At 43.3% G+C, this 72,089-nt stretch overlaps 1 protein-coding gene across 2 annotated transcripts; it reads right to left on the reverse strand.

Annotated features, from left to right (window-relative positions):
- Window positions 1-3,984: 3,984 nt before the first annotated feature.
- Window positions 3,985-31,883, reverse strand: LOC115120407 (serine/threonine-protein kinase VRK1-like). Of its 2 annotated transcripts, none has more exons than XM_029649339.2 (13): window positions 31,776-31,883; window positions 30,763-30,922; window positions 30,528-30,583; window positions 30,132-30,201; window positions 29,378-29,465; window positions 27,760-27,868; window positions 24,390-24,482; window positions 23,008-23,140; window positions 12,956-13,076; window positions 12,824-12,882; window positions 6,167-6,348; window positions 4,542-4,638; window positions 3,985-4,453 (listed from the first exon to the last, which is right to left on the reverse strand). In XM_029649339.2, the coding sequence occupies exons 2-13, from the start codon at window positions 30,920-30,922 to the stop codon at window positions 4,284-4,286; spliced, it is 1,338 nt and encodes a 445-aa protein (XP_029505199.2). In that variant the 5' UTR covers window positions 31,776-31,883; the 3' UTR covers window positions 3,985-4,283. The 2 variants fall into 2 exon arrangements, with proteins under 2 accessions (XP_029505199.2, XP_029505198.2); XM_029649338.2 differs by having other exon boundaries at window positions 4,542-4,641.
- Window positions 31,884-72,089: the final 40,206 nt, after the last annotated feature.

Genomic DNA, 72,089 nt, shown 5'->3' on the forward strand with positions numbered 1-72,089 from the left:
CTGTAGCCCGTCTGTTGCTCCGCACAATTCGTGTCAGCCTCCTTTGTGCCCATTAATCAATTAACCATTTTCAACCACTGGCCTGCAGTTGGCTGGATGTTCTTTGAGTGGTGGACCATTCTTGATACACACAGGAAACTGTTGAGGGTGAAAACCTCAGCAGCGTTGCAGTTCTCGACAATCAAACTGGTGCACATGGAACCTACTACCATACCCTGTTCAAAGGCACTTCAATCTTTTGTCTTGCTTATTCACCCTCTGACTGGCAAACACAATCCATGTCTCAATTGTTTCAAGGCTTAAAAAATTATTCTTTAACTGGTCTCTTCCCCTTCATCTACACTGATTGAAGTGGATTTCACAAGTGACATCAATAAGGGATTTTAGCTTACACCTGGATTCACCTGGTCAGTCTGTCATGGAAAGAGCAGGTGTTCCTAAGGTTTGGTCCAAAGTGTGACCACATCAAACCAAAAAAGAAGAGGGTATTCTTGATCAGTAATAGTACTCGTCTTTTGAAACATTGGGCAGAAAAGTAGCCTTTGGAAAACGCCGAATACAACGGTAAAATAGTTAACTTTATCAGTAATACAGAGGCACTAATGACTAATCCATGTCTGACCATCTCTTTTCACCAAATGTGAACAGAATGACCATTAATCTCTAATCTCCCCACATTAGTCTCTTGACCCAGAGTACTGTTCGCCCTAGTTTCCAGTTACAAAAGTTAGACACAGTCGGCCCCTTTTGGGACGGTTTCCGCAAATCATGTCACTTAATTTGCAGTCCTGCACATCAGCCATAATTAGTTCACTATGAAGCTGTGGCCACCTGGCCTGGGGTCCGACCCACCGGGGGAGGAGAGGGGGAGAAAGAGGAGTGGATAAGCAAAATGGGGAGACTACGGGAGGGAATGGTTGAAGCTAGGAGGGGAGAGGAGAGTGAGGGGGAGGGATGGGAGGAGAGAAAGGGGATGGGAAGAAGAGAGAGGAGAGATGGGAGGAGAGAGAGGGGATGGGAAGAGGAGAGATGGGAGGAGAGAGGAGGGATGGGAGGAGAGAGGAGGGATGGGAGGAGAGATGGGAGGAGAGAGGAGGGATGGGAGGAGAGAGGGATGGGAGGAGAGAAAGGGGATGGGAAGAAGAGAGAGGAGAGATGGGATGGGAGGAGAGGAGATGGGAGGAGAGGAGGGATGGGAGGAGAGATGAGAGGAGGGATGGGAGGAGGGATGAGAGGAGGGATGGGAGGAGAGATGAGAGGAGGGATGGGAGGAGAGATGGGAGGAGAGAGGAGAGATGGGAGGAGAGAGGAGAGATGGGGCACGAGACATCAGCCCCTTGTACATGACCATGTCAGACACACGGCCAAACTGGAGACCGATGCTTCACAATCACATCAGCCGTAACAGCTGGATGACATAACAGATTCTTCCCCATTACAGGGCACGGTGAGGAGGAAGACGAACAGTTTTCATTTATTCTTGTGTTGAATATGGAAACTATGCAGGGCAAACTATTTAGGAAACCAAGTGTACTGTATGTGTGGGATGACAGTGGCATAGATTAACTTTTCCCCTAGTGCAGAGGTTCCCAAACTTGTTATAGTCCTGTACCCCTTCAAACATTTAACCTCCAGCTGCGTACCCCCTCCAGCGCACTTTCAAATTGTATTTTTGGCCATCATTGTAGGCCTGCCACACACACACACTATCAGATACATTTATTAAACATAACAATAAGTGAGTTTGTCACAACCCGGCTCGTGGGAAGTGAAAAAGAGCGCTAATAGGACGAGGGCACAAATAGTAATATAATAATAATAAACAACAATTTTGCTCTTTATTTAGCCATCTTATGCATAAAACCTTATTTGTTCGTCAAAATGGTGAATAACTCCCCACAGGTTAATGAGAAGGGTGTGCTTGAAAGGATGCACATACAGTGGGGCAAAAAAGTATTTAGTCAGACAAAATTAGAGAAAAGAAATCCAGAATATCACATTGTAGGATTTTCAATTAATTTATTTGCAAATTATGGTGGAAAATAAGTATTTGGTCACCTACAAACAAGCAAGATTTCTGGCTCTCACAGATCTGTAACTTCTTCTTTAAGAGGCTCCTCTGTCCTCCACTCGTTACCTGTATTAATGGCACCTGTTTGAACTTGTTATCAGTATAAAAGACACCTGTCCACAACCTCAAACAGTCACACTCCAAACTCCACTATGGCCAAGACCAAAGAGCTGTCAAAGGACACCAGAAACAAAATTGTAGACCTGCACCAGGCTGGGAGGACTGAATCTGCAATAGGTAAGCAGCTTAGTTTGAAGAAATCAACTGTGGGAGCAATTATTAGGAAATGGAAGACATACAAGACAATAATCTCCCTCAATCTGAGGCTCCACGCAAGATCTCACCCCGTGGGGTCAAAATGATCACAAGAACGGTGAGCAAAAATCCCAGAACCACACGGGGGGACCTAGCGAATGACCTGCAGAGAGGGACCAAAGTAGCAAAGCCTACCATCAGTAACACACTACGCCGCCAGGGACTCAAATCCTGCAGTGCCAGACGTGTCCCCCTGCTTAAGCCGGTACATGTCCAGGCCCATCTGAAGTTTGCTAGAGAGAATTTGGATGATCCAGAAGAAGATTGGGAGAATGTCATATTATGATGAAACCAAAATATAACTTTTTGGTAAAAACTCAACTCGTTGTGTTTGGAGGACAAAGAATGCTGAGTTGCATCCAAAGAACACCATACCTACTGTGAAGCATGGGGGTGGAAACATCATGCTTTGGGGCTGTTTTTCTGCAAAGGGACCAGGACGACTGATCCATGTAAAGCAAAGAATGAATGGGGCCATGTATCATGAGATTTTGAGTGAAAACCTCCTTCCATCAGCAAGGGCATTGAAGATGAAACGTGGCTGGGTCTTTCAGCATGACAATGATCCCAAACACACAGCCCGGGCAACGAAGGAGTGGCTTCGTAAGAAGCATTTCAAGGTCCTGGAGTGGCCTAGCCAGTCTCCAGATCTCAACCCCATAGAAAATCTTTGTAGGGAGTTGAAAGTCCGTGTTGCCCAGCAACAGCCCCAAAACATCACTGCTCTAGAGGAGATCTGCATGGAGGAATGGGCCAAAATACCAGCAACAGTGTGTGAAAACCTTGTGAACTTACAGAAAACGTTTGACCTCTGTCATTGCCAACAAAGGGTATATAACAAAGTATTGAGATAAACTTTTGTTATTGACCAAATACTTATTTTCCACCATAATTAGAAAATAAATTCATAAAAAATCCTACAATGTGATTTTCTGGATTTATTTTCTCATTTTGTCTGTCATAGTTGAAGTGTACCTATGATTAAAATTACAGGCCTCTTTTATCTTTTTAAGTGGGAGAACTTGCACAATTGGTGGCTGACTAAATACTTTTTTGCCCCACTGTAATTCACTGGCTTGTATGCGAAGCAGTAATTGTTTCAAAACAACTCCTGCCATGTCACTGATGTGTCATTGTCTGTATGGTTTTTTGGGCTTCTTTCCCCCAGACATACCCAACGCAGCAGGAAGAATTAAGTCCTTCACAATAGTATGGGGCTTGCCGGTCCTAGCCACTCGGTAGCTCACCATATAGGACACTTCTAGACCCTTCTTATTAATGGTATCTTTTGCTTTTATATTTCTTATTACTCAAAAGTCATCTTTATTCTCACTCAAAAAACTCCCCTAACTAATTTTTCAAAGTGTCTAAATGTTTCTAAATGTTTGCGCAAGAGTGAAGGTTCCCCGCGAGACAGTAATGGTTAACGTGATTGGATGTTATAATTATTTGACTAGGCTACCTGTGTTTGACATTGTGTTGTTACTTCGCTGAACACTAGATGGTTTCACTTTTGGCAGTGAAATGAGGCTACTCAGACGAGAGAGAGAAAAAACTCACCCAAATGTATAGCCCTGTTGGAAAAAATAAATGTACTGTTTGAAAATGTGAAGACTGGCTTTATTTTTAAGTACATAAGCATGATACACAGGTTTTCAATGACTTAGTGTACAAAAAGTATACCACTGAATCTCACATCAACATTATTATTTTATTATCGGACTTACAGAAGGCCTTGCGTGTTAACAAAATGAAACATAAAAAAATATGCACAGTGCAGAACAGACATACTCTACAACCTGTTAAAACGGAGTATCTCTTAAAAGCGGACAGTGAGAGGAAGGTGAGCGGAGAGGAAGGCTGGCTGGAACTTTGAATAAGACGGCAGAAGTAGAAGTCATTCTGAATCTACTGGTTCTGCCATTTTCTTGGGTCTACCTCTGCCTCTCTTCAGGCCAGGTGTGGTCTGAGTACCCATCTCCACCAGTGCCTTCTTAGGTCTGGCAGCAGCATTTTTAGGCGTGGCAGCTTTCTTTTTAGGGCTGGCAGTTTTACTTTCCTTCACCCCTGTCGGGAGAAGATCAAAACGTATTCTGTGTGGTTTAACCTGAGAAGAGGACAGGAGCGTAGGAGAGGAGGAAAAGAAGATTCTTACCCTTCTTCTTTGGGGATTTTCTTTTCTTGGCGGGAGAGCCATCGACCTCATCATCAGACTCCTCTTTATAATCTACCACCTTCTTTCTTTTGGAAGTCTTCTGTGAGGAGAAAAAAAAGAAGAAGAGAGAAATGTGGTCAAATCTCACAGTCCGCCTGCAGCAACCTTGGAGGGGGCAGAAATCAAACATGAAATTAGGAACTCTGCTTTGGCACACGACGACCGAACGCTTATATCTGCCCGGAGCCTTGTGAACGTCTGTGTGACATCTGAGCAAATGCAATTATGACTCTCACAGAGGAAGAAAACCTTCGACAGGAATAATCCACTCAAAGTACACAATGAATTCTGCTTCCTTGACCTATAAAATAACAACAATGGACAGGGCTAATTTTGTTTCTGGGGTAATTGTTTAAGACATCTGGAACTGTCTTCAGTGTCAAAGTTGAGATTTGAGGTGAGCCCTTTGGTACAATTTTCATCAACTATGACTTAACTTTTTCTCCCTGTTCTACACATTCAAGACTAAAACTAGCAAATAATTGTGTCCATGAAATCACACCAGCCCAGAACACGTTGATGAGAAAGATGCACTTACCGACAGCGATCAACTCTTCCATCTCTTCTTCCTTCTGCCATCCCTCCTTTTCCTCATTCTCTCTTAAACTGTATAATGAACGCGCGCGCCCCTCCCTCCTTTCTTCCCTCTCTCGTCTTGCCTTTCATTTTGCCAATTGCTACCTTATGATTATCAGCAGACCCTGCTGAGCTGAACAGATTGGCTAGATAATTACATACAATAACGGCAGTGGGCAGGTAACCCTCAACTGGCACAAGCCAGCTCTCCGGTGGCACCGTCCTTATGCAAACGTATTGTGGGTAGCGTGAGGAGGGGGAAGGAAGGGGAGACCCCTCCCTCTGCCGTGAGAGTGGCCCACTGATTGCCAGGCAGCACCAACTCCAAGGTTACCGTGTCATCAAATTTGTGACACATTACTGAGGGATAAACACAGGTACTTAGACCTGTCGGAGAGGAGAGTGAGGAGGACAGTAAAGAGGATAAGGAGGAGGAGAGAGGGAAGAGGGGAGAAAAGGGAGGACAACGAGAAGAGAAACTGGAAGGGGAGAGGAGGAAGGAGATAGGTAAGATGGAGAAGAGAGGACAGGAGGGGAGGAAATTGAGAGAGGAAAGGAAAAAGGCTTTTGCTGTTGTTGTTGGAGAAAACCCTGTGTGTTAGCCAGCGTGCCATAGACAACGCTTTGACCAGTGTGTGTGACTGTGTTTTGGGGGTAAAAACATCAATAAGCCACGGTCAAGGCATATCTTTTAAAAGCATCACACCTTAATTGTATTTGAAAATCAATGCTCTTGGCAGCCATTCACACAACCCAGCCCAATTAGTCTCGGATCGTGCTTGGGCATTTTTACATTTCAAATGAAATGGCTTTCAACAGGTAAACACATTAGGGGTGGTTGAAATGGGCTCCGTTTGAAAGGCCGGGCTTCAAAAAGGTCTGGAGCGTGCCAGGTTTTAAACGCCAAGGCTACTATGATCTCACAGCAACACATTTGTATATGTGTGTGTATGTCTGTCTTTGCGTGCAACGTGTGTCTGTGCACTGACCTTGGCAGAGGACGATGGCCCAGCTCCGTTGCTGCTGACCACGGAGGAGAACTCCAGCTTGTCGTCATCTTTGGTGCCGATTGACTTAAGCCCCGCCTCCAGAATGGACCGTAGCTTCTGATAGGCCGGTTTGTCTGTGTAGCTTAGAGTCTTCACCTCCTCCATGAACTTCTGAAGTTCATCTAAAATATGACAAAGAAATCAAATAAAAGAGTGGATTTATCTTTTAAAATGAGTCCCAGCAAGTTGTATATGAGCTGCAGTGCTTACCCAAAAAAGGGAACACTTTACCTGACACTCTCCTCAGTGGTCAAAACACTTAAATAGAAGTTTAAAAAAAAGTTAAGTAAAAAAAAAAATCATTTAAAAAAAAAAGTGGTTTAAAATGTAAGCGTAATTTTTAATTTAGCCCTATTCACAATTAAAAAGGTAGCTAGCTAGCTGAAGAGTGGTTGAGCTTCTCCTGTTCAATATAGTAGATGATGGTATGAGGCAATGAGCATCCCTATGCATTTCAACCTGTTCCCCCATCTGCTCCAACAACATTGTGATAAAAACACAAACATCCAATACAAAAAAAAGATAAACTAAATCAATTCAACTTGAAGATTCCCAACCCTCACTGACCATAAACTACAACACGGATTAAAATGTTTGTTATCTAGCTGATATCCACCCCTCAATCATTATTCACAGACACAAGAAACAACAGACACACCAGTCGCTATATTGCAGGTGAGCTGAAGGTAGTCATCAATGACCTTGGACCACAGAAGGTATTTGCACTGGTGACAGACAATGCTGCGAACATGAAGACTGCTTGGTCTAAAGTGGAGGAGCCCTACCATCACACCCATTGGCTGGGCTGCTCATGCATTGAATCTGCTCCTCAAGAACATGGACAAACAATGGATACACTCTACAAGTGAGCCAAGGAAATTGTTAGGCATGTGAAGGGTCATCAAGTTATAGCAGCAATCTACCTCACTAAGCAAAGTGAGAAGAATAAGAGCACCACATTGAAGCTGCCCAGCATCATCTGTTGGGGTGGTGTTGTCATCATGTTTGACAGTCTCCTGGAGGGGAAGGTGTCTCTCCAAGAAATGGCCATATCACAGCCTGCCAATATGGACAAGCCCCATCAAGAGGATCCTACTGGATGATGTATTTTGGGAGAGTGGTAAGCAGCCTGAAACCTATAGCAGTAGTAGCAATTGCAAGGATTGAGGGAGACAATGCCATCCTGTCTGATGTTCAGACTGATGTAAGAGAAGAAATCCATACTGCCCTGCCCACGGTTGCTCCAAGCAGAGGAAACTGCAGTTCTGAAATAAATCAAAAAGCATGAAGACTTCTGCCTGAAGCCCATACACGCCACAGTGTACATGTTGGACCCCAAGTATGCAGGCAAAAGCATCCTGTCTGGTGCAGAGATCAACAACGCCTATGGTGTCATCACTACCGTGTCTCACCACCTTAGCGAGGGCAAGGTTATTGGCAGTCTGGCGAAGTACACTTCCATGCAAGGGCTTTGGGATGGAGATGCAATATGGCAGTCGTGCCAACAAATCTCATCAGCCACCTGGTGGAAGGGACTTGGTGGATCTGAGGCTCTTTCTCTTGTTGCCTCTATCATCCTCCAAATCCCACAATCATCAGCTGCCTCAGAGCGCAACTGGTCCTTGTTTGGGAAGACACACACCAAAGCAAGCAACAGGCTGACCAACACAAGGGTTGAAAAATTGGTGGCCATCCAGGCATATTTGAAGCTTTTGGAGCCTGACAACGAGCCATCCTGAACAAGGTTGGAAAGTGACAGTGAAGATGAGACCTCAGAGACTGATATTCAAGAGGTGGACATTGAGGAGGTCCAGGGAGAAGACATGGAAGCCTGAGGAAGACAACCAAAGATTTAGTTTCTAGACTATCATTTTACGTTGAAAACATTTTTGGGAGATGCGATGGATCATTGAGGATCATTCAATATTCCCTTTTGTTGTTCAGTGAAATCATCATGTGAAGAGTCAACTCATTTAATTAAAAAGTTGTTTTTTATTATATTAGAAGGATTGAATCATTTGCAATTCTGTCTACTTATGATGAGGTAAAAGGTTTATGTTTTGTCTCCATATGATATGGTAAATATATCCAATGCAAAAAACATTACATTTAAATGGTATTAATATATTTCCGTTAATTCCCATATATTCCCATTAATTCCGACGGGAAAGTTTCCACCTCTGAATATTCCCTAAAATGTGCAACCCTAGTCACAACAAACATAATTAGTGATGATGGACACAACAGAACCACGGCGGCTCGACTCCCATCACCTCCATCTCTGGGCTGGTGAGATGTGTTGTGGCACAGCCGCACACAACACAACAGCCCGCTGAGAAATCTCTCCTTCTGTCACATGGCGGCCAGAGCGGGTGCTGCCACAGAAGGATCAGTGAAGAGGAGGAGACAGAGGAGAAGGAGCGTAGGTCGAGATGGGGAGGATAGGAGAGGAAGGCCCTGGGTTCAGGCCTTGAATTAAATGGCTTGTTAAACGTTGTTAAAAGTCTATTTTTTTCCTCCTTCAGATTGAACGCCTCCTAGTCCATATTGTAAAGTTAATGTTATGTTGAGTGAAGTCAAATCTGCAGGCCTAAATACCATATGAATCGCCCACAAATCTTTCAACGACAAAAAACTAAGAGTTCATATACCAGTCAAACGTTTGGACACACCTACTCATTCAAGGATTTTTATTTTAACTATTTTATACATTGTAGAATAATAGTGAAGACATCAAAAATATGAAATAACATATATGGAATAATGTAATAACCAAACAAAGTGTTAAACAAATCCAAATATATTTTACATTTTAGATTCCTCTAAGTAGCCACCCTTTGCAATGATGGCAGCTTTAAACACTCTTGGCATTCTCTCAACCAGGCTTCACCTGGAATGTTTTTACAACAATCTTGAAGGAGTTCCCACATATGATCAGCACTTGTTGGCTGCTTTTCCTTCACTCTGCAGTCTAACTCATCCCACATCATCTCAATTGGGATGAGGTCGGGTGATTGTGGAGGCCAGGTCATGCAGCACTCCATCACTCTCCTTGGTTAAATAGCCCTGACACAGCCTGGAGGTGTGTTTTGCGTCATTATAAAAAAAAAAGTTCAACAGGACAGTCCCTCTAAGCGCTGTTAGATTCTAATTATCAGAGTAAGAACTCGACGGACACTATGAAAGCTCAAACAAAGTTTATTCTTCCCAAAAGATCGAACAGCTGAACCGACAAAAACATGTTTACAATAGCGGTGGTATATGTACCCAAATTTGGGGTGGAATCTCCTTCTCTCCAAACACTACATCTCTGTTGCAAGGCAGGAAATTAAGTGACGCGGGCAATAAAAAGTGACCTGACCTGGACCCCGTTCATCGCTAATCCACAGCTCTCTCCCCTTAGTGCTGCCACATGTGATCGTTTTCCCTGCACACAGCACATTCCAAGCTTAAATAGCACCCACCATATACCTTCCTCCTACAGATGACCATTAACTTCTGGTGTAGACCCTCTAAACCTAAGCACTCAATATTTCAATAGGATACCTGATAATTAACCCTATCCCAAACTTAGGAGTTAGAACCCAGAATCCATCAGCGCAAACCAGAAGGATGGCTTATCGCTGCAGAACGCTGTGGTAGCCATGCTGGTTAAGTGTGCCTTGAATTCTAAATAAATCACAGACAGTGTCACCAGCAAAGCAACCCCACACCATCACACCTCATCCTCCAAGCTTCACGGTGGGAACCACACATGCGGAAATCATCCTTTCACTTACTCTACAGTCGTTGCCAAGTTGAGAATGACGCAAATATTAATTTTCACAAAGTTGCTGATTCAGTGTCTTTATATATTTTTGTCAGATGTTATTGTGGAATACTGAAGTAGAATTACAAGAATTTCACAAGTGTCAAAGGTTTTTACTGACAATTACATTAAGTTGATGCAAAGAGTCAATAATTGCAGTGTTGACCCTTCTTTTTCAAGACCTCTGCAATCCGACCTGGCATGCTGTAAATTAACTTCGGGGTCACATCCTGACTGATGGCAGCCCATTCTTGCATAATCAATGCTTGGAGTTTGTCAGAATTTGTGGGTTTATGTTTGTCCACCCACCTCTTGAGGATTGAACACAAGTTCTCAATGGGATTAAGGTCTGGGGAGTTTCCTGGCTATGGACCCAAAATATTGATGTTTTGTTCCCAGAGCCACTTAGTTATCACTTTTGCCTTATGGCAAGGTGCTCCATCATGCTGGAAAAGGCATTGTTCGTCACCAAACTGTTCCTAGATGGTTGAGAGAAGTTGCTCTCGGAGCATGTGTTGGTACCATTCTTTATTCATGGCTGAGTTCTTAGGCAAAATTGTGAGTGAGCCCACTCCCTTGGCTGAGAAGCAACCCCACACATGAATGGTCTCAGCATGCTTTACTGTTGGCATGACACAGGACTGATTGTAGCGCTCACCTTGTCTTCTCTGGGCAAGCTTTTATCCGGATGCCCCAAACAATCGGAAAGGGGATTCATCAGAGAAAATTACTTTACCCCAGTCCATCAGCAGTCCAATCCCTGTACCTTTTGCAGAATATCAGTCTGTCCCTGATGTTTTTCCTGGAGAGAAGTGGCTTCTTTGCTGCCCTTTTTGACACCAGGCCATCCTCCAAAAGTCTTTGCCTCACTGTGCGTGCAAATGCACTCACACCTGCCTGCTGCCATTCCTGAGCAAGCTCTGTACTGGTGGTGCCCCGATCCCGCAGCTGAATCAACTTTAGGAGACGGTCCTGGCGCTTGCTGGACTTTCTTTGGCGCCCTGAAGCCTTCGTCACAACAATTAACAGCGCTCCTTGAAGTTCTTAATGATCCGATAAGTGGTTGATTTAGGTGCAATCTTACTGGCAGCAATATCCTTGCCTGTGAAGCCCTTTTTGTGCAAAGCAATTATGACGGCAAATGTGTTTCCTTGCAGGCAACCATGATTGACAGAGGAAGAGCAATGATTCCAAGCACCACCCTCCTTTTGAAGCTTCCAGTCTGTTATTCGAACTCAATCAGCATGACAGAGTGATCTCCAGCCTTGTCCTCGTCAACAATCACACCTGTGTTAACGAGAGAATCACTGACATGATGGCAGCTGGTCCTTTTGCGGCAGGGCTGAAATGCAGTGGAAATGTTTTTTGGGGGATTCAGTTCATTTACACGGCAAAGAGGGACTTAACAATTAATTGCAACTCATCTGATCACTCTTCATAACATTCTGGAAGATATGCAAATTGCCATCATACAAACTGAGGCAGCAGACTTTGTGAAAATTAACATTTGTGTCATTCTCAAAACTTTTGGCCACAACTGTACATCTCACAAAGACATGGTGGTCCGACCAAAGCTTCAGACCAAAGGAGAGATTTCCACCGGTCTAATGTGCATTGATTGTGTTTCTTGGACAAAGTAAGTCTCTTCTTCTTATTGGTATCCTTTAGTAGTGGTTTCTTTGCAGCAATTCGACCATGAAGGCCTGATTCACGCAATCTGAATAGTTGATGTTGAGATGTGTCGGTTACTTGAACTCCATGAAACATTTATTTGGGTTGCAATCTGAGGTGCAGTTTACTCTAATGAAATCATCCTATGCAGCAGAGGTAACTCTGGGCATTCCTTTCCTGTGGCGGTCCTCACGAGAGCCAGTTTCATCAGAGCGGTTTTTGTGACGGCAACTTTCAAGGTTTTTGACATTTTCCGGATTGACTGACCTTCATGTCTTAAAGTAATGATGGACTGTCGTTTCTCTTTGCTCATTTGAGCTGTTCTTGCCATAATATGGACTTGGTCTTTTACCAAATAGGGCTATATTCTGTGTACCATCCCTACCATGTCACAACACAACTGATTGGCTCAAACGCATTAAGAAGAAACTCCACAAATTAACAAGGCAATTCATTGAAATGCACACCAGGTGACTACATCATGAAGCTGGTTTAGAGAATGCAAAGAGTGTGCAAAGCTGTCATCAAGGCAAAAGGTGGCTACTTTGAAGAATCTCAAAAATACTACTATTTCATTTATTTGGTTACTACATGATTTCATGTGTTATTTCGTAGTTTTGATGCCTTCACTATTATTCTACAATGCAGAATAGTACAAAGGGAAAAGCCTGGAAGGAGTAGGTGTCCAAACTTTTGACTTGTACTGTATGTCTAAAACATATCTGAAGTGATGTCACTCCAAAAGGCAAACTTCAGCCAACACTCTTGCCCTCCTTGGTATTGCCTCCAACCTATGCTTCACACGAATGCACTCATCACACTGTAATTCACAAGAAAGTTAAAGTGGGAAGTTTTGTTGCGGTCAGAGAATTAGCGGTGGGGCTAATGAATTAGCACGCAATATGAGGAGATCAACAGGGCCCCTGTTCGTGAAGCAGCAGCTAGTGATAATGGTGTAACTATAACGCCACTGGCCTAACAGCTACTCATGTTAAAGTTTGATAAGTCAAACTACAATATTGACATCCTCATCCACACGAAGACCAACAGATGTGTGTGCTCAACATACAAAGTAGAAAACTTAGTTCTAAGAAATGTAGCATTTGTTTCTCTCTCACCTGGCTTGTCTTGTGAGGAGAAACACTTGGACATGAACTCTGACACGTTATCCCTGCATCTGTGAATGACAAAAACAAGTTAGGATCTCAACTTACCAACCTGTGTGTGTGTGTGTGTGTGTGACATCTTACTGTAGTTTTACGTCTCTGACATAGAGGGGGTCCTGCAGCTTGTCTTCCCAGGGCAGTTTACTGCAGAGCCACTGGACCATACAGTACCCCAGGATCTCCAGATCACTCCTTCTACAGGGAGCTGCAGACATACAACACCACTACGTCAGTCTGAAGGGTTTAAAGCAGCGCTCACCAGCTGGGTGTCGACCAACAGTGGCCATTAAAAATGTAGAATCGTTAAACATGTCAAATGACAGCAAATGTTGTGGTCAGAGGCGGTAAGATGGCTACCCGCTGCTTTTAACAGTTCGTTGCCACGGTGAGTTCTGTTCTTATATTTTCCTTTTTCATACCATTATTTTCACAACTGAACTGATCAACAGATCCCTTTAGAGGTCCTACTGATACAGTGGTGGCAGGATATCTGTTAGCTGATAATAAAATAAAAACCCCAAAAAATCCCATTGCGAAAATAATGCATTTTAGCCTATTCATTGATGTAAATACATTTGACTGGTCATGCTTATCAGTATATGGGATAATTTGCACAGTTTTGTGGAATTACATTGGTGTGTGTATATTCTTTATGAATCGTATTTATCCTCACACGCACAGCATACAGACAGAGAGCCTTTGAGCGGGAAATCTGTCAGACAGAGCTTTTATAAACCCAATCTTTGCACAACAATTCTAGATACAAATATTAGCTTTTAGAATTGCATTTCTCAACTGGTAATTGAAGCATGCTTCCCATTTGCCATTCAAATGCATAGGCAAAGGAAGGCAGGCTTCATCAGCACGTCACACACCATTTTCCAAAGAGCTGGAGGCAGTATGCATTTTGAAAACACATAGATACTTAATTGTTTGAAACCCGAATGTTTTACTACATATTATGAGGCATGTTTGTCTTGCTTCAAAGTAGCCTTGGCAACATCACACCATATCCATGGAGGCAACTATTTTAGAAAGACCTCCATACACCATTGAAATCAGTAGCATATTTCTCTCATATTCTTTTGGTTTTCAACTTTTTCATTGCCCGATAGCCAAATTAACATTTGCGCGTAGCCCACTACCTTGTGCGCATTGCTGTGCTAATAGCCTAATGTTAAGAAATAGTTTATCAACACTTTAAGCTAAACGCTATCTATTGATTCATTGCTTTTACATATACAGTTGAAGTCGGAAGTTTACATAAACCTTAGCCAAATACATTTAAACTCAGTTTTTCACAATTCCTGACATTTAATCCTAGTCAAAATTCCCTGTCTTAAGTCAGTTAGGATCACCACTTTATTTTAAGAATGTAAAATGTCTGAATAATAGTGGAGAGAATGATTTATTTCAGCTTTAATTTCTTTCATCACATTCCCAGTGGGTCAGAAGTTTACATGCTATCAAATACTAATTGAGTGTATTGCCTTTAAATTGTTTAACTTGGGTCAAATTATTCAGGTAGCCTTCCACAAGCTTCCCACAATAAGTTGGGTGAATTTTGGCCCATTCCTCCAGACAGAACTGGTGTAACTGAGTCAGGTTTGAAGGCCTCCTTGCTCGCACACGTTTTTTCAGTTCTCCCCAAAGATTTTCTATAGGATCTAGGTCAGGGATTTCCACATAATATTCCTTCCTCATGAAGCCATCTATTTTGTGAAGTCAACCAGACCCTCCTGCAGCAAAGCACTCCCACAACATTATGCTGCCACCCCCATGCATCACGGTTGGGAGGGTGTTCTTCGGGTAGCCAGCCTACCCCTTTTCCTCCAAACATAACAATGGACATTATGGCCAAACAGTTCTATTTTTGTTTCATTAGACCAGAGGACATTTCTCCAAAAAGCACAATCTTTGTCCCCATGTGCTGTTGCAAACCGTAGTCTGGCTTTTTTTAAATGGCGGTTTTGGAGCAGTGGCTTCTTTCTTGCTGAGCGGCATTCAGGTTGTGTCGATATAGGACTCGTTTTACTGTGGATATAGATACCTGCTTGTACCTGTTTCCTCCAGGATCTTCACAAGGTCCTTTGCTGTTGTTCTGGGATTGATTTGCACTTTTCGCACCAGAGTACGTTCATCTTTTGGAGACAGAACACGTCTCCTTCCTGAGCGGTATGACGGCTGCATGGTCCCGTGGTGTTTATACTTGCGTACTATTGTTTGTACAGATGAACGTGGAACCTTCAGGAGTTTGTAAATTGCTCCCAAGGATGAACCAGATTTGTGGTCTACAATATTTTTTCTGAGATCTTGGATGAATTCTTTTTATTTTCCCATGATGTCAAGCAAAGAGGCACTGAGTTTGAAGGTAAGCCTTGAAATTATCCAAGATGGCGTAGCAGTCAGACGTCTTTGTCCTGTTGTGTCCCTTGTATATATGTTTTTTTTTTTTAAATATATTTTTCCTAAACCTCAACTTCAAATCAAATTTTATTTGTCACATACACATGGTTAGCAGATGTTAATGCGAATGTAGCGAAATGCTTGTGCTTCTAGTTCCGACAATGCAGTGATAACCAACAAGTAATCTAACTAACAATTCCAAAACTACTGTCTTATACACAGTGTAAGGGGATAAAGAATATGTACATAAGGATATATGAATGAGTGATGGTACAGAGCAGCATACAGTAGATGGTATCGAGTACAGTATATACATATGAGATGAGAATGTAGACAAAGTGGCATAGTTAAAGTGGCTAGTGATACATGTATTACATAAGGATGCAGTCAATGATGTAGAGTACAGTATATACGTATGCATATAAGATGAATAATGTAGGGTAAGTAACATTATATAAGGTAGCATTGTTTAAAGTGGCTAGTGATATATTTACAACATTTCCCATCAATTCCCATTATTAAAGTGGCTGGAGTTGGGTCAGTGTCAATGACAGTGTGTTGGCAGCAGCCACTCAATGTTAGTGGTGGCTGTTTAACAGTCTGATGGCCTTGAGATAGAAGCTGTTTTTCAGTCTCTCGGTCCCAGCTTTGATGCACCTGTACTGACCTCGCCTTCTGGATGATAGCGGGGTGAACAGGCAGTGGTTCGGGTGGTTGATGTCCTTGATGGCCTTCCTGTAACATCGGGTGGTGTAGGTGTCCTGGAGGGCAGGTAGTTTGCCCCCGGTGATGCGTTGTGCAGACCTCACTACCCTCTGGAGAGCCTTACGGTTGAGGGCGGAGCAGTTGCCGTACCAGGCGGTGATACGGCCCGCCTGGATGCTCTCGATTGTGCATCTGTAGAAGTTTGTGAGTGCTTTTGGTGACTTCTAAATACTCTCCTGCAACCCGCCTCACCCAATGATAAGTGGATCTGTTTTTTTTCCTGAACTATTTCTATTTACTTCGGATCTGGAATCACTCAACTGAAGCTAGCCAGCTAACTACGTACCAGCTATCAGTTGGCAAACCACAGTTAGCAGTCATCAGCTAACCTTTAGCTCGGAAAGCTCTTGCCAGTTCGTACAAGGTGACTCAAACCAGAGCATAACAGAACTATTTTTTTTCACTCCATATCTCCGGATTCCTACCGCAAACTCTGAACATTTTCATCTGGATCTTCGTATCTAGTTCACCGCAATCGCAGGTGACTACTCCTGGCTAGCGTTTCCATCCCGGAGCTAGCACCAATTAGCCTGAAGCTAGCCCGGCTAGGACTCCTGTGCTACAATATTCGGACCCCTTCTACTGCCTCTACGACTGGATTACCGACTTAATCTGCCCGAGGATTCCAACAGGCCCCTCAGACGAGACGTCTGCTGAAGGCCCATTCTGCTAAACCGCGGCCTGCTAGCTACCTAGAGCTACTTGGAACCCTACTACTCCACGACTGGTCTATCGACGTCATCGCACGAAGACGCAAAAACAGACTTACCTCCATCGCGATGTCCCCCCAAAGGCCCTTCTGCTAACTTGCTAGCCCCGGTCTGCTAACTGCTAGCTTGCTTGCCCCGGTCTGCTAACTGCTAGCTTGCTTGCCCCGGTCTGCTAACTGCTAGCTTGCGTGCCCCGGTCTGCTAACTTCTAGCTTGCTTGCCCCGGTCTGCTAACTGCTAGCTTGCTTGCCCAGGTCTGCTAACTGCTAGCTTGCTTGCCCCGGTCAGCTAACTGCTAGCTTGCTTGCCCCGGTCTGCTAACTGCTAGCTTGCTTGCCCCGGTCTGCTAACTGCTAGCTTGCTTGCCCCGGCCTACTAACTGCTAGCTTGTTAGCACCGGCCTGCTAACTGTCTGAATCGCCGTGTCCCCAGCCAGCCCAACCACTCACTCACTGGACCCATATGTTCACTTGGCTACGCACGCCTCTCTCTAATATCAATATGCCTCGTCCGTGACTGTCCTGGTTAGTGATTAATGTTTTATTTCACTGTAGAGACTCTAGCCCTGCTCAAAATGCCTTAACCAACCATGTTGTTCCACCTCCTAGATATGACATCGCCTGGTTTAAACGTCTCTAGAGACTATATCTCTCTCATCATTACTCAATGCCTAGGTTTACCTCCAATGTACTCTCTTCCTACCATACCTGTGTCTGTACATTATGCCTTGAATCTATGCTATCGTGCCCAGAAACATGCTCCCTTTACTCTGTTCCGAACGTGCTAGACGGCCAGTTCGCTTAGCGTTTAGCCGTACACTTATCCTACGTCTCCTCTGGTGATGTAGAGGTTAATCCAGGTCCTGCAGTGCCTAGCTCCACTCCCACTCCCCAGGTGCTCTCATTTGTTGACTTCAGTAACCGTAAAAGCCTTGGTTTCATGCATGTTAACATTAGAAGCCTACTCCCGAAGTTTGTAGTCACTGCTTTAACACACTCTGCCAACCCGGATCCTGGCTTAGGAAAACCACCAAAAACCTTGGAATCTCCAACCCTAACTATAACATTTTCCACCAAGATAGAACTGCCAAAGGGGGTGGTGTTGCAATCTACTGCAAAGATAGCCTGCAGAGTTCTCTATCACTATCCAAGTCTGTACCCAAACAATTTGAGCTTCTACTTCTAAAAATTCACCTTTCCAGAAACAAGTCTCTCACTGTTGCCGCTTGCTATAGACCAACCTCTGCCCCCAGCTGTGCCCTCGACACCATATGTGAATTGATTGCCCCCAATAAATCTTCTCAGCTAGTGCTACTAGGTGACCTAAACTGGGACATGCTTAACACCCCGGCCATCCTACAATCTAAGCTTGATGCCCTCAATCTCACACAAATGATCAATTATGAACCTACCAGGTACAACCCCAAGTCCGTAAACATAGGCACCCTCATAGATATCATCCTAACTAACTCGCCCTCCAAATACACCTCTGCTGTTTTCAATCAAGATCTCAGCGATTACTGCCTCATTGCCTGCATCCGTAATGGGTCTGCGACCAAACGACCACCCCTCATCACTGTCAAACTCTCCCTAAAACACTTCTAAGAGCAGGCCTTTCTAATCGACCTGGCCGGGGTATCCTGGAATGACATTGATGCTTGGTTATTCTTTAAAAAGTGCCTTCCTCACCATCTTAAATAAGCTTGCCCAATTTAAAAAAATGTAGACCTAGGAATAGATAGTCCAGACCTGTCTGCCCTTGACCAGCACAAAAACATTTGTGGAGTTCTGCATTAGCATTGAATAGCCCCCGTGATATGCAACTTTCAGTGAAGTTAGGAACAAATATACACAGGCAGTTAGGAAAGCAAAGGCTAGCTTTTTCAAAAGGAAATTTGCATTCTGTAATTATTATTATTATTATGTAATAAATTATTTGCCGAAATTGTTGCAACCCCTATTACTAGCCTGTTCAATATCTCTTTCATATCGTCTGAGATTCCCAAAGATTGGAAAGCTGCCGCGGTCATCCCCCTCTTCAAAGGGGGTGACACTCTAGACCCAAACTGCAACAGACCTATATCTATCCTACGCTGTCTTTCTAAGGTCTTCGAAAGCCAAGTTACAAACAGATCATCAACCATTTCGAATCCCATCGTACCTTCTCCGCTATGCAATCCGGTTTCAGAGCTGGTCATGGGTGTACCTCAGCCACGCTCAAGGTCCTAAACGACATCATAACCGGTGATAAGAGACATTATGGTGCAGCCATATTCATCGACCTGGCCAAGGATTGACTCTGTCAATCACCACATTCTTATTGGCAGACTCGACAGTCTTAGTTTCTCAAATGATTGCCTCACCTGCTTTACCAACTAGTTATCTGATAGAGTTCAGTGTGTCAAATCGGAGGGCCCTGTTGTCCGGACCTCTGGCCGTCTCTATGGAGGTTCCACAGGTTTCAATTCTCGGGCCGACTCTCTTCTCTGTTTACATCAATGATGTTGTTCTTGCTGCTGGTGATTCTCTGATCCACCTCTACGCAGATGACACCATTTTGTATACTTCTGGCCCCTCTTTGGACACTGTGACAACTCTCCTTCCGTGGCCTCCAACTGCTCTTAAACGCAAGTAAAACTAAATGCATGCTTTTCAACTGATCACTGCCCGCACCCGCATCACTACTCTGGACCACTCTGACTTAGAATACGTGGAAAACTACAAATACCTTAGTGTCTGATTAGACTGTAAACTCTCCTTCCAGACTCACATTAAGCATCTCCAATCCAAAATGAAATCTAGAATTGGCTTTCTATATCACAACAAAGCATCCTTCACTCATGGGGCAACAGGGTAGCCTAGTGGTTAGAGCGTTGGACTAGTAACCGGAAGGTTGCAAGTTCAAACCCCCGAGCTGACAAGGTACAAATCTACAGTGAATTATAAGTGAAATAATCTGTCTGTAAACAACTGTTGGAAAAATTACTTGTGTGATGCACAAAGTAGATGTCCTAACCGACTTGCCAAAACTATAGTTTGTTAACAAGACATTTGTGGAGTGGTTGAAAAACGAGTTTTAATGACTCCAATCTAAGTGTATGTAAACTTCTGACTTCAAATGTATATATATATATTTTTTTTTATGTAGCCTAGGCTTACTGGTTGTTTGAATTTGGGATTTATCATCCCACAACTGTCCCAGAGTCTGTTTGGGCTATTTATCTCTCAACAAGCTGACTAATAGAATAGGTAAAGTTGTCTACTATGGGGGATAGTAGATAAGACATAGGCTCATTTGGTGAGCGTCCATAAAGCTAGGAGAACCTAAGACACCTAAGTAAATTGAATGAAATTGCCAAAATGATATAGCCTAATTATCCTACTCCTGTCTATGCATAAATAAATAACATTCAGAATAGTGTACTAAAGCATGATTTGGCCACTAGGATCATTAGCTTCCCCTGGTCTTAAAAAATAAGTTGTGGAGTGTTTTAAATGGCATTGCCTACGGTCAGAAGGAAAGGCACCACACGCAATATGGGAAGCAGGTACCAAATAGATGATTGTTAATGAACTGTTAGTGAAAATTAGATGTACAGGCATATATATATATATATATATATATATATATATAAAAATCGCAGGACAAGTTTGGAAAGCAAATGGCTAATGCTGTAAAGAGAAGACAATAAAAATACTATTTTTAATCGTTCTTTAAAAATTCTCAACTTAACTGAGCGAACCACAGCTCAACCACAGCTCAACCACCAATCTTATTGGCTCCAGCGGACAGCACCGGCCATATCCCCGGTGAGTGTGCACTGCTCATATTCATTATTTATCAGAATTTCCTCCTCCAGTTTAGATGTCTCCCGTTCTCGTAGGTCTATTATATGGAGCCACATGGTTTTTATTGATCTGTTTGTCAGCGTCAGCAGAGTAGGCTACCCTGTAAATTGTCGTATTAAAAAATGATTGTACTAATGTCTATAATCATATAAAGTGTAGTAGAATTGTATGACGTGTTTTCCCCGTGCAAAAGAAGAAACATATATAATATAGCCCAGGCCTCTACACTATACGCTCAGCCATGCATTGAACTGTCATTTTTGCAAACAGTGATTGAGGTATATTATTAGCCTAAATCATGACTATCCAATCTACTCATCACATTAGAAATAGTAGGCTCTCTTACATAAGTCTTCAAATGCCATGATGCATGGAATGCCTTAATATAAAGGTGCATTTTTATGGTGAAAATGTTCTTCCCCAAACTTGAAAATCACTATGCTATGCTATGTCTATGCTATGATTTTGCTGTTCTTACTCGTCTTGGTTGAGGAAAAGTAAATGTGGACAGTTATTCTAACATCTTCAGTGTGTGGTAAAAATACACGTAATCTTAAAGGACACACATCATTGTAAGGACACACATCATTGTAAGGATACACATCATTGTAAGGATACACATCGTTGCATCATTGTAAGGATACACATCATTGTAAGGATACACATCATTGTAAGGATACACATCGTTGCATCATTGTAAGGATACACATCGTTGCATCATTGTAAGGACACACATCATTGCATCATTGTAAGGACACACATCGTTGCATCATTGTAAGGACACACATCGTTGCATCATTGTAAGGACACACATCGTTGCATCATTGTAAGGATACACATCATTGTAAGGATCATTGCATCATTGTAAGGACACGCATCATTGCATCATTGTAAGGATACACATCATTGCATCATTGTAAGGACACACATCGTTGTATCATTGTAAGGACACACATCGTTGCATCATTGTAAGGACACACATCGTTGCATCATTGTAAGGATACACATCATTGTAAGGATACACATCGTTGCATCATTGTAAGGATACACATCGTTGCATCATTGTAAGGACACACATCATTGTAAGGACACACATCATTTGCATCATTGTAAGGACACATTGTAAGGATACACATCGTTGCATCATTGTAAGGACACGCATCGTTGCATCATTGTAAGGACACGCATCATTGCATCATTGTAAGGACACGCATCATTGCATCATTGTAAGGACACACATCGTTGCATCATTGTAAGGACATACATCGTTGCATCATTGTAAGGACATACATCGTTGCATCATTGTAAGGACACGCATCGTTGCATCATTGTAAGGACACACATCATTGTAAGGACACACATCATTGTAAGGATACACATCATTGTAAGGATACACATCATTGTAAGGATACACATCATTGCATCATTGTAAGGATACACATCATTGTAAGGATACACATCGTTGCATCATTGTAAGGACACACATCGTTGCATCATTGTAAGGACACACATCATTGTAAGGACACACATCATTTGCATCATTGTAAGGACACACATCGTTGCATCATTGTAAGGACACACATCGTTGCATCATTGTAAGGACACACATCGTTGCATCATTGTAAGGACACACATCGTTGCATCATTGTAAGGACACACATCGTTGCATCATTGTAAGGACACACATCGTTGCATCATCGTTGCATCATTTTAAGGACACACATCGTAAGGACACACATCGTTGCATCATTGTAAGGATCGTTGCATCATTGTAAGGACACACATCGTTGCATCATCATTGCATCAAGGACACACATCGTTGCATCATCGTTGCATCATTGTAAGGACACACATCGTTGCATCATTGTAAGGACACACATATCATTGTAAGGACACACATCGTTGCATCATTGTAAGGACACACATCGTTGCATCATTGTAAGGACACACATCGTTGCATCATTGTAAGGACACACATCGTTGCATCATTGTAAGGACACGCATCGTTGCATCATTGTAAGGACACGCATCGTTGCATCATTGTAAGGACACGCATCGTTGCATCATTGTAAGGACACGCATCATTGCATCATTGTAAGGACACACATCGTTGCATCATTGTAAGGACATACATCGTTGCATCATTGTAAGGATACGCATCATTGCATCATTGTAAGGACACACATCGTTGCATCATTGTAAGGATACGCATCATTGCATCCTCGACTTCCATGCTCTGTTAAGAACCATTACCATTATGTCAATGTGATTTCTGTCATTCTGAGCACCGTGGGTGAACGCCCTAATCAGGTTACCTTTTTATTTTGAAAAACAATGATTTATTCCATTTACTCCCAACTGAACGTACCTACCCCTGGCTTGGCTCAGTGAGGTGTGCTGTACTTACAGACTCCTTTGTGTGCGTCGATGGAGGTGAACTCGATGGTCCCGTCATGGCACCTCTTAGGGTCTTCCTTGTACTCCTTCAGCACTCCTTCTGGAGCGTACCTATAGGCCAGTCCATAATCTACTAAGTAAACCTAGAGGTTTGCAAACAAAACAGATAAATTCATGCATGCACATACAGCCAACCAAATGAGTGAGTATACTTAACATGATGTGGCTTGTAACTAAATTACTACTAATAACACTGTACATGTGTACTAAGTTTCATGCCTTTACGAAAACATGTTTTTCCACATATCGCCTGGACTATAACAATAACGCGTACATCACAAAGCATAGTTACAGTAAACTATAGCTCCCTCTCTCCCTGCTCAAATCCTCAGCTCCCAGAAAGTCAAACAAATGTTTCCAATAACTGCAGGCAGGGAGCAGGCAGAAAGAGAGCTAACCCTGAGACTCCCAAGGGGTTGCTTTCTAAATTGTAATTTAAAAATAGCACTTTAATAACACACCACAGAAACATTATTAATCTCTAAATTACATATTTGCCCCTGCCCCCACCTTGTTTGCTTGAAAGAGCTCTTAGCCACCATCTAATCTCTCCCATGTTTAGAGAAGAATAAAGAACCCCTCCTCCCCTCTTTTATGTCTCTAATGTCGAATTGAATCCAATGAACCAGTGGCAGCAGCATAATCAAATAAATAAATATATCCAATGTTTGTTCAATTTACATATCAGGTCAAAGGCATTACTTCACTTCAAGAGGTAGAGACAACCATTTGAAATCCTACCCAGACTAAGAAATAGGCCTCTCCATTTTAGAGGGTTACTGCTAGATTCTGGCATGTCTCTGCATGCAGTATAAAGGAACTTAGCGGTAGTTTTGCGAGCCAATGCTAATTAGCATTGACTGGAAGTCTACATGTACGGTAACATTGCTAGTCACTACACACCAGTGGAGGCTGCTGAGGGGAGGATGGCTCATAATAATGGAGTGAATGGAATTGTATCAAACATATGAAAGCCATGTGTTTGATACCATTCTGGCCATTATTATGAGACGTTCTCCCCTCAGCAACCTCCACTGCTACACACAAGGCACATTGCTAGCAAGCTATACAGACATGACATGGTTAGATCGAACAGGATTAGCATAGCATTGATGCTAGCCATATCAGGACAAAAAGCTCCACTGCATATGTGTTTCTCAATCCATTCCTGGGGTTGTAACTCAACAGACTCAAATAAACTTACCAAGCTCTGGCTTAAGAATCAGCTGAATTGGGTGTGTAAGTGCTGGACTAGTGTGAATGACAGACAGGCAGGACCCTAGATAATACAACAGCTCAAGGCCAATATCTTTGGAAAAGACAGCCACTGACCTGATTGGGGTTGTTGTGGCTGAGGAGGAGGTTGGAGGCTTTGATGTCAGCGTGGACATACTCATGCTCATGGATGTACTCCAGAATGTCAAGCTACACAAGTGAGGGGAGAAGAAGAGGCAAATATCAAACATTATTTACAGAGATAATAATACATAGGCAAACAACATTTTGAACACGAAAGATATCTGCATGCCTGGCAGATATCTCAGCCTGGATCTCGGCCCACCACCTGAAGCTCAACAAGGGGGAGCTGCTCTCTTCCTCCCGGGGAAGGCCTGCACGCTCCAAGACATAATACATAGGCAAACAACATTTTGAACACGAAAGATATCTGCATGCCTGGCAGATATCTCAGCCTGGATCTCGGCCCACCACCTGAAGCTCAACAAGGGGGAGCTGCTCTCTTCCTCCCCATCATGGATGACAACTCCAAAGTGTCCCCCTCCCAGATTTCAAATAAACTTGGCGTGAACTTGGACAGCCCCTCGGTCATTCTCTGCACACATCAAAGCAGTGACAGGCTCCTGCAGGTTCATGCTCTACAACATCTGTAGAGTACGATCTTTCCTCACACCGGAAGTGGCGCAGGTCCTAATCCAGGCACTTGTCATATCCCGTCTGGAGATGCATATTGCCTTTCGTGAGCTAACACTTGACTTTTCCCCCTTACTAGCACTGACTTTGCAGATAGCTACTTTATTAAGGAAAAATGTACTTACTATGACTGAGCTTTGTGGTTGTCCCACCGAGGGCTGTATCGGTCATGAATGGTCGTCAGCCGGTGATTGCCAAGCAAATAACTGCTGGTCTCACGTTAATTGACTGGTAATTAATGTAAACAAATGTAGCATCTCCAGGCTTCCACATCAGTAGCCTACAAGCCATCTACATTTTTAAAAAGTCTAATAAATCCATGTAATATAGCCTACACCATTACAATAAATCCATTATTTATTTTAGACAGGTCTAAAGAAACAGGATATGAAGAAAATGTAGTCCATTTCAGAAAAACAGAATAGCATACTCTGAGCTGTCCTTATGTTAGGCCCTGATAGGGCTATGCCATATGGCTGTGGGCTACACTAGTTCATTTAGCAGATGAGATTTGCTTAGAATTCTGTGACGTTATTTTATATTATGAAGAATAAAATTGAACATAGCTGACGATTTCAGGGAGATCACACATCCGGCTATTCTGTGTTGTGCAGATGAGAAAAAAACAGGTACTCCTGTTAATGCTTAATTTAGTTATTTATGTAACTTTAGTTGTGATACAAATGTTGGGCTATATGTTTGGATTTTTAATACAGTCTAACATGCTGACCAGACCACTTCTGTTGCTAAATAAATGTACACATACATGTTATTCAATCATTGCACCTACACTGCTCACACGCGCCAACGAGCGTCTGCGTTGCCAAGTGCTAAAATAGAAGTCAGTTCTATTTCTGACGCTGAACGTGGTGCAAATCCTGCCTCTCCCATCTCCTCATTGGTTTATAGAAGCAGATACCACGTGCCATCTCATTGGTTATACCCACGTCGGTGAATGAAAGATGAACTGAGGTCGGTGGTGATAATACACCTTTAAGAAAGTTAGATGCTAATCGCCATATAAAGTCCAAAGAAGAAAAAGCCTTACAGAAGGAGATGACTAGAAATTATTTGGTTGACCGTTTTGTGTGTGGTTTAATTGTCGGAGTAGAGGACCTTGTGCATTTCAGGTAAAATAACAAAAACATTTATATCCCAGGACAAATTAGCTAGCAACCGCAAGCTAGCTAAATAGGACAAATTAGCTAGCAACTGCAAGCTAGCTAGCTAAATTGCCTTAAATGTTTAATGCTTAAATGTTTAATGTCACCAAATTAATATAATTGATTAATAATATAATTGATGATTTGAAAAATGTTGCATGAAAGTTGAGCTCTGCCTTGTTTTGTGGCACAGGTTGTACATTCTTCATCAGTCTCTCATTCCCAATTTGACAAGCACTTGAAAATGCCTCGAATTTCCCAGCTGCATCCCCTTTATGTGACCGTAATGCCCACTAAAAAAGCAATGCCTTTTGCGGCCAGTGGTTGTTGTGACCTTAGGCTGAACATAATAATTAGTATTCCCTTCTCCCGCACCTATTCCCTTCTCCCGTACCTCTCCTCTTTCTCACAGGCTACAAGTGAAGACACACGTCAAGGACGCAACCCCATGCGTCCTTATCCAATTCCGAGGCGCATATTGAAGATATTGGAAGAACTGTCCACATTTACAATTTCATCAGCCAACAAGATGAGTAGGCCTAACGAACAGCAAAAGCACTAACCTATGTAAATATACTATCCCCATAGTACAAAAGTTGACAAATTCTATTCTGTACGAGAAATAAATATTCCATAGTCAGGGACTGTTGTGGAATGCAATAGATCCCAAATTAATACAACCATTAGCATAAAAAAAAACAGTTTAAGCAATGAGCCTGACGCAAGTGAGAATGTTTAGCTTAAAATGTTGATAAACTATTAGTCTATTTCTTCACAATATAAGCGCAGCGATGCGCACACGGCAGTAGTGCAAATATTCCATTAGCGGAAAACACCATTATCAAAAGTGACCACAAATGCAATTAGGCTTGTAATGCTGTTATTATTAAGGTGCATTTTTATGGTAAAAATTATCTTCCCCAAACCTGAAAGTCACACACTGCGAATGTTTGCCAGTTGGGCTCTACGCCTGTTGTAAAGCAGATTAATGTTCTTCATTTTAAGAAGTTATTCGGCCACTTTAGTTGTGATACAAAAAACCTAATCAAAACAAATAGGCCTATGGGCTAGGCTACATGAGGTGTGCGACTATGATTTGAAAAAGGCGCAAAAAAAGTGATAGGCTAATATTGTCATCACACTATTCTTGATTTAATCTTTTCTTTACATATACTAAATCATAAGAGTTTAATTTAGTTTGATTTAGAATTGATCATTATACATTCGCATCGATGTCAGAGTGATTAGAGGGACAATAGAGTGCTGAGTACCAGGCAGTTAGCAAGTTTGGTAGGCTACTAATGACCAGCAGCAGCATAAGAGCTTGGAGAAGCCCAATTACAGTGACTAAACGGTCACGTGGAATTTGACTGCTGACATGACTCATAACTGCTGGTGTGGCGGTAATACAGTCACCGTAACCGCACTAGTCCCACCTAGCTATCTTCAGATGATTGAACTAATCCACTCTGGATAAATGACAAATGTAAAGATATAGTAAATTAAATAAACAGCCAAGATGTTTCATAGAGTGAATGAAATATATCAACGCTTTAGTTAGTTGTTTTTCTTGGCTCTACTATTGGCAGTTATATGACGACAAAACTCACGAGTCTCAGCCCGAGCTGCAGGACCAGTTTCCGTGGGAACCTCCTTCCAGTCTCCTCAAACTTCTTCTGAAGGTCCGTCCCAAACCGGTCCATCACCATGAACCTGTACCTGGAAGGAACCAGAGATTCAGTGTGCATACCAAATGACACCCTATTCCCTATAGAGTGCACAACTTTTGACCAGGGCACCCTATTCCCTATATAGTGCACTACTTTTTACCAGAGCCATGTGGCATCCAGTCAACAGTAGTGCACTATAAAGGGAATAGAGTGCCATTTGACACACCTTGATAACATACTGTCTATGTTAATCAATCAAAATTGCTTGTAGCTGGAGGAGTAAGGCGTTGGCTTGACATGCACAACCGCTTAACTTTATGGGTGTGTCAAATATACCAAACTGGTCCACAGGTATTTATATGGTTGACATATCATAACAGATTGCTGTCAAGGTACTGGAAGAACCAGATTTAAAAGAGGCATTACACAACAGGAGGTTTGGAATTCACATTGTCAGGCTGGAGTTAGACAAATCAACTTTTACAAAACTGTCGTTGCTTGCAGCCGAGTTGTTTGTTGATTGCTTCGTGAAACACCCCCCTCCCCTGCAACTAATAAGCAACTCATCTGAAACTTGGTTGCATCCAGTTGAAACTTTTCATCTTTGGCTGTAGCTTGACACTAGTCGCACAATCGAAACTAATACTTTGTCACATAATCCATTCTGACCCAGTTGTCATGTCAATAATACAGCTGTCAGTGCTGTGTAACCAGTGATCAAGGCTGAAGAAAGACAGCAGAACGGGAGATTGTTATAGACATTGTTTGGCAGTCAAGAAATGTAATTTTCAAAGTGAAGCATTCGCTGTGCTGGCTATGTTAAGTCGTCTCTGGCTTGTTTATTTCGTTGCTAGCTAGCTTTGTAATGAGATTTGGCTAGCTGGCAAAACTTTTACAGACAGCATTTTGTCTATATCCATGTTGTTACAATAACCAAACGGTTGGATAAACAAATAATTTGTAAAACCACATGTAAAGCAGCAGATGACATGGGGTGAGTTTAGAATTCTCAAACAATATGACAAAGCAGCTTCAATTTGATTGGCTGTTGCATGCAATTTTAATTGTGTTTCTAGTTGCTTCATGTAACAGCAAAATTGCTTCAGATTATTTCACTTGTAACCTGCCACTAAAATTGCATGAAAGTTTCTGTGTATCTTCTGCCTTAGATCCTGCCCGTGATATACTAGACAACAAGCATTGCCAATTGCAGTATGCGTTTTGTTTGATAATTTGGTCATAAGCCAGCAACTTTTGATTACCTGGTTTCGTCTGGACAAACAAAAAATGGTTGCTTAGCAACCAGATACCAACGTCTTTTGTGGAGATAAAAGGTGATAGAGTTCCAAAAATTGATGATTTGGGAATTAATCTGGCTTTTTAAATGCTGGTAAGCGTTGTATAAAAGCAACAATACATGAGAGGCCATGTGTTATGACATTTTTCTAATGGCTGTGGTGGTCTACACCAATCGGCTTCGCCTCATGACTATGACCATGTCAAAGCCATGATAAGAAATAATACATGAGAGGCTATGAGATTTTTAACTACCCAATACCTTTTTCCTCCTTTCTCATGTAGTCCAGACCCCCAGTACTTCGGAACTCCCAAATACTTCATCTTGTGAGAAGTCATCCAACTCTGAACTAAAATACAAAAAAATGGCAACAGTTGTATCAATATAAAACAATAATCTTCATGGAATGACGAGTAGCACAACTATTTAAACATGACTAGATATGATTTTTTTTTTTTTTTTTTTTTAAATACTTGCCTAAACACCATTCACGATACAACACGCTAAAAGGCAGTTCACTTTTAAAGGGTTAAACTGAGATGACTGCCATTTAAAAGTAAAAACATGGCAAATTATTGAAATGATTCAAAACACACTTAATAACACTTGGTGGTAGTGGTGTTCAAAGTAATAAGAGCAGCGTAATTCCGTGTGGGGCAAGCCAGTGCCGGCCGTAAAGTAATCTCCTACTGGGACAAATATTTACCAACAGACAACGCCATATTCCAATGAATAAAATATGAGTGTTCATTCCTTAGCAATATAACAGTTAATTGTCAGGGGAGATTGACATTTGGATTGTTATGATATAAAATGCAAAGTTGCGGCCTTGGGGCAAACACAGGAGCCACCAAAGGCACCGTGTTGTAAACAGAGGCCCTCACTAAATAGAGCTACAACTACACTTCCTTAATTAAGAAAGTTGCTCATTTCTTTATGCGTATTTGTTTGTTCCAGTGTTGAGAGACTGTGTGTGTGTGTTCATGAGGGAGGGAGTGGTGTCTGGTATGCATACTTAGATCCGGCTTGGCAGCTCGCATGTAGAACTTGAGCTCTGAGAACAGTGGTCCGTTGTCACTGGGCTCCTAGATTAAGAAGAAGAAAAAGAGGACAGTGGAGGACAGTTGACCAAACAGTACAGCTTTATTCATTCCATTATGGTCAGTTTAGATGACATTATAAGGAGAACAGTTTTTCTCTGGAAACACTATTCATGCAGCATAGGTAGGCCTGGAGTCATGCAGGGCTATCAGATTGAACTGAACATGTTGAGTATATTGTCATTAACTGTACAAGCATACTAAGGACTTTAAATGTCTCCTTTGTCTTTCTTGTATAGGCATGAGATGGAACAGAGGCCAATCGTGCAATCATATACAAGGCATGTATTATCAAGCCAGAGTTGTCTTACCACTTTGATGACATATGGAGCATCAGCTCCAACTGTTTTAGATGAATTATCATTGGCTGTAATAAAAAAAATATATATAAAAAAATTAAATAGCATACCTCAGTTAGCCTATTAGGTGAAGGGCTAGATATACATGTGCAAGACATGCAGTAATATTCCTGATCAATAATAAATGAATGAACAATCAATGACTAGAATATGTGTTTTACCACCCATGTAGCCATGCTTCTCTTACCCAGATAGAGTAGTCCAAAGCCGCCCTGTCCGATAGGGGCTCCCAGTTTCCAGGACTTCTTGCTGGTATCCGTCAGTACTTCGCCAAGGGGGAACTCCTCAGCAAGCTTCCTCTTAGCTGGTCCTCTGCCCTTCCCTGCTGCCTGGGCTTTTGGGGGCATCTGAAGGGACCGTATACATGACCGTCTATATAATCTATACAGCTACCACATTTTAGTTCATTTAACACAACTGTCTTGTGACTACCAGCCAATACGGTATACTGCATACTCCTAGATCATATATCATAGCAATGCCATTATTTGACCGTCAACCATATATCTGCAAAAGCTATTTCTTAACGTCTCAGTGAAGTTTGAATATGACGTGTAAAAACCATATCACATGATAGGATCACGTGAGTTTTCAAATCGATCTAGTAACCACTACCGTGGGTAGCTGTTTCGATTGTCAGGTTCACGCTGGCTCGGCCAACTAACTAGCTACAGAGTTTACAATCACCAATCTAGCCAGAGTTAGACTTTTACAACAAATTGGGGCGATAGAGATTTTCATAACTTCGATGCAACCCATATAGTTTTTGCATTGTGCTAGTCCAGCACAATGTCAATTGCATCGAATCTAGTAACGTTAAGGCATTTCCTACATTTAGCTAGCTAACGTTACCTAGCTAGTTAACGGCTACTACTTGTTAGTTGCTAGCTAATTTAAGCGAACTTAATGCCAATAGGTAACACGCGTGCATCCATGATTTGCAGACAATTGTAAAAGCCAGCGGACTGATAGCTAAACAGTTCCTCCAACGAGATACTCTTAACTAGCTAGCTAACAACATTACGAAATAACATTAACGTGTTAGCTGATGGCATGCTAGAAATGGCCTTCATTCTGATGAAGCCTTGGACGATAAGCAAAACACCGCGTGTCCGTGATAATCTTGTTCTTAAACACGTTATGTCAATACATCTAAACAAAAACATTGAATTTCACAGGTTTTTATTGTCTAATGCAAACCTCGTTGTCTTTGTTGTTATTTCCAAGTTGTCCTCGATGCGCCTCAAAAATTCCCGCACTAACGCCAACCGGAAATAGATTCGCACATACTGCAACACTGCCTAACCCTATTGGTCAGAAACATGTTTTTCTCATTTGCCTATTTTCAGGGTAATTTGCATATTTTCAGGGGTACTGCGGAAGTTCTAAATCGAATGTGCTGCTTGTGTTGAGGAAGGAGAGAGGTGGAGGAGCAGCATAGACCTCTATGCAAATGTTTCAAAGTAAGATTTTTTTTAAACAAACATGTTGTGATATGTAATCGGATAAGTCTATGGATGCAGGCAGTTGGAAGATACATATAAGAACTTGATTATTATAGAAGAAGTTGCCATTATTAATGATCCAAACCATCTGTTATTTTGTAGCTTATTTTATACACATTTAACTTAATTCTTATTGTACCTGTTGCTGGCAATTTGATAGCCTTGAAAACTATTGGGGTTCACTTGCATCACCGGACACGTGGCTCATGAATAAGATATGAGTCCCTGAGTAGCCCTATCTTGTTTCTAGCCTGAGCCTCCCTCCAGAGATGTTGCACTGGGACCTAAACTATGGGAGAGTTAGAAAAAAATGTGAGTTATGCCTGTGTAAAACAAGTGTGGCCCTTGAGATATCCAACGGATAAAACACGGAGTGCTCTGGTGACTCTACTCAATGTGCACTTCTATCCCCAAAAATATCCTCCCCAAACGGGAGATTCATGGTGCACGTTGAGACGTGGAACGAACGATCACTTGACACAGTGACAGCAATAATGAAGGAGATACTTCGTCCCTGTCTCCGTCCCGGCGCCTGAAGAAATGTGAAGGTGAAAAGCATGTGTGTTTCCTTCCCGGATGAGGAGATCGTGTGAGGCTTGGCTGAGCGAAAGGACTTGAGCAATGGGAGAGCTGATGTCCTCTTTGTCTTCTCACCCTTGATCGCTCTGAGGAAGGAAGGAATTTTTGAGAGAACTTTTAGGGAGTAATATAGGCTCCCTCATAGGGTATTGTTCCCAAATTGACAAGCCTATTAGACTAGTTGTTGTATAGGCCTGTGGGCATATTGTTGTTCTGTTGAGGGCTGGTGACAGGTAGGCCTAGCACTGAAAAGTTTCACACTCTGCTCATTGAAAAGTTGGACATTTTACATTATTTTCATTCATCTGACTCCTAATTTGTATTCTTGCCCTTCTAGCTTTCCCTCCCTGTTATCCCCTCCCTCATTTATTTATCAGTGATTTGCATAAACATTGTAACCAACACAGAATCACAGCAGTATCTCCTAGTGACCTAAATGTTTTGAAGTAAATTAATTAATTACTGTAGATGACATTTAATTAATGGCCAGGGTTGACACACCCTGAGGCACACACACACACACACACACACACACACACACACACACACACACCTACCTTTCTTATCACATTCCAGATAAGTGTTGTTATTGGTTTAGAGGGAGCTGTTATTCTCTGGATAGACCGACCTTCAGTATGTTTACATAACCATTGAAATGACTATGGAGGCCATTGTCATGTTATGTTTTTTTGTTGTTGTGATGAATGCTGTGAAATACATTGTTTATATGCAATACATCATTTGTGCCACACTAAAGTTGTATCAAGTTTGAGACAGTCAGTGAGTCAAGTGTTCCCATCTGCAAGTCCTATAGGCCTAGCTACATCTGTTAGACTCACTCCATAAGAAAGGCATCTGTGATGAATTTGATCACTTGATTGTTTGATTTATAAGGCAGACACTTATCCTCGCTACCTGCCCCACTCCCGAATGACTTCCATCTTCTCCCTTCCCCACAGCCAGTCAATCAGATGGGTACAGACTGCATTCCAAATGGAACCCATGTGTTTGATGTATTTGATACCATTCCACTTGTTCTACGAGCCTGTACTCTCCAATTAAGGTGCCACAGCCCCCCTGTACTTTCAACATGCCACTGAAAAAGTCAAAAGCTGCATTTCATTTTATGATATCTGAAAATACTGCAGAGTAATTCGAAACCATTTGCAAACATTGCAAACACCTATTTGGATTCTTAGCAAAAATAACTTTGAATCTCTTTGACCTACTGAGGGTAGGTGTTATGGTTTCAAACGCACGATACCATCGATCAAGGAGTAGTTTACTCAGAATACAAACTAATGTGATTTTCCCCCCGAAAGCAGGTTTGGTATATGTAGTTTCACTTTGACACTTAACAGCCATATTTTGTTACTATTAGCATTCTCAGTAACACTTGAAATTAAATGGTTCTTGTTCCTGTGTAATAAAATTGTTTGATAATACTTTGGTATTTGCATTTTAATTGCATTGCAATGAGCTGAGAGTTAACTACTGCACACGGGAATAGTGACTGTTCCTTATTCCACTTATGTAATAACTCCATTATAATGCAGTTATAAAGCAATTTCCAAAGTCCTAAGTATCAACGTTGCTATTGTAATAATCACAAAGTTACTAGACATGTATATGAACTTGATGTGAAGTGTTACTGTATTACCTTATGTCACTCATTATGAAAATATTGTTTTGGTCATTTTGAAGCTGCAAAAGTGTTCTAGTCTAATTTTGATGGGCTTCCATGTGCCTCGTGTATTTCATTCTAGGCTGTAGGCCCCTCAAACTCAACTCTGGACCTTGAAGCCAGTTCCACTGCTTTTTTTCATTGTTCCCCTCTAATCAGGGACTGATTTAGACCTGGAATACCAAGTGTGTGAAATTAATAATCAGGTAGAATAGGAAGCCAGCAGGCTTTGGACCTCGTAGGGTTGACTACCCCTGGTATAGGCTATATTTTAAGATTCATACCATGTGCTTATGATAATATATTTACACAAATTAAATTAACTGTTTTGGTTTTTGGTTCTTTGTCAGATATTTGGCCGCCATCAGATACATATTTTTATGTTTTCAAATAACATGTATATATTCAAATACCTTCAGATATGATTTGGTTTTCTGAGAGGTGTTCAAAATACCTTCAGATATGATTTGTTTTTTCTGAGACCTGTTTTTGAATATCAAAGAAAAGAGTTGCCTTTTAGTTGAAACTCTATATCAATTATATTTAACTACCTCAAGTATTTGAAAAGTTGTTATTTTCAAATAAAGTACAACATGGAACTATTTTCTGCCCAGGTATGCAGTACATGTTGCACTACGGTACATAAGAGGAGGTTTGATCAGACGGCTCACAGCTCACGAAGAAAGACACATCTCATCAGTTCATATCAGTTCACTACCCAGTGATATGAATCATCTCTGACTATACTTATTTGTGGTGACAGGAGAATTTTTTTACCTTAATCCAACAAGATTTGACTACAGATAGGCAGAAATACTGTGGTTCCTCAGCTTTATAGCAGACACCCGCAGCGGAGACTCACGCTGTGAGACTGCACATGTAAAAATTCCAAGGGTAATTTTAATCAGTTCGTATAATCAGGCTCCATCAGGCTTACTGCACAAGAAAATAAGAACAGCATCTCTAGTGCAAACAAGAGGCTAAGAGCAGGTTAACTACTACATTGGATTTAAGTTAGTGACTTCGTAAATAATAACACAGCTGTGAACAAAAACAAATAAACATGGGCTAGTGCGGGTGTGTAAATACACACGCACACACACACAAACTATACACATTCCGCCATGTATAATTTAGTTGATGTACTAACTTATTTTACTGGGACCAGCCATGTTAAGAACATCAGTTTCTCTCCTGCATAAATGTATGATTAGATCAAGGATAATTATTTGTGGAAGATTAGAGACTTAGCAGTGCTTACAATAAACACACACACACACACACTGTATTATCTTGGAGGTACTAATGAACCAAAATGCATTTGAAAACAAATGTAGGTGGTCCTCCTAAAATAGTCAAATATGTATGGTTAAGGAGTAGCTAACAGGATACATATTTAGCAGAGGGGGAGAAAGAGAGAGTATGAATTCATAATAACAGTATGCGAAATGAAAGTGTGAGGTTAAAGAGCATATTTATTAAATTAAGTATTTTCAGGCAGGGTAATCCCCTGAGGATGGGCGTTGAAGACTATTTAAAGCTGTTATTGTACCCACAGGCTTTCGCTGTTTCTTTGAAATGTTTAAAGTGGATAAAACATTGCTTTTGGTTATGTCTTCATAAGAGAGGTAAACAGTAATGAGTTTCAGCTCAGGGCCCAGGGTTGCCATATTCTCTTATTCCTTCATTTCATTTCCCTCTGAAGTCTGTCATTTCATGAAGCTTTATTTTCTGGGTTAGATCCCGTGCTTAGGTACATAATTCTGATAAGTCCTTTCAAAATAATTAGGCCCAAATAGGAAACGGGAGAGGTTAAAGGCCCAGTGCAGTCAAAAATGTGATTTCCTGTATTTTATATATACTGTATTTCGCCACTATGAATTTGGAATAATACTGTGAAATTGTGAAAATTATGATAATGTCCTTTTAGTTTAAGAGCTTTGGTGGGATGGAGTTTTGGCCTGCTTGGTGACATCCCCAGGTGGTAAATTAGTTAATAGACCAATAAGAGAGTTCCAAACCTCTAGGCCAATAGCAACTAGCTTTCCGTTTTACCCTCGTCACTCGAACCACTCCCAGACATTCCAAGACAAATTCTTGCTTGAGAAATTGCTCTTTGCTAAGAAGCTATTATGTTTATTTTTGACCATTTTAAAATGAAAACAATCACAGTAAGGAACTTAATTGTTACGCAGAAATGATTTGATATTCAGATGAAAAACGGCTGCATTGGACCTTTAACTTCTCAAAATGCTGCAATCATTCAGATTCAAACTGAGACACTTGACTTTGACATGAAGCACAGTTGGCATGTTTTGGAGGGTTATTTGAATGACTATTGTCATTTAAAGTATGTGCTACTAAGTATGTGTTGTTTTTTAGACAATTTGTTTACTTTTTAAATTCATTCATTTCAAAAACACTTCCAATTTGATTTAAGTGCTCTGCATTCATTTTGGAGCTCTCACTGACAAGGGTGAAATTCAGAAATGTTTTATGATTCCAAAATACTGTAAGACTCTAATCACATTGACCTAAATAGGAGTTAGTATTCTCTATGGGTTGTAGGCACCAGGTGGAGTAGCCTAAGCTAGGAATTAGTTGCTTGTTGTTGAATCGTTTAATGAATAGATATTGGTTATTCCTCTTGCAGATTTTTCAGTTGAGTGGACTGAGTAGAAATCAATTACCTCGACAACTTCCCTATTTATTGAAAGGTGAATTATCCCTCCAAGTGCAAAGCTGCCAACGTGACATTTTACTGTTCTTAAATTCAGAAGGTTCGTTCAATTAAATTCACAGAAATGTTTTTGTGTGTGGCTAAATCCCCTCCAAGGAGAAATCCCTGCTAAGAAATGAAAATACAGAAGAAAATGTTTGTGTTTTATATGCTAACCCTGCTGGTTTCTCTGTCTTTTGATTAGCATTAATATTGCACTGCTGTAGCGGTAGCCTACCTACCTACGGTGCGGTAGTGTTACATCATGATACTCGGCTGCCTTTCACAGCACACTGAGATGTCTCTCTCTCTCTTTTTCACCACGTTGGAATTCTAAAGGGAACACATTTTTAAAATTAAATGCATGCTGATTGTTATTGTGTCTCCCTGGGCGTACGGAATAGGCGGACGAGAGAGAAATGTCACTAAGTAAGTGTTGCACTATTTCCTAGGCTGTTAGTGCTTCAGATGCAAATACAAGCTGAGAGAGGAGAGAGGTTTGAATGTTTGGGACTGAATGCAGGCTTATAAAAAAACAGCAGGGGAATCGGACATATGTCTCCTCGCTCATTACAACACAGACAGCGATAACAGGGGGTGATTACTGGGGCATTTGAAATGCCATAATCACAGCTATCTGAATAGAGGAGTGTGAGAGCCTGAAGAGAAGTGGGCTTCCTTTCCTTAGCTTAGTTGGAGGCCTTCAGGAACACACACATGCTCACACTCTAGATTGTCATTTGGTAACTGTGCAGACAAACGGTCACTAAACACCCTTTATTTAGAAGTGAAACGATCTCTTAATTTAATTTACCTCTTAATTAATATACATGTTATTTTGAGAGGAGACCTACTATGGTTCATGTTGGTTTAGGTTGAATAAAATTGTATGAGTAACACAAAATATTTTGCATGTGGTGTTGGTCCTTTTTTGTATAATAACAGCAGTAGCAGTATTATTAGTGATTGTAGTTGTAATATTGCTGTTGCAGCAGCGCCATCTTGATAATCTCCGACAGATCAGGCAAAGGTATCTCTCCCCTCCGTCTCCTTTCTTCATCTCTCTCTCTCTCTCTCTCTCTCTCTCTGAGCCCTGTACCTCAACATCCATCAGAAAACCAGTGTCTCTGATATGCAATAACTGTCTGTCTGCCCAGCGATACCATACAGACATATTAATATCTAAACACCATCCAGTCTAAATAACTTCCCATTCAGACTTTTAAATGTTCATGTGTATCAACTTTGGACACACACACAGTACACACATGGAAGCATTCAGAGGCAGGGGTGAATATAAACTTTATATTTGACATCTAGCATTTAGGGAGAAAATGTATTTTACACAGATAAAATGCATCATTATTTCAAAATCATTACACATAAACAAAGAAAGACAGTGGGAAATATTTATGAAGTCAATTAGAATTTTGTGTGCGTAATTTTTATAATAAGTTAAGTTACACATCTTTTCTATGCTCTTTCTAAACACTGCAGGTTTAATTGCTAATTGTTAACTGGGAATGAATACATTTGCATATTAATTAGCTCCCAATTTACATTTTTAATTTGCTGCCTTCAAAGGGTGTGAGATAAAAGGTTGTGTTATTTTAAATCATTTATCATTTATTGCAAAATAGATGCTGAAAGGAAAATGTGCGGGTGATTTTAACCATTAAGAATTTTAACTGTAGAAAAGTGCACAATTTTTTTAATATATATATATATATAATTAAATGAGTAAGGGGGAAAAAAACATGCAGTGAAACATTCAGAGTTAATAGAAAAAAAGGAAAAGAATACAAAGCCACCCAGAGAGACAGAACAGTGGCAGAGATTGGGACTGGGAGTCCTGGATCAAGACGGTGTGAAGATTGGCAAATGCACCAGAGATAACTTCTGTAGAAGTCAAGTTTATAAACCATATCCCTCACTGCCTAGAGAGGGAAAGCTTTTCATTTTATCCCTCCATTTTGTCCCTCTCCCTCCTGACACATCAAAAGATTTGGCAGCCGGTCCCTTCGTTTTCTCCTCTACGCTACGCAGCCCATCTCAGCAGCACAGCATTGGGAAAAGAAAGGAGGCTCACAAGTTCAGAAATTCATTAAGATGAAAAACAGAAACTACTGGATTTGTGTGTGTGTGTGTGTGTGAGGAAGGATCGGTGTGTGAGGGGGGGATCGGTGTGTGTGTGTGCGCTTGTCTGCCTGTGTGTGTAATCGGTGTGGTGGGTTGGGGTTACACTGCCTCAAATTGTTTGTACAGAGAGTTGCCACCGCTGTACTATACTATACCCAAACAGATTGGATATATTAATCAACCACCACCGTAGAATAGTATTTGTCTCATACTAATCAATATAATAAAATCCTACTTTCCAGGATACTCTGCCAAGTGCTCAGAAGAGATATTATAAAGTAGAACAATGTCACAACTCATACTGCTATAATGTTGATTATGTTAATGCCATGCACTAACCAATTAGACTACACACAGTGTGTGTGTGTGTGTGTGTGTGTGTGTGTGTGTGTGTGTGTGTGTGTGTGCGATCGAGCGTGTGTGTGTGTTCCATGTAATTTCTTCATAGCATAAGGGAGTCAGTCACCCACGTCAGTCATGATGTGTTTTGTTTTGGTGTGTCTCTGTACACAGATAATTACCAATGAAATTTAATAGTTACACGCCAGGATATTTTGTATTTACAGAATGTGTAATTTATGTTCTGACTGAAAACATTTTTGTGGGTCTATTGTCTGTTCTTCAAGTCCTAGACAGGATAAGTCCCTTTGTACTTGCATGTCCTTTGAACAATGAATCATTTTTAAGGATGAAAGACAACGGACCGTATGTAAAATAAGCCGGTGGCATCCTCCCACAGTGGGATTTGGCAAAACGAAGACGACGTGCGTTTGGTTGCTCCACTTGATGTGAGAGAGAAACAGTTGACATGATTGCATTCCTTCCTTCCCCGACACAGACAGACAGAGAGCGAGAGTCCCCAACACAGACAGAGAGAGAAAGTGTGAGAGAGAGAGATTGAGAGAGAGAGAGATGTAATGGTATTGCTTTTTTTATTTGCATGGAAGAAGGGATTCTCGTTCATTCATTCCTTGAATGTTCTGTTCTGGTTGTCAGGAGAAGAAAAGATCACCGTTTTGACTAACCACGCAATTTTGTCACCTTTGGAGATTGATGTATTCAAATGAGATATATGTGGAACAGTGGCTTAGCAAATGAACGCCTCAACAGATGACCAGCTGTTACTAATGAATATACACTGGTTAATTAGGACGTGGTGTTGCCATCAACATTAAACTGTGTGAAATCCATAATTCATACTCTCATGTTGCTGTCATGTCATGGTGGTGGTGACGGAAGCTGGAGCTTATAACTTTGAATAAACAAGGCAGAGAGCCATGGAGAGATGTACCCTTGTATACTTAGCCAACAAATGCATATTGTTATTTTGATCCACACCTGATGTACCATCTACGAGAATGGGGCTTTCTCAAGCTTCTGCTAATCTACCCCTAGAGAAACGTACCTTTGGTTTACACCAGACATCTGATACATTTAGGTAATTCTGGTCTCCATTGTGGTCCTATGTGGAACACCTCCCATAAATGCCCCATGTTATAATTGCGACGTTTATATATACACATATATTTTTCTCTCCATTTTGTATAATGTTTTGCTTTATCCTTATTCCTTTTATTGAGACTGTGTGTGGTTCATTATGTTTGGTTGTCTATGTAACCTCTGTTAAAAGACAATAACATTCTAATAAAAAAATCATTACAAAAAATAAATACTCCCCTAGATCTATGCCAATTGGTTGAAAGATTGGAAAGTGATTATTACACGAATGAATCAATAGGTTATTCAGGAAGCGTGGTGGAATGACCTTACTGTGCCATGCTCATAGGCTCAAGTTAAAAGGTGAATGACATTCCGCACGCTTTCTAACAGTACCATATGAATATCTGCTATTCTAATGAGGTAGAATTATAAACACAACCCTATAAATACCTGCTATTCTAATGAGGTTGAATTATAAACGCTACCCTATAAATAACTGCTATGCTAATGAGGTATAATTGTAAACGCTACCATATGAATACCTGCTATGCTAATGAGGTATAATTGTAAACGCTACCATATGAATACCTGCTATGCTAATGAGGTATAATTGTAAACGCTACCATATGAATACCTGCTATGCTAATGAGGTATAATTGTAAACGCTACCATATGAATACCTGCTATGCTAATGAGGTATAATTGTAAACGCTACCATATGAATACCTGCTATGCCTGTGAGATATAATTGTAAACGCTACCATATGAATACCTGCTATGCCTGTGAGATATAATTGTAAACGCTACCATATGAATACCTGCTATGCCTGTGAGATATAATTGTAAACGCTACCATATGAATACCTGCTATGCTAATGAGGTGTAATTGTAAACGCTACCATATGAATACCTGCTATGCCTGTGAGATATAATTGTAAACGCTACCATATGAATACCTGCTATGCCTGTGAGATATAATTGTAAACGCTACCATATGAATACCTGCTATGCCTGTGAGATATAATTGTAAACGCTACCATATGAATACCTGCTATGCCTGTGAGATATAATTGTAAACGCTACCATATGAATACCTGCTATGCTAATGAGGTATAATTGTAAACGCTACCATATGAATACCTGCTATGCCTGTGAGATAGGACGCGATGAGAATATATATATTGTGCTTACTAGATACATGTGTGACAAGCTATTCAGGCTTACTGATTGAACCTTCGTAAACCACGTGACAACAGTGCAATATTAGAATATTAGAATATTACAACACTAGAGTTAGTATCCCTACAGACATCACATTGCAGTAAGTGATCAATATCATTTCTAAGTGGCCATTGGTTTGCTATTACATTAATCTACAACAGCAGTAGAACTGAATTTAAAATTGAGAGTTCAGCTCTGATGCTGAGAAGCTTCTGTTTGGGGTGAACTCCTGCCCCCTTCCACGAATGAAACAGGAAAGCTATGTGATTCCAACATAGGGTCATCTCTCTCTCTCTCCCTTCGCTTTATTGTCACACGCCGATAACATGATAACATCACACTGGGGTGATGACACCCTGCGTTAGTTATCTTCCCCAATATAGAAGATATTTGAATTCCCCCTTCCTTTGGTTCCCCCTGTTCCTGTGGTACAGTTTAGTGATTATTGTAAAAATGATAGAGAAAGACTGATGCTGTGGCCATCAAAATGTTTCTCTAGACTCTTTATTTAAAAGTAATCTGATCTTGAATAATCAGACACCCTTTGAGAATGTCTTTCGCGTTTTAACTCTGTTGTCACATCACACTGTGTGCACACTAACTACCAGTCACATCACACTGTGTGCACACTAACTACCAGTCACATCACACTGTGTGCACACTGACTACCAGTCACATCACACTGTGTGCACACTAACTACCAGTCACACCACACTGTGTGCACACAAACTACCAGTCACATCACACTGTGTGCACACTAACTACCAGTCACACCACACTGTGTGCACACTAACTACCAGTCACATCACACTGTGTGCACACTAGCTACCAGTCACATCACACTGTGTGCACACTAACTACCAGTCACATCACAGTGTGCACACTAGCTACCAGTCACATCACACTGTATGCATGCTAGCTACCAGTCACATCACACTGTATGCACACTAACTACCAGTCACATCACAGTGTGCACACTAGCTACCAGTCACATCACACTGTATGCACGCTAACTACCAGTCACATCACACTGTATGCACACTAGCTAGCAGTCACATCACACTGTATGCACACTAACTACCAGTCACATCACACTGTATGCACACTAACTACCAGTCACATCACACTGTATGCACGCTAACTACCAGTCACATCACATTCTGCACACTAGCTACCAGTCACATCACACTGTATGCACGCTAGCTACCAGTCACATCACACTGTATGCACACTAACTACCAGTCACATCATACTATGTGCACACTAACTATCAGTCACATCACACTGTGTGCACACTAACTACCAGTCACATCACACTGTGTCCACACTAACTACCAGTCACACCACACTGTATGCACACTAACTACCAGTCACGTCACACTGTGTGCACACCAACTACCAGTCACATCACACTGTGTGCACACTAACTACCAGTCACACCACACTGTGTGCACACTAACTGCCAGTCACATCACACTGTGTCCACACTAACTACCAGTCACATCACACTGTTGCACATTAACTACCAGTCACATCACACTGTGTGCACACTAACTACCAGTCACACCACACAGTGTGCACACTAACTACCAGTCACATCACAGTGTGCACACTAGCTACCAGTCACATCACACTGTATGCACGCTAGCTACCATTCACATCACAGTGTGCACACTAACTACCAGTCACATCACAGTGTGCACACTAGCTACCAGTCACATCACACTGTATGCACACTAGCTACCAGTCACATCACACTGTATGCACACTAACTACCAGTCACATCACAGTGTACACACTAGCTACCAGTCACATCACACTGTATGCACACTAACTACCAGTCACATCACACTGTATGCACACTAACTACCAGTCACATCACACTGTGCGCACACTAGCTACCAGTCACATCGCACTGTGTGCACACTAACTACCAGTCACATCACACTGTACGCACACTTGCTACCAGTCACATCACAGTGTGCACACTAACTACCAGTCACATCACAGTGTGCACACTAGCTACCAGTCACATCACACTGTATGCACACTAGCTACCAGTCACATCACACTGTATGCACACTAACTACCAGTCACATCACAGTGTGCACACTAGCTACCAGTCACATCACACTGTATGCACGCTAACTACCAGTCACATCACACTGTATGCACACTAACTACCAGTCACATCACACTGTATGCACACTAACTACCAGTCACATCACACTGTGCGCACACTAGCTACCAGTCACATCGCACTGTGTGCACACTAACTACCAGTCACATCACACTGTACGCACACTAGCTACCATTCACATCACAGTGTGCACACTAACTACCAGTCACATCACAGTGTGCACACTAGCTACCAGTCACATCACACTGTATGCACACTAGCTACCAGTCACATCACACTGTGTCCACACTAACTACCAGCCACACCACACTGTATGCACACTAACTACCAGTCACATCACACTGTGTGCACACTAACTACCAGTCACACCACACTTTGTGCACACTAACTACCAGTCACATCACACTGTGTGCACACTAACTACCAGTCACATCACACTGTGTGCACAATAACTACCAGTCACACCACACTTTGTGCATACTAACTACCAGTCACATCACACTGTGTGCACACTAACTACCAGTCACACCACACTGTGTGCACACTAACTACCAGTCACATCACACTGTGTGCACATTAACTACCAGTCACATCACACTGTATGCACACTAACTACCAGTCACATCACAGTGTGCACACTAGCTACCAGTCACATCACACTGTATGCACACTAACTACCAGTCACATCACACTGTGTGCACACTAACTACCAGTCACATCATATTATGTGCACACTAACTATCAGTCACATCACACTGTATGCACACTAGCTACCAGTCACATCACACTGTATGCACATTAACTACCAGTCACATCACAGTGTGCACACTAGCTACCAGTCACATCACACTGTATGCACACTAACTACCAGTCACATCACAGTGTGCACACTAGCTACCAGTCACATCACACTGTATGCACGCTAACTACCAGTCACATCACACTGTATGCACACTAACTACCAGTCACATCACACTGTACGCACACTAACTACCAGTCACATCACACTGTATGCACACTAACTACCAGTCACATCACACTGTGCGCACACTAGCTACCAGTCACATCACACTGTATGCACGCTAACTACCAGTCACATCACACTGTATGCACACTAGCTAGCAGTCACATCACACTGTATGCACGCTAACTACCAGTCACATCACACTGTATGCACACTAACTACCAGTCACATCACAGTGTGCACACTAGCTACCAGTCACATCACACTGTATGCACACTAGCTACCAGTCACATCACACTGTATGCACATTAACTACCAGTCACATCACAGTGTGCACACTAGCTACCAGTCACATCACACTGTATGCACACTAACTACCAGTCACATCACAGTGTGCACACTAGCTACCAGTCACATCACACTGTATGCACGCTAACTACCAGTCACATCACACTGTATGCACACTAACTACCAGTCACATCACACTGTACGCACACTAACTACCAGTCACATCACACTGTATGCACACTAACTACCAGTCACATCACACTGTGCGCACACTAGCTACCAGTCACATCACACTGTATGCACGCTAACTACCAGTCACATCACACTGTATGCACACTAGCTAGCAGTCACATCACACTGTATGCACGCTAACTACCAGTCACATCACACTGTATGCACACTAACTACCAGTCACATCACACTGTATGCACACTAACTACCAGTCACATCACACTGTATGCACGCTAACTACCAGTCACATCACATTCTGCACACTAGCTACCAGTCACATCACACTGTATGCACGCTAGCTACCAGTCACATCACACTGTATGCACACTAACTACCAGTCACATCATACTATGTGCACACTAACTATCAGTCACATTACACAGTGTGCACACTAGCTACCAGTCACATCACACTGTATGCACACTAGCTACCAGTCACATCACACTGTATGCACACTAACTACCAGTCACATCACAGTGTGCACACTAGCTACCAGTCACATCACACTGTGCACACTAACTACCAGTCACATCACAGTGTGCACACTAGCTACCAGTCACATCACACTGTATGCATGCTAGCTACCAGTCACATCACACTGTATGCACACTAACTACCAGTCACATCACAGTGTGCACACTAGCTACCAGTCACATCACACTGTATGCACGCTAACTACCAGTCACATCACACTGTATGCACACTAGCTAGCAGTCACATCACACTGTATGCACACTAACTACCAGTCACATCACACTGTATGCACACTAACTACCAGTCACATCACACTGTATGCACGCTAACTACCAGTCACATCACATTCTGCACACTAGCTACCAGTCACATCACACTGTATGCACGCTAGCTACCAGTCACATCACACTGTATGCACACTAACTACCAGTCACATCATACTATGTGCACACTAACTATCAGTCACATCACACTGTGTGCACACTAACTACCAGTCACATCACACTGTGTCCACACTAACTACCAGTCACACCACACTGTGTGCACACTAACTACCAGTCACATCACACTGTGTGCACATTAACTACCAGTCACATCACACTGTATGCACACTAACTACCAGTCACATCACAGTGTGCACACTAGCTACCAGTCACATCAAAATGTATGCACACTAACTACCAGTCACATCACACTGTGTGCACACTAACTACCAGTCACATCACACTGTGTGCACACTAACTACCAGTCACATCACACCGTGTGCACACTAACTACCAGTCACACCACACTGTGTGCACACTAACTACCAGTCACATCACAGTGTGCACACTAACTACCAGTCACATCACACTGTATGCACACTAGCTACCAGTCACATCACAGTGTGCACACTAGCTACCAGTCACATCACACTGTATGCATGCTAGCTACCAGTCACATCACAGTGTGCACACTAACTACCAGTCACATCACACTGTATGCACGCTAGCTACCAGTCACATCACACTGTATGCACACTAACTACCAGTCACATCACAGTGTGCACACTAGCTACCAGTCACATCACACTGTATGCACGCTAACTACCAGTCACATCACACTGTATGCACACTAGCTAGCAGTCACATCACACTGTATGCATGCTAACTACCAGTCACATCACACTGTATGCACACTAACTAACAGTCACATCACACTGTATGCACACTAACTACCAGTCACATCACACTGTGTGCACACTAACTACCAGTCACATCATATTATGTGCACACTAACTATCAGTCACATTACACAGTGTGCACACTAACTACCAGTCACATCACACTGTATGCACACTAGCTACCAGTCACATCACACTGTGCACACTAACTACCAGTCACATCACAGTGTGCACACTAACTACCAGTCACATCACAGTGTGCACACTAGCTACCAGTCACATCACACTGTGTGCACACTAACTACCAGTCACATCACACTTTGTGCACACTAACTACCAGTCACATCACAATGTATGCACACTAACTACCAGTCACATCACACTGTGTGCACACTAACTACCAGTCACATCATACTATGTGCACACTAACTACCAGTCACATCACACTGTGTGCACACTAACTACCAGTCACATCACACTGTGTGCACACTAACTACCAGTCACATCACACTGTATGCACACTAGCTACCAGTCACATCACAGTGTGCACACTAGCTACCAGTCACATCACACTGTGCACACTAACTACCAGTCACATCACAGTGTGCACACTAACTACCAGTCACATCACAGTGTGCACACTACCTACCAGTCACATCACACTGTACGCACGCTATCTACCAGTCACATCACAGTGTGCACACTAACTACCAGTCACACCACACTGTATGCACGCTAACTACCAGTCACATCACAGTCTGCACACTAGCTACCAGTCACATCACACTGTATGCACGCTAGCTACCAGTCACATCACACTGTATGCACACTAACTACCAGTCACATCATACTATGTGCACACTAACTACCAGTCACATCACACTGTGTGCACACTAACTACCAGTCACATCACACTGTGTGCACACTAACTACCAGTCACATCACACTGTATGCACACTAGCTACCAGTCACATCACAGTGTGCACACTAGCTACCAGTCACATCACACTGTGCACACTAACTACCAGTCACATCACAGTGTGCACACTAACTACCAGTCACATCACAGTGTGCACACTACCTACCAGTCACATCACACTGTATGCACGCTAACTACCAGTCACATCACAGTGTGCACACTACCTACCAGTCACATCACACTGTATGCACACTAACTACCAGTCACGTCACACTGTGTGCACACTAACTACCAGTCACACCACACTCTGTGCACACTAACTACCAGTCACATCACACTGTGTGCAGACTAACTACCAGTCACATCACACTGTGTCCACACTAACTACCAGTCACACCACACTGTATGCACACTAACTACCAGTCACGTCACACTGTGTTCACACTAACTACCAGTCACACCACACTGTGTGCACACTAACTACCAGTCACACCACACTGTGTGCACACTAACTGCCAGTCACATCACACTGTGTGCACAGTAACTACCAGTCACACCACACTGTATGCACACTAACTACCAGTCACGTCACACTGTGTAAACACTAACTACCAGTCACATCACACTGTGTGCACATTAACTACCAGTCACATCACACTGTGTGCACACTAACTACCAGTCACACCACACAGTGTGCACACTAACTACCAGTCACATCACAGTGTGCACACTAACTACCAGTCACATCACAGTGTGCACACTAGCTACCAGTCACATCACACTGTATGCACACTAGCTACCAGTCACATCACACTGTATGCACACTAACTACCAGTCACATCACAGTGTGCACACTAGCTACCAGTCACATCACACTGTATGCACACTAGCTACCAGTCACATCACACTGTATGCACACTAACTACCAGTCACATCACAGTGTGCACACTAGCTACCAGTCACATCACACTGTATGCACACTAACTACCAGTCACATCACAGTGTGCACACTAGCTACCAGTCACATCACACTGTATGCACGCTAACTACCAGTCACATCACACTGTATGCACACTAACTACCAGTCACATCACACTGTATGCACACTAACTACCAGTCACATCACACTGTGCGCACACTAGCTACCAGTCACATCGCACTGTGTGCACAGAAACTACCAGTCACATCACACTGTACGCACACTAGCTACCAGTCACATCACAGTGTGCACACTAACTACCAGTCACATCACAGTGTGCACACTAGCTACCAGTCACATCACACTGTATGCACACTAGCTACCAGTCACATCACACTGTATGCACACGAACTACCAGTCACATCACAGTGTGCACACTAGCTACCAGTCACATCACACTGTATGCACACTAACTACCAGTCACATCACAGTGTGCACACTAGCTACCAGTCACATCACACTGTATGCACGCTAACTACCAGTCACATCACACTGTATGCACACTAACTACCAGTCACATCGCACTGTATGCACACTAACTACCAGTCACATCACACTGTGCGCACACTAGCTACCAGTCACATCGCACTGTGTGCACACAAACTACCAGTCACATCACACTGTACGCACACTAGCTACCAGTCACATCACAGTGTGCACACTAACTACCAGTCACATCACAGTGTGCACACTAGCTACCAGTCACATCACAATGTATGCACACTAGCTACCAGTCACATCACCCTGTATGCACACTAACTACCAGTCACATCACAGTGTGCACACTAACTATCAGTCACATTACACTGTGTGCACACTAACTACCAGTCACATCACACTGTATGCACACTAACTACCAGTCACTTCACACTGTGTGCACACTAACTACCAGTCACATCACACTGTGTGCACACTAACTACCAGTCACATCACACTGTATGCACACTAGCTACCAGTCACATCACACTGTATGCACACTAACTACCAGTCACATCACAGTGTGCACACTAGCTACCAGTCACATCACACTGTATGCACACTAGCTGGCAGTCACATCAAACTGTATGCACGCTAACTACCAGTCACATCACACTGTATGCACACTAACTACCAGTCACATCACACTGTATGCACACTAACTACCAGTCACATCACACTGTATGCACGCTAACTACCAGTCACATCACACTGTCTGCACACTAACTACCAGTCACATCACACTGTATGCACGCTAACTACCAGTCACATCACAGTCTGCACACTAGCTACCAGTCACATCACACTGTATGCACACTAACTACCAGTCACATCACACTGTGTGCACACTAACTACCAGTCACATCACACTGTGTGCACACTAACTACCAGTCACATCACACTGTATGCACACTAGCTACCAGTCACATGACAGTGTGCACACTAGCTACCAGTCACATCACACTGTGCACACTAACTACCAGTCACATCACAGTGTGCACACTAACTACCAGTCACATCACACTGTGTGCACACTAACTACCAGTCACATCACACTGTATGCACGCTAACTACCAGTCACATCACACTGTCTGCACACTAGCTACCAGTCACATCACACTGTATGCACACTAACTACCAGTCACATCACAGTGTGCACACTAGCTACCAGTCACATCACACTGTATGCACGCTAACTACCAGTCACATCACACTGTATGCACACTAACTACCAGTCACATCACACTGTATGCACACTAACTACCAGTCACATCACACTGTATGCACACTAACTACCAGTCACATCACACTGTGTGCACACTAACTACCAGTCACATCACAGTCTGCACACTAGCTACCAGTCACATCACACTGTATGCACACTAACTACCAGTCACATCACACTGTGTGCACACTAACTACCAGTCACATCACACTGTGTGCACACTAACTACCAGTCACATCACACTGTATGCACACTAGCTACCAGTCACATGACAGTGTGCACACTAGCTACCAGTCACATCACACTGTGCACACTAACTACCAGTCACATCACAGTGTGCACACTAACTACCAGTCACACCACACTCTGTGCACACTAGCTACCAGTCACATCACACTGTGTGCCCACTAACTACCAGTCACATCACACTGTGTCCACACTAACTACCAGTCACACCACACTGTATGCACACTAACTACCAGTCACATCACACTGTGTCCACACTAACTACCAGTCACATCACACTGTATGCACACTAGCTACCAGTCACATCACACTGTATGCACACTAACTACCAGTCACATCACAGTGTGCACACTAGCTACCAGTCACATCACACTGTATGCACACTAACTACCAGTCACATCACAGTGTGCACACTAGCTACCAGTCACATCACACTGTATGCACGCTAACTACCAGTCACATCACACTGTATGCACACTAACTACCAGTCACATCACACTGTATGCACACTAACTACCAGTCACATCACACTGTGCGCACACTAGCTACCAGTCACATCGCACTGTGTGCACAGAAACTACCAGTCACATCACACTGTACGCACACTAGCTACCAGTCACATCACAGTGTGCACACTAACTACCAGTCACATCACAGTGTGCACACTAGCTACCAGTCACATCACACTGTATGCACACTAGCTACCAGTCACATCACCCTGTATGCACACTAACTACCAGTCACATCACAGTGTGCACACTAACTATCAGTCACATTACACTGTGTGCACACTAACTACCAGTCACATCACACTGTATGCACACTAACTACCAGTCACATCACACTGTGTGCACACTAACTACCAGTCACATCACACTGTGTGCACACTAACTACCAGTCACATCACACTGTATGCACACTAGCTACCAGTCACATCACAGTAACTGTCACATCACACTGTATGCACACTAACTACCAGTCACATCACAGTGTGCACACTAGCTACCAGTCACATCACACTGTATGCACACTAGCTAGCAGTCACATCAAACTGTATGCTACCATCACATCACACGCTAACTACCAGTCACATCACACTGTATGCACACTAACTACCAGTCACATCACACTGTATGCACACTAACTACCAGTCACATCACACTGTATGCACGCTAACTACCAGTCACATCACACTGTCACACTGCACACTAACTACCAGTCACATCACACTGCACACTACTGCACGCTAACTACCAGTCACATCACAGTGTGCACACTAGCTACCAGTCACATCACACTGTATGCACACTAACTACCAGTCACATCACAGTGTGCACACTAACTACCAGTCACATCACACTGTGTGCACACTAACTACCAGTCACATCACACTGTATGCACGCTAACTACCAGTCACATCACACTGTCTGCACACTAGCTACCAGTCACATCAGACTGTATGCACACTAACTACCAGTCACATCACAGTGTGCACACTAGCTACCAGTCACATCACACTGTATGCACGCTAACTACCAGTCACATCACACTGTATGCACACTAACTACCAGTCACATCACACTGTATGCACACTAACTACCAGTCACATCACACTGTATGCACACTAACTACCAGTCACATCACACTGTGTGCACACTAACTACCAGTCACATCACAGTCTGCACACTAGCTACCAGTCACATCACACTGTATGCACACTAACTACCAGTCACATCACACTGTGTGCACACTAACTACCAGTCACATCACACTGTGTGCACACTAACTACCAGTCACATCACACTGTATGCACACTAGCTACCAGTCACATGACAGTGTGCACACTAGCTACCAGTCACATCACACTGTGCACACTAACTACCAGTCACATCACAGTGTGCACACTAACTACCAGTCACACCACACTCTGTGCACACTAGCTACCAGTCACATCACACTGTGTGCCCACTAACTACCAGTCACATCACACTGTGTCCACACTAACTACCAGTCACACCACACTGTATGCACACTAACTACCAGTCACATCACACTGTGTCCACACTAACTACCAGTCACACCACACTGTATGCACACTAACTACCAGTCACATCACACTGTGTGCACACTAACTACCAGTCACACCACACTCTGTGCACACTAACTACCAGTCACACCACACTGTATGCACACTAACTACCAGTCACATCACACTGTGTGCACACTAACTACCAGTCACACCACACTCTGTGCACACTAACTACCAGTCACATCACACTGTGTGCACACTAACTACCAGTCACATCACACTGTATGCACACTAGCTACCAGTCACATCACAGTGTGCACACTAGCTACCAGTCACATCACACTGTGCACACTAACTACCAGTAACATCACAGTGTGCACACTAGCTACCAGTCACATCACACTGTATGCATGCTAGCTACCAGTCACATCACAGTGTGCACACTAACTACCAGTCACATCACACTGTATGCATACTAGCTACCAGTCACATCACACTGTATGCACACTAACTACTAGTCACATCACACTGTATGCACACTAACTACCAGTCACATTACAGTGTGCACACAAGCTACCAGTCACATCACACTGTATGCACGCTAACTACCAGTCACATCACACTGTATGCACACTAACTACCAGTCACATCACACTGTATGCACACTAACTTCCAGTCACATCACACTGTGTCCACACTAACTACCAGTCACATCACACTGTATGCACACTAGCTACCAGTCACATCACACTGTATGCACACTAACTACCAGTCACATCACACTGTGTGCACACTAACTACCAGTCACATCACAGTGTGCACACTAGCTACCAGTCACATCACACTGTGCACATTAACTACCAGTCACATCACACTGTATGCACACTAGCTACCAGTCACATCACACTGTATGCACGCTAACTACCAGTCACATCACACTGTATGCACACTAGCTACCAGTCACATGACAGTGTGCACACTAGCTACCAGTCACATCACACTGTGCACACTAACTACCAGTCACATCACAGTGTGCACACTAGCTACCAGTCACATCACACTGTATGCATGCTAGCTACCAGTCACATCACAGTGTGCACACTAACTACCAGTCACATCACACTGTATGCACACTAGCTACCAGTCACATCACACTGTATGCACACTAACTACCAGTCACATCACAGTGTGCACACTAGCTACCAGTCACATCACACTGTAAGCAGGCTAACTACCAGTCACATCACACTGTATGCTCACTAGCTAGCAGTCACGTCACACTGTATGCACGCTAACTACCAGTCACATCACACTGTATGCACACTAACTACCAGTCACATCACACTGTATGCACACTAACTACCAGTCACATCACACTGTATGCACGCTAACTACCAGTCACATCACACTGTCTGCACACTAGCTACCAGTCACATCACACTGTATGCATGCTAGCTACCAGTCACATCACACTGTATGCACACTAACTACCAGTCACATCACAGTGTGCACACTAGCTACCAGTCACATCACACTGTATGCACGCTAACTACCAGTCACATCACACTGTATGCACACTAACTACCAGTCACATCACACTGTATGCACACTAACTACCAGTCACATCACACTGTATGCACACTAACTACCAGTCACATCACACTGTGTGCACACTAACTACCAGTCACACCACACTGTGTGCACACTAACTACCAGTCACACCACACTCTGTTCACACTAGCTACCAGTCACATCACACTGTGTTCACACTAACTACCAGTCACATCACACTGTGTCCACACTAACTACCAGTCACACCACACTGTATGCACACTAACTACCAGTCACATCACACTGTGTGCACACTAACTACCAGTCACACCACACTCTGTGCACACTAACTACCAGTCACATCACACTGTGTGCACACTAACTACCAGTCACATCACACTGTATGCACACTAGCTACCAGTCACATCACAGTGTGCACACTAGCTACCAGTCACATCACACTGTGCACACTAACTACCAGTAACATCACAGTGTGCACACTAGCTACCAGTCACATCACACTGTATGCATACTAGCTACCAGTCACATCACACTGTATGCACACTAACTACCAGTCACATCACACTGTATGCACACTAACTACCAGTCACATTACAGTGTGCACACAAGCTACCAGTCACATCACACTGTATGCACGCTAACTACCAGTCACATCACACTGTATGCACACTAACTACCAGTCACATCACACTGTATGCACACTAACTTCCAGTCACATCACACTGTGTCCACACTAACTACCAGTCACATCACACTGTATGCACACTAGCTACCAGTCACATCACACTGTATGCACACTAACTACCAGTCACATCACACTGTGTGCACACTAACTACCAGTCACATCACAGTGTGCACACTAGCTACCAGTCACATCACACTGTGCACATTAACTACCAGTCACATCACACTGTATGCACACTAGCTACCAGTCACATCACACTGTATGCACGCTAACTACCAGTCACATCACACTGTATGCACACTAGCTACCAGTCACATGACAGTGTGCACACTAGCTACCAGTCACATCACACTGTGCACACTAACTACCAGTCACATCACAGTGTGCATGTGACAGGTTAAAGGACATATTCATAGCCTGTTATACATTGAAATGACTATTTTTATCATCAATAAAATACCTGAAAACAGGGGAGAAATAATCACGAGAGTGATACGGTGTTGTATTCTCAAGTCAACATTTAGTTCAATGAGAAAAAGACCGCTGAATTTCCCAGGAATATGGGTGGAGACCAGAGCAATCGATCTCCGGCTCATAGATTAAAAGCATTTCGTAGATCACAGATTAACACTTTTAGGCACCACAAAATAAAGTAATCAATATAACGTTTACACATTACTCACACAATTTGCCCTTTGACAGATTTGAACTTTAACACAATTATATGAATGTTATCAATCTCTATCAACTAATACTGAATGCATATTTTAACCTTAGATGTTTTAAGATCCTCACATACTATGAACTTACTAATACTTTTCAATGTATAACAGGCTATGAATATGTCCTTTAACCTGTCACATGCACACTAGCTACCAGTCACATCACACTGTATGCATGCTAGCTACCAGTCACATCACAGTGTGCACACTAACTACCAGTCACATCACACTGTATGCACACTAGCTACCAGTCACATCACACTGTATGCACACTAACTACCAGTCACATCACAGTGTGCACACTAGCTACCAGTCACATCACACTGTAAGCAGGCTAACTACCAGTCACATCACACTGTATGCTCACTAGCTAGCAGTCACGTCACACTGTATGCACGCTAACTACCAGTCACATCACACTGTATGCACACTAACTACCAGTCACATCACACTGTATGCACACTAACTACCAGTCACATCACACTGTATGCACACTAACTACCAGTCACATTACAGTGTGCACACAAGCTACCAGTCACATCACACTGTATGCACACTAACTACCAGTCACATCACACTGTATGCACACTAACTACCAGTCACATCACACTGTATGCACACTAACTTCCAGTCACATCACACTGTGTCCACACTAACTACCAGTCACATCACACTGTATGCACACTAGCTACCAGTCACATCACACTGTATGCACACTAACTACCAGTCACATCACACTGTGTGCACACTAACTACCAGTCACATCACAGTGTGCACACTAGCTACCAGTCACATCACACTGTGCACATTAACTACCAGTCACATCACACTGTATGCACACTAGCTACCAGTCACATCACACTGTATGCACGCTAACTACCAGTCACATCACACTGTATGCACACTAGCTACCAGTCACATGACAGTGTGCACACTAGCTACCAGTCACATCACACTGTGCACACTAACTACCAGTCACATCACAGTGTGCATGTGACAGGTTAAAGGACATATTCATAGCCTGTTATACATTGAAATGACTATTTTTATCATCAATAAAATACCTGAAAACAGGGGAGAAATAATCACGAGAGTGATACGGTGTTGTATTCTCAAGTCAACATTTAGTTCAATGAGAAAAAGACCGCGAATTTCCCCAGGAATATGGGTGGAGACCAGAGCAATCGATCTCCGGCTCATAGATTAAAAGCATTTCGTAGATCACAGATTAACACTTTTAGGCACCACAAAATAAAGTAATCAATATAACGTTTACACATTACTCACACAATTCGTACCCTTTGACAGATTTGAACTTTAACACAATTATATGAATGTTATCAATCTCTATCAACTAATACTGAATGCATATTTTAACCTTAGATGTTTTAAGATCCTCACATACTATGAACTTACTAATACTTTTCAATGTATAACAGGCTATGAATATGTCCTTTAACCTGTCACATGCACACTAGCTACCAGTCACATCACACTGTATGCATGCTAGCTACCAGTCACATCACAGTGTGCACACTAACTACCAGTCACATCACACTGTATGCACACTAGCTACCAGTCACATCACACTGTATGCACACTAACTACCAGTCACATCACAGTGTGCACACTAGCTACCAGTCACATCACACTGTAAGCAGGCTAACTACCAGTCACATCACACTGTATGCTCACTAGCTAGCAGTCACGTCACACTGTATGCACGCTAACTACCAGTCACATCACACTGTATGCACACTAACTACCAGTCACATCACACTGTATGCACACTAACTACCAGTCACATCACACTGTATGCACGCTAACTACCAGTCACATCACACTGTCTGCACACTAGCTACCAGTCACATCACACTGTATGCATGCTAGCTACCAGTCACATCACACTGTATGCACACTAACTACCAGTCACATCACAGTGTGCACACTAGCTACCAGTCACATCACACTGTATGCACGCTAACTACCAGTCACATCACACTGTATGCACACTAACTACCAGTCACATCACACTGTATGCACACTAACTACCAGTCACATCACACTGTATGCACACTAACTACCAGTCACATCACACTGTGTGCACACTAACTACCAGTCACACCACACTGTGTGCACACTAACTACCAGTCACACCACACTCTGTTCACACTAGCTACCAGTCACATCACACTGTGTTCACACTAACTACCAGTCACATCACACTGTGTCCACACTAACTACCAGTCACACCACACTGTATGCACACTAACTACCAGTCACATCACACTGTGTCCACACTAACTACCAGTCACACCACACTGTATGCACACTAACTACCAGTCACATCACACTGTGTGCACACTAACTACCAGTCACACCACACTCTGTGCACACTAACTACCAGTCACATCACACTGTGTGCACACTAACTACCAGTCACATCACAGTGTGCACACTAGCTACCAGTCACATCACACTGTGCACACTAACTACCAGTAACATCACAGTGTGCACACTAGCTACCAGTCACATCACACTGTATGCATGCTAGCTACCAGTCACATCACAGTGTGCACACTAACTACCAGTCACATCACACTGTATGCATACTAGCTACCAGTCACATCACACTGTATGCACACTAACTACCAGTCACATCACACTGTATGCACACTAACTACCAGTCACATTACAGTGTGCACACTAGCTACCAGTCACATCACACTGTATGCACGCAAACTACCAGTCACATCACACTGTATGCACACTAACTACCAGTCACATCACACTGTATGCACACTAACTTCCAGTCACATCACACTGTGTCCACACTAACTACCAGTCACATCACACTGTATGCACACTAGCTACCAGTCACATCACACTGTATGCACACTAACTACCAGTCACATCACACTGTATGCACACTAACTACCAGTCACATCACAGTGTGCACACTAGCTACCAGTCACATCACACTGTATGCATGCTAGCTACCAGTCACATCACAGTGTGCACACTAACTACCAGTCACATCACACTGTATGCACACTAGCTAGCAGTCACATCACACTGTATGCACGCTAACTACCAGTCACATCACACTGTATGCACACTAACTACCAGTCACATCACACTGTATGCACGCTAACTACCAGTCACATCACAGTCTGCACACTAGCTACCAGTCACATCACACTGTATGCACGCTAGCTACCAGTCACATCACACTGTATGCACACTAACTACCAGTCACATCACAGTGTGCACACTAGCTACCAGTCACATCACACTGTATGCACGCTAACTACCAGTCACATCACACTGTATGCACACTAACTACCAGTCACATCACACTGTATGCACACTAACTACCAGTCACATCACACTGTGTGCACACTAACTACCAGTCACACCACACTGTGTGCACACTAACTACCAGTCACATCACACTGTGTGCACACTAACTACCAGTCACATCACACTGTATGCACACTAGCTACCAGTCACATCACACTGTATGCACACTAACTACCAGTCACATCACACTGTATGCACACTAACTACCAGTCACATCACAGTGTGCACACTAGCTACCAGTCACATCACACTGTATGCATGCTAGCTACCAGTCACATCACAGTGTGCACACTAACTACCAGTCACATCACACTGTATGCACACTAGCTAGCAGTTACATCACACTGTATGCACGCTAACTACCAGTCACATCACACTGTATGCACACTAACTACCAGTCACATCACACTGTATGCACGCTAACTACCAGTCACATCACAGTCTGCACACTAGCTACCAGTCACATCACACTGTATGCACGCTAGCTACCAGTCACATCACACTGTATGCACACTAACTACCAGTCACATCACAGTGTGCACACTAGCTACCAGTCACATCACACTGTATGCACGCTAACTACCAGTCACATCACACTGTATGCACACTAACTACCAGTCACATCACACTGTATGCACACTAACTACCAGTCACATCACACTGTGTGCACACTAACTACCAGTCACACCACACTGTGTGCACACTAACTACCAGTCACATCACACTGTGTGCACACTAACTACCAGTCACATCACACTGTATGCACACTAGCTACCAGTCACATCACACTGTATGCACACTAACTACCAGTCACATCACACTGTATGCACACTAACTACCAGTCACATTACAGTGTGCACACTAGCTACCAGTCACATCACACTGTATGCACGCTAACTACCAGTCACATCACACTGTATGCACACTAACTACCAGTCACATCACACTGTATGCACACTAACTACCAGTCACATCACACTGTGTCCACACTAACTACCAGTCACACCACACTGTATGCACACTAACTACCAGTCACATCATACTATGTGCACACTAACTATCAGTCACGTTACACTGTGTGCACACTAACTACCAGTCACATCACAGTGTGCACACTAGCTACCAGTCACATCACACTGTATGCACGCTAACTACCAGTCACATCACACTGTATGCACACTAACTACCAGTCACATCACACTGTATGCACACTAACTACCAGTCACATCACACTGTATGCACACTAACTACCAGTCACATCACAGTGTGCACACTAGCTACCAGTCACATCACACTGTATGCACGCTAACTACCAGTCACATCACACTGTATGCACACTAGCTAGCAGTCACATCAAACTGTATGCACGCTAACTACCAGTCACATCACACTGTATGCACACTAACTACCAGTCACATCACACTGTATGCACACTAACTACCAGTCACACCACACTGTATGCACGCTAACTACCAGTCACATCACACTGTCTGCACACTAACTACCAGTCACATCACACTGTATGCACGCTAACTACCAGTCACATCACAGTCTGCACACTAGCTACCAGTCACATCACACTGTATGCACACTAACTACCAGTCACATCACACTGTGTGCACACTAACTACCAGTCACATCACACTGTGTGCACACTAACTACCAGTCACATCACACTGTATGCACACTAGCTACCAGTCACATGACAGTGTGCACACTAGCTACCAGTCACATCACACTGTGCACACTAACTACCAGTCACATCACAGTGTGCACACTAGCTACCAGTCACATCACACTGTATGCATGCTAGCTACCAGTCACATCACAGTGTGCACACTAACTATCAGTCACATCACACTGTATGCACACTAACTACCAGTCACATCACAGTGTGCACACTAGCTACCAGTCACATCACACTGTATGCAGGCTAACTACCAGTCACATCACACTGTATGCTCACTAGCTAGCAGTCACGTCACACTGTATGCACGCTAACTACCAGTCACATCACACTGTATGCACACTAACTACCAGTCACATCACACTGTATGCACACTAACTACCAGTCACATCACACTGTATGCACGCTAACTACCAGTCACATCACACTGTCTGCACACTAGCTACCAGTCACATCACACTGTATGCACGCTAGCTACCAGTCACATCACACTGTATGCACACTAACTACCAGTCACATCACACTGTGTGCACACTAGCTACCAGTCACATCACACTGTATGCACGCTAACTACCAGTCACATCACACTGTATGCACACTAACTACCAGTCACATCACAGTGTGCACACTAGCTACCAGTCACATCACACTGTATGCACACTAACTACCAGTCACATCACACTGTATGCACACTAACTACCAGTCACATCACACTGTATGCACACTAACTACCAGTCACATCACACTGTGTGCACACTAACTACCAGTCACATCACACTGTGTGCACACTAACTACCAGTCACATCACACTGTGTGCACACTAACTACCAGTCACATCACACTGTATGCACACTAGCTACCAGTCACATCACACTGTATGCACACTAACTACCAGTCACATCACACTGTATGCACACTAACTACCAGTCACATTACAGTGTGCACACTAGCTACCAGTCACATCACACTGTATGCACGCTAACTACCAGTCACATCACACTGTATGCACACTAACTACCAGTCACATCACACTGTATGCACACTAACTACCAGTCACATCACACTGTGCACACTAACTACCAGTCACATCACACTGTATGCACACTAACTACCAGTCACATCATACTGTGTGCACACTAACTATCAGTCACATCACACTGTGTGCACACTAACTACCAGTCACATCACAGTGTGCACACTAGCTACCAGTCACATCACACTGTATGCACGCTAACTACCAGTCACATCACACTGTATGCACACTAACTACCAGTCACATCACACTGTGTCCACACTAACTACCAGTCACATCACACTGTATGCACACTAACTACCAGTCACATCACACTGTATGCACACTAACTACCAGTCACATCACACTGTGTCCACACTAACTACCAGTCACACCACACTGTATGCACACTAACTACCAGTCACATCATACTATGTGCACACTAACTATCAGTCACGTTACACTGTGTGCACACTAACTACCAGTCACATCACAGTGTGCACACTAGCTACCAGTCACATCACACTGTATGCACGCTAACTACCAGTCACATCACACTGTATGCACACTAACTACCAGTCACATCACACTGTATGCACACTAACTACCAGTCACATCACAGTGTGCACACTAGCTACCAGTCACATCACACTGTATGCACACTAACTACCAGTCACACCACACTGTATGCACACTAACTACCAGTCACATCATACTATGTGCACACTAACTATCAGTCACATCACACTGTATGCACACTAACTACCAGTCACATCACAGTGTGCACACTAGCTACCAGTCACATCACACTGTATGCACGCTAACTACCAGTCACATCACACTGTATGCACACTAGCTAGCAGTCACACCACACTGTATGCACACTAACTACCAGTCACATCACACTGTATGCACACTAACTACCAGTCACATCACACTGTATGCACACTAACTACCAGTCACACCACACTGTATGCACGCTAACTACCAGTCACATCACACTGTCTGCACACTAACTACCAGTCACATCACACTGTATGCACGCTAACTACCAGTCACATCACAGTCTGCACACTAGCTACCTGTCACATCACACTGTATGCACACTAACTACCAGTCACATCACACTGTGTGCACACTAACTACCAGTCACATCACACTGTGTGCACACTAACTACCAGTCACATCACACTGTATGCACACTAGCTACCAGTCACATGACAGTGTGCACACTAGCTACCAGTCACATCACACTGTGCACACTAACTACCAGTCACATCACAGTGTGCACACTAGCTACCAGTCACATCACACTGTATGCATGCTAGCTACCAGTCACATCACAGTGTGCACACTAACTATCAGTCACATCACACTGTATGCACACTAACTACCAGTCACATCACAGTGTGCACACTAGCTACCAGTCACATCACACTGTATGCAGGCTAACTACCAGTCACATCACACTGTATGCTCACTAGCTAGCAGTCACGTCACACTGTATGCACGCTAACTACCAGTCACATCACACTGTATGCACACTAACTACCAGTCACATCACACTGTATGCACACTAACTACCAGTCACATCACACTGTATGCACGCTAACTACCAGTCACATCACACTGTCTGCACACTAGCTACCAGTCACATCACACTGTATGCACGCTAGCTACCAGTCACATCACACTGTATGCACACTAACTACCAGTCACATCACAGTGTGCACACTAGCTACCAGTCACATCACACTGTATGCACGCTAACTACCAGTCACATCACACTGTATGCACACTAACTACCAGTCACATCACAGTGTGCACACTAGCTACCAGTCACATCACACTGTATGCACGCTAACTACCAGTCACATCACACTGTATGCACACTAACTACCAGTCACACCACACTCTGTGCACACTAGCTACCAGTCACATCACACTGTGTGCACACTAACTACCAGTCACATCACACTGTGTCCACACTAACTACCAGTCACACCACACTGTATGCACACTAACTACCAGTCACATCACACTGTGTCCACACTAACTACCAGTCACACCACACTGTATGCACACTAACTACCAGTCACATCACACTGTATGCACGCTAACTACCAGTCACATCACACTGTATGCACACTAGCTAGCAGTCACACCACACTGTATGCACACTAACTACCAGTCACATCACACTGTATGCACACTAACTACCAGTCACATCACACTGTATGCACACTAACTACCAGTCACACCACACTGTATGCACGCTAACTACCAGTCACATCACACTGTCTGCACACTAACTACCAGTCACATCACACTGTATGCACGCTAACTACCAGTCACATCACAGTCTGCACACTAGCTACCTGTCACATCACACTGTATGCACACTAACTACCAGTCACATCACACTGTGTGCACACTAACTACCAGTCACATCACACTGTGTGCACACTAACTACCAGTCACATCACACTGTATGCACACTAGCTACCAGTCACATGACAGTGTGCACACTAGCTACCAGTCACATCACACTGTGCACACTAACTACCAGTCACATCACAGTGTGCACACTAGCTACCAGTCACATCACACTGTATGCATGCTAGCTACCAGTCACATCACAGTGTGCACACTAACTATCAGTCACATCACACTGTATGCACACTAACTACCAGTCACATCACAGTGTGCACACTAGCTACCAGTCACATCACACTGTATGCAGGCTAACTACCAGTCACATCACACTGTATGCTCACTAGCTAGCAGTCACGTCACACTGTATGCACGCTAACTACCAGTCACATCACACTGTATGCACACTAACTACCAGTCACATCACACTGTATGCACACTAACTACCAGTCACATCACACTGTATGCACGCTAACTACCAGTCACATCACACTGTCTGCACACTAGCTACCAGTCACATCACACTGTATGCACGCTAGCTACCAGTCACATCACACTGTATGCACACTAACTACCAGTCACATCACAGTGTGCACACTAGCTACCAGTCACATCACACTGTATGCACGCTAACTACCAGTCACATCACACTGTATGCACACTAACTACCAGTCACATCACAGTGTGCACACTAGCTACCAGTCACATCACACTGTATGCACGCTAACTACCAGTCACATCACACTGTATGCACACTAACTACCAGTCACACCACACTCTGTGCACACTAGCTACCAGTCACATCACACTGTGTGCACACTAACTACCAGTCACATCACACTGTGTCCACACTAACTACCAGTCACACCACACTGTATGCACACTAACTACCAGTCACATCACACTGTGTCCACACTAACTACCAGTCACACCACACTGTATGCACACTAACTACCAGTCACATCACACTGTGTGCACACTAACTACCAGTCACACCACACTCTGTGCACACTAACTACCAGTCACATCACACTGTGTGCACACTAACTACCAATCACATCACACTGTATGCACACTAGCTACCAGTCACATCACAGTGTGCACACTAGCTACCAGTCACATCACACTGTGCACACTAACTACCAGTAACATCACAGTGTGCACACTAGCTACCAGTCACATCACACTGTATGCATGCTAGCTACCAGTCACATCACAGTGTGCACACTAACTACCAGTCACATCACACTGTATGCACACTAGATACCAGTCACATCACACTGTATGCACACTAACTACCAGTCACATCACACTGTATGCACACTAACTACCAGTCACATTACAGTGTGCACACTAGCTACCAGTCACATCACACTGTATGCACGCTAACTACCAGTCACATCACACTGTATGCACACTAACTACCAGTCACATCACACTGTATGCACACTAACTTCCAGTCACATCACACTGTGTCCACACTAACTACCAGTCACATCACACTGTATGCACACTAGCTACCAGTCACATCACACTGTATGCCAACTAACTACCAGTCACATCACTGTGTACACACTAACTACCAGTCACACCACACTGTGTGCACACTAACTACCAGTCACATCACACTGTGTGCACACTAACTACCAGTCACACCACACTGTGTTCACACTAACTACCAGTTACACCACACTCTGTGCACACAAACTACCAGTCACATCACACTGTGTGCACACTAACTACCAGTCACATCACACTGTATGCACACTAGCTACCAGTCACATCACAGTGTGCACACTAGCTACCAGTCACATCACACTGTACACTAGCTACCAGTCACATCACACTGTATGCATGCTAGCTACCAGTCACATCACAGTGTGCACACTAACTACCAGTCACATCACACTGTATGCACACTAGATACCAGTCACATCACACTGTATGCACACTAACTACCAGTCACATCACACTGTATGCACACTAACTACCAGTCACATTACAGTGTGCACACTAGCTACCAGTCACATCACACTGTATGCACGCTAACTACCAGTCACATCACACTGTATGCACACTAACTACCAGTCACATCACACTGTATGCACACTAACTTCCAGTCACATCACACTGTGTCCACACTAACTACCAGTCACATCACACTCTATGCACACTAGCTACCAGTCACATCACACTGTATGCCAACTAACTACCAGTCACATCACTGTGTACACACTAACTACCAGTCACACCACACTGTGTGCACACTAACTACCAGTCACATCACACTGTGTGCACACTAACTACCAGTCACACCACACTGTGTTCACACTAACTACCAGTTACACCACACTCTGTGCACACAAACTACCAGTCACATCACACTGTGTGCACACTAACTACCAGTCACATCACACTGTATGCACACTAACTACCAGTCACATCACACAGTGTGCACACTAGCTACCAGTCACATCACACTGTGTCCACACTAGCTACCAGTCACATCACACTGTGTCCACACTAACTACCAGTCACACCACACTGTATGCACACTAACTACCAGTCACATCACACTGTGTGCCACTAACTACCAGTCACATCACACTGTGTGCACACTAACTACCAGTCACATCTCACTGTGTCCACACTAACTACCAGTCACACCACACTGTATGCACACTAACTACCAGTCACATCACACTGTGTGCACACTAACTACCAGTCACATCACACTGTGTGCACACTAACTACCAGTCACATCACACTGTGTCCACACTAACTACCAGTCACATCACACTTTGTGCACACTAACTACCAGTCACATTACAGTGTGCACACTAGCTACCAGTCACATCACACTGTATGCACGCTAACTACCAGTCACATCACACTGTATGCACACTAACTACCAGTCACATCACACTGTATGCACACTAACTTCCAGTCACATCTCACTGTGTCCACACTAACTACCAGTCACATCACACTGTATGCACACTAGCTACCAGTCACATCACACTGTATGCCAACTAACTACCAGTCACATCTCACTGTGTCCACACTAACTACCAGTCACACCACACTGTATGCACACTAACTACCAGTCACATCACACTGTGTGCACACTAACTATCAGTCACATCACACTGTGTCCACACTAACTACCAGTCACATCACACTGTATGCACACTAGCTACCAGTCACATCACACTGTATGCCAACTAACTACCAGTCACATCACAGTGTGCACACTAGCTACCAGTCACATCACAGTGTGCACACTAGCTACCAGTCTCATCACACTGTATGCATGCTAGCTACCAGTCACATCACAGTGTGCACACTAACTACCAGTCACATCACACTGTGTCCACACTAACTACCAGTCACATCACACTTTGTGCACACTAACTACCAGTCACATTACAGTGTGCACACTAGCTACCAGTCACATCACACTGTATGCACGCTAACTACCAGTCACATCACACTGTATGCACACTAACTACCAGTCACATCACACTGTATGCACACTAACTTCCAGTCACATCACACTGTATGCCAACTAACTACCAGTCACATCACAGTGTGCACACTAGCTACCAGTCACATCACAGTGTGCACACTAGCTACCAGTCTCATCACACTGTATGCATGCTAGCTACCAGTCACATCACAGTGTGCACACTAACTACCAGTCACATCACACTGTATGCACACTAGCTAGCAGTCACATCACACTGTATGCACGCTAACTACCAGTCACATCACACTGTATGCACACTAACTACCAGTCACATCACACTGTATGCACGCTAACTACCAGTCACATCACAGTCTGCACACTAGCTACCAGTCACATCACACTGTATGCACACTAACTACCAGTCACATCACAGTGTGCACACTAGCTACCAGTCACATCACACTGTATGCACGCTAACTACCAGTCACATCACACTGTATGCACACTAACTACCAGTCACATCACACTGTATGCACACTAACTACCAGTCACATCACACTGTGTGCACACTAACTACCAGTCACACCACACTGTGTGCACACTAACTACCAGTCACATCACACTGTGTGCACACTAACTACCAGTCACATCACACTGTATGCACACTAGCTACCAGTCACATCACAGTGTGCACACTAGCTACCAGTCACATCACACTGTGCACACTAACTACCAGTCACATCACAGTGTGCACACTAGCTACCAGTCACATCACACCGTATGCATGCTAGCTACCAGTCACATCACAGTGTGCACACTAACTACCAGTCACATCACACTGTATGCACACTAGCTACCAGTCACATCACACTGTATGCACACTAACTACCAGTCACATCACACTGTATGCACACTAACTACCAGTCACATTACAGTGTGCACACTAGCTACCAGTCACATCACACTGTATGCACGCTAACTACCAGTCACATCACACTGTATGCACACTAACTACCAGTCACATCACACTGTATGCACACTAACTACCAGTCACATCACACTGTGTCCACACTAACTACCAGTCACACCACACTGTATGCACACTAACTACCAGTCACATCATACTATGTGCACACTAACTATCAGTCACGTTACACTGTGTGCACACTAACTACCAGTCACATCACACTGTGTGCACACTAACTACCAGTCACATCACACTGTGTGCACACTAACTACCAGTCACATCACACTGTATGCACACTAACTACCAGTCACATCACACTGTGTGCACACTAACTACCAGTCACACCACACTGTGTGCACACTAACTACCAGTCACACCGCACTCTGTGCACACTAACTACCAGTCACATCACACTGTGTGCACACTAACTACAAGTCACACCACACTGTGTGCACACTAACTACCAGTCACATCAAACTGGGTGCACACTAACTACCAGTCACATCACACTGTGTGCACACTAACTACCAGTCACATCACACTGTGTGCAAACTAACTACCAGTCACACCACACTGTGTGCACACTAACTACCAGTCACATCACACTGTGTGCACACTAGCTACCAGTCACATCACACTGTGTGCACACTAACTACCAGTCACATCACACTGTGTCCACACTAACTACCAGTCACACCACACTGTATGCACACTAACTACCAGTCACATCACACTGTGTCCAAACTAACTACCAGTCACACCACACTGTATGCACACTAACTACCAGTCACATCACACTGTGTCCACACTAACTACCAGTCACACCACACTGTATGCACACTAACTACCAGTCACATCACACTGTTTACACACTAACTACCAGTCACACCACACTGTGTGCACACTAACTACCAGTCACATCACACTGTATGCACACTAACTACCAGTCACATCACACTGTGTGCACACTAACTACCAGTCACATCACACTGTGTGCACACTAACTACCAGTCACATCACACTGTGTCCACACTAACTACCAGTCACATCACACTGTGTGCACACTAACTACCAGTCACATCACACAGTGTGCACACTAGCTACCAGTCACATCACACTGTGTCCACACTAACTACCAGTCACACCCACTGTATGCACACTAACTACCAGTCACATCACACTGTGTGCCACTAACTACCAGTCACATCACACTGTGTGCACACTAACTACCAGTCACATCTCACTGTGTCCACACTAACTACCAGTCACACCACACTGTATGCACACTAACTACCAGTCACATCACACTGTATGCACACTAGCTACCAGTCACATCACACTGTATGCCAACTAACTACCAGTCACATCACAGTGTGCACACTAGCTACCAGTCACATCACAGTGTGCACACTAGCTACCAGTCTCATCACACTGTATGCATGTTAGCTACCAGTCACATCACAGTGTGCACACTAACTACCAGTCACATCACACTGTATGCACACTAGCTAGCAGTCACATCACACTGTATGCACGCTAACTACCAGTCACATCACACTGTATGCACACTAACTACCAGTCACATCACACTGTATGCACGCTAACTACCAGTCACATCACAGTCTGCACACTAGCTACCAGTCACATCACACTGTATGCACACTAACTACCAGTCACATCACAGTGTGCACACTAGCTACTAGTCACATCACACTTTATGCACGCTAACTACCAGTCACATCACACTGTATGCACACTAACTACCAGTCACATCACACTGTATGCACACTAACTACCAGTCACATCACACTGTGTGCACACTAACTACCAGTCACACCACACTGTGTGCACACTAACTACCAGTCACATCACACTGTGTGCACACTAACTACCAGTCACATCACACTGTATGCACACTAGCTACCAGTCACATCACAGTGTGCACACTAGCTACCAGTCACATCACACTGTGCACACTAACTACCAGTCACATCACAGTGTGCACACTAGCTACCAGTCACATCACACCGTATGCATGCTAGCTACCAGTCACATCACAGTGTGCACACTAACTACCAGTCACATCACACTGTATGCACACTAGCTACCAGTCACATCACACTGTATGCACACTAACTACCAGTCACATCACACTGTATGCACACTAACTACCAGTCACATTACAGTGTGCACACTAGCTACCAGTCACATCACACTGTATGCACGCTAACTACCAGTCACATCACACTGTATGCACACTAACTACCAGTCACATCACACTGTATGCACACTAACTACCAGTCACATCACACTGTGGGCACACTAACTACCAGTCACATCACACTGTGTGCACACTAACTACCAGTCACATCACACTGTGTCCACACTAACTACCAGTCACATCACACTGTGTGCACACTAACTACCAGTCACATCACACAGTGTGCACACTAGCTACCAGTCACATCACACTGTGTCCACACTAACTACCAGTCACACCCACTGTATGCACACTAACTACCAGTCACATCACACTGTGTGCCACTAACTACCAGTCACATCACACTGTGTGCACACTAACTACCAGTCACATCTCACTGTGTCCACACTAACTACCAGTCACATCACACTGTGTGCACACTAACTACCAGTCACATCACACAGTGTGCACACTAGCTACCAGTCACATCACACTGTGTCCACACTAACTACCAGTCACACCCACTGTATGCACACTAACTACCAGTCACATCACACTGTGTGCCACTAACTACCAGTCACATCACACTGTGTGCACACTAACTACCAGTCACATCTCACTGTGTCCACACTAACTACCAGTCACACCACACTGTATGCACACTAACTACCAGTCACATCACACTGTGTGCACACTAACTACCAGTCACATCACACTGTGTGCACACTAACTACCAGTCACATCACACTGTGTCCACACTAACTACCAGTCACATCACACTTTGTGCACACTAACTACCAGTCACATTACAGTGTGCACACTAGCTACCAGTCACATCACACTGTATGCACGCTAACTACCAGTCACATCACACTGTATGCACACTAACTACCAGTCACATCACACTGTATGCACACTAACTTCCAGTCACATCACACTGTGTCCACACTAACTACCAGTCACATCACACTGTATGCACACTA

The sequence above is a fragment of the Oncorhynchus nerka genome, linkage group LG12, assembly GCF_034236695.1.
Source record: "Oncorhynchus nerka isolate Pitt River linkage group LG12, Oner_Uvic_2.0, whole genome shotgun sequence".
Classification (NCBI taxonomy): Eukaryota; Metazoa; Chordata; class Actinopteri; order Salmoniformes; family Salmonidae; genus Oncorhynchus; species Oncorhynchus nerka.

Bases quoted from the DNA above. Each gene is read 5' to 3' on its own strand.
- LOC115120407 (XM_029649338.2), bottom strand. From the start codon at position 30,922: ATGCCCCCAAAAGCCCAGGCAGCAGGGAAGGGCAGAGGACCAGCTAAG. The intron at 30,584-30,762 runs GTAAGAGAAGCA...TTTTTATTACAG, and splicing joins CTTTGGACTACTCTATCTGG to CCAATGATAATTCATCTAAA. The intron at 29,466-30,131 runs GTATGCATACCA...TTTGTATTTTAG, and splicing joins AGCTGCCAAGCCGGATCTAA to TTCAGAGTTGGATGACTTCT.